General features: G+C 46.5%; 1 protein-coding gene across 1 annotated transcript; it reads left to right on the forward strand.

Moving 5' to 3' along the window:
* Positions 1-21781: 21781 nt before the first annotated feature.
* LOC144138038 (plancitoxin-1-like) lies at positions 21782-33604 on the forward strand. The gene is made up of 7 exons (XM_077670093.1): positions 21782-21975; positions 24741-24903; positions 26624-26690; positions 28272-28436; positions 29374-29571; positions 30669-30919; positions 33439-33604. Exons 1-7 carry the CDS (start codon positions 21863-21865, stop codon positions 33556-33558), a joined length of 1077 nt encoding a protein of 358 aa, XP_077526219.1. The 5' UTR covers positions 21782-21862; the 3' UTR covers positions 33559-33604.
* Positions 33605-72089: the final 38485 nt, after the last annotated feature.

Below are 72089 nucleotides of genomic sequence, written 5' to 3' on the forward strand. Positions count from 1 at the left end.
GGAGAAACGTGAATACGCTTGGGAAATTATAGAGGCCGCTGAGATTGAACGCCTCGGTGAGAATTGCGTCAGTATAGCCTCAATTGAACTCACGAAGAAGGAGATAGACCACCTTAAAAGGACACGTGCCGATAGCGGTTAACTGTGTGGTTGGTTCTATACCTTTGTCATGCCGTATTTTTCTTGTGTGTTTTTTCAGGTGTTTTTCGCGTTTTGTTTTCTTCAATTTCGTTTATATCTGGCGCCGTTGGAAAAATAAAATCCAGTTGTAAGTCAGCGCTTCATGTGTCCTCTTGCTATCGTCCTTTGTCTCGTTGTTTGCGCTGTGGTTCAACCAGGCCAGTTATTTAGTTCTTATCTTTTCGGAATGCCTTAAATCAGCAACCTTGCTGCTCACTTCAAAATAGCACGGGTTGTAACTGTTCACAAAAATAATGACACTATTCTCGTTCCCAACTATGGCCGTATTTCAATAGTCTCGTCACCTATAAACTTCTTGAACTTATTATTGCTTCATGTATATCTGAATTTCAAGACCAGCGCAAACTTTTGAGCCCCTTCCACCATAGATTTCGTATCGGCAGGCTTACAGTTAACCATGCGCAATTTTCAACAGTAATTCACTTTTGCGTTTTCCCTAAATGAAAATAAACAGGTGTATGTCATATTTCTCGATTTTAGTGAGGCCTTCGATCGCGTTCCACATCACATACTAATTCATAACCAAGGTATATTGGGAATTTCCCCCCTCCTTGTTTCGTGGCAATTTCTGATCTAATTGCCGAAAACAGTATGTCAGCTTTAATTGTCATGATTTCGGTGTCGTACAGTTTTATCTTGCGTTCTACAGGAGAGCCCACTTAGGCCCCTACTATTTTTACTTTATTGCAATAAAACTTGATGCATTTGCGAACATTTTCAAATGCGTCTTTTCTCAGGTGACTGCATAATTTTTAAAGCCGTCCCTTAAGCAGATGACTAGACCACCCTAAACTCTGCTCTGAATAACATTTCCATTTCATCTAGCTGGGGTATGCGATTCAATTACCAAAATTACGTTTATCCTAGAACGACGGAAAAACTCTTCCCCTAAATGTTAATGCCTTATTTACAGTAATATTTTACAATAAGGCAGCGTGAATTCTGCGATGTTATAAGCCGCCATGACGTCCGTCAAGTTAGAACGTGCGCCGACCATCGCTTCCGTCATGGAGGGGTAGTGCGGTGGACGAGCGGTGAGCAGAAGAGCTGCCTTGACCTTGTGGACGATGCGCCTAGAACAAATTTTAAATGCTTCACTGCATCACCAGATATGGACAGCGGCGATACAGGATTAGCATGCAGTGGACGGGCAGGTAGGCGTCCTCAGTTCACTCCGAAAGTTCGACTGATACGAGTCACTGAAATGGCGTAATTTATACGCAGAAGCTTCAACGGTTCCGCCGCCTTCCTCCACTCTGCACTTTGTCGGAACGACGGAAACACACACAAGAACCCTTTTTCTCGGTCTCGTGGCAGCCGGTGCATGTTGAGTCTGAGAGAAGGGGAACGAAACTATCGGCGAGCGGGTAAGTGAAGTGTCAACACTGCACCGCTTGTCGTAATTTGTTTAATGGAGGCGGGCTTTCCTACAGCACATGCCAAGTACACCGCACTACATCAAACTTTTAGCACGTGCGCAGAGCGTAGCGCCGCGCTGAGTTGCAATAGTATCTAGGCAGCTTATTGTAGACGTGGGAGTTCGTTGGTGGCTGCAACTGGACCTGAAGGTGTACCAGCCTGTTATGTATTGTTTGTTTTGGAGGAGATAATTGCGTTCCACGGGGACGGTAGGTTAAATGACTTAATTGTCACTGCCAATAGTGTGGTACTTGTTGTGCCAGCGGTAAGTTAGATGACTTAGTTGTCACTGCCAACAGTGTGGTACTTGTGCCAGCGAGGATCGGATGTGAAATTGATAACAGTGAAACCTGGCGCCGAATACTGTTGTACACTGTGGTGAGTCTGGTTGGATTATGATTTTGTTTCCTGTTGTTTGCGAGTGAGTGCCCGTGTTACCAAAGAACGTGGTCCTTTTTTGAGACTGTGGGGTGTTAAAGTGTCCAACTATTATGAGGGGGTGGCTTTCTGCCTTTGCCGTTGCTATTGAGAAAACTTTCTTAAAATGGTGTGTGTGTATTTTTTGGTAGCACTACACATGTTGAGCGTAAATAAATTGGGGAGCAGGGAGCTTACACTTATCCGTACATTTTACCTTGCGCTTTTTTCGATCACTCCTCCTTCAGGACAAAGGAAGTACCTGCGCTTATCTCTCGTAATGGGCTTCTTGTGAGTCATCTATTGCATACAAATAAAAATGTCAAGCTCCATTTCAGAGTTACGCTCTACATCTAGTCTCGTTTGAAGGCGACAGACTTTTTTGAGCTACTTGTAACCGAGCGTTTTGTCGGTGTAAGTGCTTACTGTAACTTAATTAAGCACCGCCACCAGAATACAAAGAATTGTTGTACTGGATGTATATATATAGGAAAACATTTTTAAACTACTAAATATGGTAGCATACTTTACGCTTATCTCCTCATTCTTTGTCAAAAAACTCAAATACCTCACTGTAATGACAGACTGCCCAGCCCCTTACCGCAAGTTCCTACCACGCCGCCTATCTCCCAAGGCCGAGAAAAGTTTGCAAATTGGCGCCAATTATTACAAATGCACGTCCTCTGGACCCCTGGCGCGAGTCTTCTGAGGCCATTTCCAAAGAGGGCCAAAACATGCTGTCCCTTCCCTCCCCCAAGCCTATTACTCTTATATCAAGCGCGGGAATTTCAGCCACAAAGGACGGCACTTTCCCCCACCACACATCCATCTTTCCAGAGCCTAGGCGACCACCTTTCGCCTGCTTTTGATTAAATTTACCCCTCTACACTCCCTTCCATGCCATGTGCGCCACCCCCTGCTCCGCTACCTCTAATTTCTGTCCCCAGCCTGGCCCCTCGTACTACATAGTATGAGAGTGTCAGAAAACTCTACCCTTCCCCATGACAATTACCGAACGTACGGACAGTGAGCCGGAAAGATGGCCAGCACCGACACATCAATCCAGCGCTGCCTGATGGAGAGGGCCTGAGCATCCAGTGCGGACGTGGCTTCATGGAGTAGAAGAGGATCCCCCACCGGGAGGGCGCCGAACCCTCAGCGCCTGAAGCTCGTCGAAATAAATTTTATTCCATCCCTCACTCCTCATGCACACCAAAAGCCAGAAGTATATATATATAATATATATATATATATATATATATATATATATATATATATATATATATATATATATATATATATATATATATATATATATATATATATATACCAGTCGAAAAACACAACAGAAAAATACGACAGAATGATCCTGTGAGGGAATGGGACATCCTGTAGTCTGTAGTAAACCCTGTCCTGTAGTCTGTAGGAAATCCTGTCCTGTAGTCTGTAGTAAATCCTGTTCTGTAGTCTGTATAAATCCTGTTCTGTAGTCTGTAGTAAATCCTGTCATGTCTGTTTTCATGGTAAACCCTGTCATGTCTCCAATTTCAACTTGTTTGGCATAAGAAATTTACTTCCCGTGATGTTTTTTGTATTAAGTACCTGAAGTATGCAGGATATGCATAACAATTTCAATAAAAATATGACCAACAAACATAAGCATTTGTGGTCATTCTTGCCTTTCTGGTACAAGCTTGAAATTGTTTTCCGTGAATAACTGATTTGAGAAAGCTGTACCAAAAGGCATTTAAGCAATGCAACTAGTGGTACATTCATGCATGAAATACAAAAGTTTGATGTTACGCAGACTGCACATGCCTGATCACAGTCCGAAAAAAAAAGCAGTTTGCGGTGCTTATCCATTTTATTTTCCTCTTTTTACAACACTGTTCCTGAGCACTACCGTGGCTTCACTTTTTGTCATGGAGATGCTTTTACTGCCCTCTTATGTTGCTGTTACACCAAACAAATAATTTTTATTTCATTGCCAAATATAAAAACAAAATATGGCGCGTTATTTGTATGCTCCATGATCGTGCTGACTTGGAAAAGGTCAGAACTACAATTTCTTTTAGTACAAAACAGCTTTCATCCGCACGTCATGCGAAACTGCGCCTGCTGCAAATTCACGGGAACCTGGACGCTGGTACACGCCGGACGCGGGAACTCGTGGATCCAGCAGCCGCTGGAACGTAACGCTGGAACACGCATGAGACCACGCCGTCTCCAGCGAATAGCGTGGCCGATGCTCGCGCTCGGCCTTTTTTTCTTTAATAGCCGTGTAATTGCAAACCCGCGTAGCTGTTAACAAGAAATACAGAAGTCATTCCTTCAGGGAAACCTCAGTAGCGCTACCAAATTTAGCCAGACTCATTTGGGCACTTTTCAGCTGATTTGACCGTGCTTCGGAAGCCGGGCCAAATCGCGTCCCATCATCGCGTTCCGTCAATGACGCTCAACCTGTTCATAAAAGCAAATTTATTCTCCCCGATAGAAAAAAAATATTAAACGAGCATCGACAATAACCGTTCGAAAATTCGTTCCTTATATTAGTTAGGGCCATTAAAACACAAGTGAACAAATATTTCATTTACACTGCAAAACGTGAGAGAACGTGAGAAAATTAAAATGGAAAGTCAATCTTTAGCTGAAATGCTTGCCTTTGTGAACCTTGTTCCGTTGCATTCGCACAGCAAGGCGTGGAATGGTATCCTGTGGCGAAAAGCGCACGTCTCTGTGGTGCTGCACTATCTTGAAGAGTACGCACGCACGATACCTGCCGAAGTCACGCAGGGATCGTTGCAAGTTCAGTCGATTGTCGAAGCACATCGCACGTATTCCAAATCGCGCTGCCTGCGAGATTCGTCGCATTCACTCACAGTAAAGTGCCAATTATCCCAAGCACCCCGGTTAGTCGTCGCTGGAGGAGTCCTCACATCGAGATGCTTGAAATCCGGACCACTGATCTTGCTTTTACCACAGCTTCCGAAGCTTCAAATGTTGCTGCTGACACTCCGCGGAGACATAAGATGCACGTTTTTACAAAAAAGTTAAGCCTAACTTCAACTAGGCAAAGCGCCGATGTGAACTGTGAACGAGCCACTGGGCCACGCAGCCACCGCAAATTTTGACCGGGAGACGAAAAGCAGGAGGGAACAAAGCAGGAGGGAACAAAGGAAGGGTAAGGAGGGAACCGGCCGATCATGAGAAGTTGTTTAGCGACCCTCCTCACCCCTCTCGATTCATCGTATTGTGGTCTCCCCGTCCCGCGAGTTCTGTCGCGCCGCGACATGCCTTCAGTGGTGACGATGCTTCCCCGAACTTCTTCCGAAGGGCCGGGCTAGAGGGAAGGCGCGCGTTTTCTTTCTTTCTACATTTATTTTTAACACATCTCGGTAATGCAGCGAGTTCACTGGCGCCGTTTCTTTTTTTTCCAAACAGGTAGCGGCAACTGGTTCGCTGTTTTTAAAATCTTATTTTAACTATTTCGGCTTGATTGGACACATGTTTCGCGTTGAAATAAACAAATTGCTCGCTAAAAAAATAAAACAACAGCACGCAGATTGAAACAATGGGGCTCTCAAAGACACCCAGAAATACATGTGAGAATGTGCACTGCAATTATTACACCATGTCTTCAAAAAGCACATCTTGCTTGTTTTTTATGCGTCCGTTTTGCCGAGGGGCTACCCTTGTTGCCTGATTCTTTTATCAAACATTGTCCACAGTACAATATATGCAATTGCAATTCACTCAAAGGACCCAAGGAATTTCCGAAGTTCTCTATGTATTCATTTTTTTATTATGGGGCTACGCTTAGATGCTCCAACATTAGTGTGATTTGTGCTGAGTTGCGTTGTTAATTGCAAATTTGTAGCGAAGGTTTTTTCCAACACGGCCGGAATGCTAATGGCCGCAATGCAACAAACGTTCATTACATAATCGTGCTGACTTGGAAAAGGTCAGAACTACAATTTCTTTTAGTACAAAATAGCTTTCATCCGCACGTCATGCGAAACTGCGCCTGCTGCAAATTCACGGGAACCTGGACGGTGGTACACGGCGGACGCGGAAACTCGTGGAACGAGATGACCGTCACTCGCACGCAGCATTGTTTCCGTGCAGCGCACGCTAAAAAAGTGGGATTTTGCGGCACCGCACGGGCCGGAAACACCAAGTTTTGGAGCATCTGCATCGATCGCGGCGCTGGAATGCAACCAGTCCACCCCTTAACCGGCGCGCGGCATTCCCGTGTCCAGCCAAGCAGCGGCACCATACCATCCCGTACTATCCCGTTCGTGCTATCCCCTTCGCATTCGCTGAAGCCCTGTCCCCAAAGGCAATGTCCCCGTGTTATTCGATGCTCTCCAGCAACCTCCCCGCGTTGCTGTCGTTCAGCGCGGCGTTTTCCTGTGTATTCCGTTCTTTCCGGGGTATTCATCGCTTTCCTAATGCCAGAAAACGCGGGGTTTTCCGACAGGGTAAGCAAGAGATTTTGTAGCATTACTGAACGGTCTGTCATGTGACACTTTTGCAATGGATCTAAACTTCTCTTTCACACTATAAAAATCTGCAGGGACTACAAAATGATCTGTCGCATGGCAGATAATAATGGTAATTACGGAATGCTGAATGTAGTGGCTGAAGGACAGTCTGTGGGCCAACAGAAGTTTGTGTAGGGCCTACAGGGTGTTGCACAATAACTGTAGTACAACAGAAATGTCTCATGCGACAGACATTTTGTAGTTCTATTACAAAGGTTTTTGTAGTGGGGACTGCAGAATGTCGGTCGCATGATAGATATGTCTGTTGTACTACATAAATGTCTGTCGTACGACATGCATTCTGTCGTCATTCTGCAGAGATTCCTGTCTCACAACAGACCATCCTGCATTCCCAACAGAAATTCCTGTTGTGCGACAGAAATGCCTGTCGTACGACAGATTTTCTGTAGTTGTACTACAGAAATTTCTGTCGCACGACAGGCCACCCTGTAGTGCCAACAGAAATTCCTGTCGTGCGACAGAAATGCCTGTCGTACGACAGATTTTCTGTAGTTGTACTACAGAACTTCCTGTCGCACGACAGACCATCCTGTAGTCCCAACCGAAATCCCTGTAGTGCGACAGAAATTTCTGTTGTGCTACAGAAATTCCTGTTGTGTTTTTCGACTGGGATATATATATATATATATATATATATATATCAAAGTTGCAGTCCTTATTGCCAGTGCTGTCTGGCGTTTTAACAGTGTTTTTATAGTGCCGAATGAGGTATGATTGCTTTTTTTTTTTTTGCTGGAATAAATAATTGAAAATTCAAGTCGAGAAAAAATGCGCCGTTTTTTCCGGAAGCGGGAATCGAACCCACAACCTCCGCATAACGCGTGCGGTGCTCTACCATTGAGCTAGTTCCGCGGCGACTCCCTTCTCGACTATACAGCGGGGTTTTGTATTTACGACTGCTCAGAGCCCGGTCAACTAGCGCCGCCCCTCGACTACCGCGGGAAGACGTAGAACGTCTTTTCCCAGCGGCCGCACGTAAGACGTGGTCGGAAGTCGGGGATAGCCAAAGGCATTTCAGACTGCTGAAGCCAGAACCCTCGTAATGCATTTTGTAGAACAGTGACGTACGGGACGAGGGATTCCGTAAGGACACATATCAAAGTTGCAGTCCTTATTGCCAGTGCTGTTTGGCGTTTTAACAGTGTTTTTATAGTGCCGAATGAGGTATGATTGCTTTTTTTTTTTTTTTTGCTGGAATAAATAATTGAAAATTCAAGTCGAGAAAAAATGCGCCGTTTTTTCCGGAAGCGGGAATCGAACCCACAACCTCCGCATAACGCGTGCGGTGCTCTACCATTGAGCTAGTTCCGCGGCGACTCCCTTCTCGACTATACAGCGGGGTTTTGTATTTACGACTGCTCAGAGCCCGGTCAACTAGCGCCGCCCCTCGACTACCGCGGGAAGACGTAGAACGTCGTTTCCCAGCGGCCGCACGTAAGACGTGGTCGGAAGTCGGGGATAGCCAAAGGCATTTCAGACTGCTGAAGCCAGAACCCTCGTAATGCATTTTGTAGAACAGTGACGTACGGGACGAGGGATTCCGTAAGGACACATATCAAAGTTGCAGTCCTTATTGCCAGTGCTGTTTGGCGTTTTAACAGTGTTTTTATAGTGCCGAATGAGGTATGATTGCTTTTTTTTTTTTTTTTTTTGCTGGAATAAATAATTGAAAATTCAAGTCGAGAAAAAATGCGCCGTTTTTTCCGGAAGCGGGAATCGAACCCACAACCTCCGCATAACGCGTGCGGTGCTCTACCATTGAGCTAGTTCCGCGGCGACTCCCTTCTCGACTATACAGCGGGGTTTTGTATTTACGACTGCTCAGAGCCCGGTCAACTAGCGCCGCCCCTCGACTACCGCGGGAAGACGTAGAACGTCTTTTCCCAGCGGCCGCACGTAAGACGTGGTCGGAAGTCGGGGATAGCCAAAGGCATTTCAGACTGCTGAAGCCAGAACCCTCGTAATGCATTTTGTAGAACAGTGACGTACGGGACGAGGGATTCCGTAAGGACACATATCAAAGTTGCAGTCCTTATTGCCAGTTCTGTTTGGCGTTTTAACAGTGTTTTTATAGTGCCGAATGAGGTATGATTGCTTTTTTTTTTTTTTTTTGCTGGAATAAATAATTGAAAATTCAAGTCGAGAAAAAATGCGCCGTTTTTTCCGGAAGCGGGAATCGAACCCACAACCTCCGCATAACGCGTGCGGTGCTCTACCATTGAGCTAGTTCCGCGGCGACTCCCTTCTCGACTATACAGCGGGGTTTTGTATTTACGACTGCTCAGAGCCCGGTCAACTAGCGCCGCCCCTCGACTACCGCGGGAAGACGTAGAACGTCTTTTCCCAGCGGCCGCACGTAAGACGTGGTCGGAAGTCGGGGATAGCCAAAGGCATTTCAGACTGCTGAAGCCAGAACCCTCGTAATGCATTTTGTAGAACAGTGACGTACGGGACGAGGGATTCCGTAAGGACACATATCAAAGTTGCAGTCCTTATTGCCAGTGCTGTTTGGCGTTTTAACAGTGTTTTTATAGTGCCGAATGAGGTATGATTGCTTTTTTTTTTTTTTGCTGGAATAAATAATTGAAAATTCAAGTCGAGAAAAAATGCGCCGTTTTTTCCGGAAGCGGGAATCGAACCCACAACCTCCGCATAACGCGTGCGGTGCTCTACCATTGAGCTAGTTCCGCGGCGACTCCCTTCTCGACTATACAGCGGGGTTTTGTATTTACGACTGCTCAGAGCCCGGTCAACTAGCGCCGCCCCTCGACTACCGCGGGAAGACGTAGAACGTCTTTTCCCAGCGGCCGCACGTAAGACGTGGTCGGAAGTCGGGGATAGCCAAAGGCATTTCAGACTGCTGAAGCCAGAACCCTCGTAATGCATTTTGTAGAACAGTGACGTACGGGACGAGGGATTCCGTAAGGACACATATCAAAGTTGCAGTCCTTATTGCCAGTGCTGTTTGGCGTTTTAACAGTGTTTTTATAGTGCCGAATGAGGTATGATTGCTTTTTTTTTTTTTTTGCTGGAATAAATAATTGAAAATTCAAGTCGAGAAAAAATGCGCCGTTTTTTCCGGAAGCGGGAATCGAACCCACAACCTCCGCATAACGCGTGCGGTGCTCTACCATTGAGCTAGTTCCGCGGCGACTCCCTTCTCGACTATACAGCGGGGTTTTGTATTTACGACTGCTCAGAGCCCGGTCAACTAGCGCCGCCCCTCGACTACCGCGGGAAGACGTAGAACGTCTTTTCCCAGCGGCCGCACGTAAGACGTGGTCGGAAGTCGGGGATAGCCAAAGGCATTTCAGACTGCTGAAGCCAGAACCCTCGTAATGCATTTTGTAGAACAGTGACGTACGGGACGAGGGATTCCGTAAGGACACATATCAAAGTTGCAGTCCTTATTGCCAGTGCTGTTTGGCGTTTTAACAGTGTTTTTATAGTGCCGAATGAGGTATGATTGCTTTTTTTTTTTTTTTTTTGCTGGAATAAATAATTGAAAATTCAAGACGAGAAAAAATGCGCCGTTTTTTCCGGAAGCGGGAATCGAACCCACAACCTCCGCATAACGCGTGCGGTGCTCTACCATTGAGCTAGTTCCGCGGCGACTCCCTTCTCGACTATACAGCGGGGTTTTGTATTTACGACTGCTCAGAGCCCGGTCAACTAGCGCCGCCCCTCGACTACCGCGGGAAGACGTAGAACGTCTTTTCCCAGCGGCCGCACGTAAGACGTGGTCGGAAGTCGGGGATAGCCAAAGGCATTTCAGACTGCTGAAGCCAGAACCCTCGTAATGCATTTTGTAGAACAGTGACGTACGGGACGAGGGATTCCGTAAGGACACATATCAAAGTTGCAGTCCTTATTGCCAGTGCTGTTTGGCGTTTTAACAGTGTTTTTATAGTGCCGAATGAGGTATGATTGCTTTTTTTTTTTTTTTTTTTGCTGGAATAAATAATTGAAAATTCAAGTCGAGAAAAAATGCGCCGTTTTTTCCGGAAGCGGGAATCGAACCCACAACCTCCGCATAACGCGTGCGGTGCTCTACCATTGAGCTAGTTCCGCGGCGACTCCCTTCTCGACTATACAGCGGGGTTTTGTATTTACGACTGCTCAGAGCCCGGTCAACTAGCGCCGCCCCTCGACTACCGCGGGAAGACGTAGAACGTCTTTTCCCAGCGGCCGCACGTAAGACGTGGTCGGAAGTCGGGGATAGCCAAAGGCATTTCAGACTGCTGAAGCCAGAACCCTCGTAATGCATTTTGTAGAACAGTGACGTACGGGACGAGGGATTCCGTAAGGACACATATCAAAGTTGCAGTCCTTATTGCCAGTGCTGTTTGGCGTTTTAACAGTGTTTTTATAGTGCCGAATGAGGTATGATTGCTTTTTTTTTTTTTTTTGCTGGAATAAATAATTGAAAATTCAAGTCGAGAAAAAATGCGCCGTTTTTTCCGGAAGCGGGAATCGAACCCACAACCTCCGCATAACGCGTGCGGTGCTCTACCATTGAGCTAGTTCCGCGGCGACTCCCTTCTCGACTATACAGCGGGGTTTTGTATTTACGACTGCTCAGAGCCCGGTCAACTAGCGCCGCCCCTCGACTACCGCGGGAAGACGTAGAACGTCTTTTCCCAGCGGCCGCACGTAAGACGTGGTCGGAAGTCGGGGATAGCCAAAGGCATTTCAGACTGCTGAAGCCAGAACCCTCGTAATGCATTTTGTAGAACAGTGACGTACGGGACGAGGGATTCCGTAAGGACACATATCAAAGTTGCAGTCCTTATTGCCAGTGCTGTTTGGCGTTTTAACAGTGTTTTTATAGTGCCGAATGAGGTATGATTGCTTTTTTTTTTTTTTTTTGCTGGAATAAATAATTGAAAATTCAAGACGAGAAAAAATGCGCCGTTTTTTCCGGAAGCGGGAATCGAACCCACAACCTCCGCATAACGCGTGCGGTGCTCTACCATTGAGCTAGTTCCGCGGCGACTCCCTTCTCGACTATACAGCGGGGTTTTGTATTTACGACTGCTCAGAGCCCGGTCAACTAGCGCCGCCCCTCGACTACCGCGGGAAGACGTAGAACGTCTTTTCCCAGCGGCCGCACGTAAGACGTGGTCGGAAGTCGGGGATAGCCAAAGGCATTTCAGACTGCTGAAGCCAGAACCCTCGTAATGCATTTTGTAGAACAGTGACGTACGGGACGAGGGATTCCGTAAGGACACATATCAAAGTTGCAGTCCTTATTGCCAGTGCTGTTTGGCGTTTTAACAGTGTTTTTATAGTGCCGAATGAGGTATGATTGCTTTTTTTTTTTTTTTTTTTGCTGGAATAAATAATTGAAAATTCAAGTCGAGAAAAAATGCGCCGTTTTTTCCGGAAGCGGGAATCGAACCCACAACCTCCGCATAACGCGTGCGGTGCTCTACCATTGAGCTAGTTCCGCGGCGACTCCCTTCTCGACTATACAGCGGGGTTTTGTATTTACGACTGCTCAGAGCCCGGTCAACTAGCGCCGCCCCTCGACTACCGCGGGAAGACGTAGAACGTCTTTTCCCAGCGGCCGCACGTAAGACGTGGTCGGAAGTCGGGGATAGCCAAAGGCATTTCAGACTGCTGAAGCCAGAACCCTCGTAATGCATTTTGTAGAACAGTGACGTACGGGACGAGGGATTCCGTAAGGACACATATCAAAGTTGCAGTCCTTATTGCCAGTGCTGTTTGGCGTTTTAACAGTGTTTTTATAGTGCCGAATGAGGTATGATTGCTTTTTTTTTTTTTTTTTGCTGGAATAAATAATTGAAAATTCAAGTCGAGAAAAAATGCGCCGTTTTTTCCGGAAGCGGGAATCGAACCCACAACCTCCGCATAACGCGTGCGGTGCTCTACCATTGAGCTAGTTCCGCGGCGACTCCCTTCTCGACTATACAGCGGGGTTTTGTATTTACGACTGCTCAGAGCCCGGTCAACTAGCGCCGCCCCTCGACTACCGCGGGAAGACGTAGAACGTCTTTTCCCAGCGGCCGCACGTAAGACGTGGTCGGAAGTCGGGGATAGCCAAAGGCATTTCAGACTGCTGAAGCCAGAACCCTCGTAATGCATTTTGTAGAACAGTGACGTACGGGACGAGGGATTCCGTAAGGACACATATCAAAGTTGCAGTCCTTATTGCCAGTGCTGTTTGGCGTTTTAACAGTGTTTTTATAGTGCCGAATAAGGTATGATTGCTTTTTTTTTTTTTTTTTTTTTTTGCTGGAATAAATAATTGAAAATTCAAGACGAGAAAAAATGCGCCGTTTTTTCCGGAAGCGGGAATCGAACCCACAACCTCCGCATAACGCGTGCGGTGCTCTACCATTGAGCTAGTTCCGCGGCGACTCCCTTCTCGACTATACAGCGGGGTTTTGTATTTACGACTGCTCAGAGCCCGGTCAACTAGCGCCGCCCCTCGACTACCGCGGGAAGACGTAGAACGTCTTTTCCCAGCGGCCGCACGTAAGACGTGGTCGGAAGTCGGGGATAGCCAAAGGCATTTCAGACTGCTGAAGCCAGAACCCTCGTAATGCATTTTGTAGAACAGTGACGTACGGGACGAGGGATTCCGTAAGGACACATATCAAAGTTGCAGTCCTTATTGCCAGTGCTGTTTGGCGTTTTAACAGTGTTTTTATAGTGCCGAATGAGGTATGATTGCTTTTTTTTTTTTTTGCTGGAATAAATAATTGAAAATTCAAGTCGAGAAAAAATGCGCCGTTTTTTCCGGAAGCGGGAATCGAACCCACAACCTCCGCATAACGCGTGCGGTGCTCTACCATTGAGCTAGTTCCGCGGCGACTCCCTTCTCGACTATACAGCGGGGTTTTGTATTTACGACTGCTCAGAGCCCGGTCAACTAGCGCCGCCCCTCGACTACCGCGGGAAGACGTAGAACGTCTTTTCCCAGCGGCCGCACGTAAGACGTGGTCGGAAGTCGGGGATAGCCAAAGGCATTTCAGACTGCTGAAGCCAGAACCCTCGTAATGCATTTTGTAGAACAGTCACGTACGGGACGAGGGATTCCGTAAGGACACATATCAAAGTTGCAGTCCTTATTGCCAGTGCTGTTTGGCGTTTGAAATGCCTTTGGCTATCCCCGACTTCCGACCACGTCTTACGTGCGGCCGCTGGGAAAAGACGTTCTACGTCTTCCCGCGGTAGTCGAGGGGCGGCGCTAGTTGACCGGGCTCTGAGCAGTCGTAAATACAAAACCCCGCTGTATAGTCGAGAAGGGAGTCGCCGCGGAACTAGCTCAATGGTAGAGCACCGCACGCGTTATGCGGAGGTTGTGGGTTCGATTCCCGCTTCCGGAAAAAACGGCGCATTTTTTCTCGACTTGAATTTTCAATTATTTATTCCAGCAAAAAAAAAAAAAAAAAAGCAATCATACCTCATTCGGCACTATAAAAACACTGTTAAAACGCCAAACAGCACTGGCAATAAGGACTGCAACTTTGATATGTGTCCTTACGGAATCCCTCGTCCCGTACGTCACTGTTCTACAAAATGCATTACGAGGGTTCTGGCTTCAGCAGTCTGAAATGCCTTTGGCTATCCCCGACTTCCGACCACGTCTTACGTGCGGCCGCTGGGAAACGACGTTCTACGTCTTCCCGCGGTAGTCGAGGGGCGGCGCTAGTTGACCGGGCTCTGAGCAGTCGTAAATACAAAACCCCGCTGTATAGTCGAGAAGGGAGTCGCCGCGGAACTAGCTCAATGGTAGAGCACCGCACGCGTTATGCGGAGGTTGTGGGTTCGATTCCCGCTTCCGGAAAAAACGGCGCATTTTTTCTCGACTTGAATTTTCAATTATTTATTCCAGCAAAAAAAAAAAAAAAAAAGCAATCATACCTCATTCGGCACTATAAAAACACTGTTAAAACGCCAAACAGCACTGGCAATAAGGACTGCAACTTTGATATGTGTCCTTACGGAATCCCTCGTCCCGTACGTCACTGTTCTACAAAATGCATTACGAGGGTTCTGGCTTCAGCAGTCTGAAATGCCTTTGGCTATCCCCGACTTCCGACCACGTCTTACGTGCGGCCGCTGGGAAAAGACGTTCTACGTCTTCCCGCGGTAGTCGAGGGGCGGCGCTAGTTGACCGGGCTCTGAGCAGTCGTAAATACAAAACCCCGCTGTATAGTCGAGAAGGGAGTCGCCGCGGAACTAGCTCAATGGTAGAGCACCGCACGCGTTATGCGGAGGTTGTGGGTTCGATTCCCGCTTCCGGAAAAAACGGCGCATTTTTTCTCGACTTGAATTTTCAATTATTTATTCCAGCAAAAAAAAAAAAAAAAGCAATCATACCTCATTCGGCACTATAAAAACACTGTTAAAACGCCAAACAGCACTGGCAATAAGGACTGCAACTTTGATATGTGTCCTTACGGAATCCCTCGTCCCGTACGTCACTGTTCTACAAAATGCATTACGAGGGTTCTGGCTTCAGCAGTCTGAAATGCCTTTGGCTATCCCCGACTTCCGACCACGTCTTACGTGCGGCCGCTGGGAAAAGACGTTCTACGTCTTCCCGCGGTAGTCGAGGGGCGGCGCTAGTTGACCGGGCTCTGAGCAGTCGTAAATACAAAACCCCGCTGTATAGTCGAGAAGGGAGTCGCCGCGGAACTAGCTCAATGGTAGAGCACCGCACGCGTTATGCGGAGGTTGTGGGTTCGATTCCCGCTTCCGGAAAAAACGGCGCATTTTTTCTCGACTTGAATTTTCAATTATTTATTCCAGAAAAAAAAAAAAAAAAAAAAAAAGACGTTCTACGTCTTCGCGCGGTAGTCGAGGGGCGGCGCTAGTTGACCGGGCTCTGAGCAGTCGTAAATACAAAACCCCGCTGTATAGTCGAGAAGGGAGTCGCCGCGGAACTAGCTCAATGGTAGAGCACCGCACGCGTTATGCGGAGGTTGTGGGTTCGATTCCCACTTCCGGAAAAAACGGCGCATTTTTTCTCGACTTGAATTTTCAATTATTTATTCCAGCAAAAAAAAAAAAAAAAAAAAAGCAATCATACCTCATTCGGCACTATAAAAACACTGTTAAAACGCCAAACAGCACTGGCAATAAGGACTGCAACTTTGATATGTGTCCTTACGGAATCCCTCGTCCCGTACGTCACTGTTCTACAAAATGCATTACGAGGGTTCTGGCTTCAGCAGTCTGAAATGCCTTTGGCTATCCCCGACTTCCGACCACGTCTTACGTGCGGCCGCTGGGAAAAGACGTTCTACGTCTTCCCGCGGTAGTCGAGGGGCGGCGCTAGTTGACCGGGCTCTGAGCAGTCGTAAATACAAAACCCCGCTGTATAGTCGAGAAGGGAGTCGCCGCGGAACTAGCTCAATGGTAGAGCACCGCACGCGTTATGCGGAGGTTGTGGGTTCGATTCCCGCTTCCGGAAAAAACGGCGCATTTTTTCTCGACTTGAATTTTCAATTATTTATTCCAGCAAAAAAAAAAAAAAAAAAAAAAAAAAACAATCATACCTCATTCGGCACTATAAAAACACTGTTAAAACGCCAAACAGCACTGGCAATAAGGACTGCAACTTTGATATGTGTCCTTACGGAATCCCTCGTCCCGTACGTCACTGTTCTACAAAAATATATATATATATATATATATATATATATATATATATATATATATATATATATATATATATATCAGAGTTTTATAATTAAAAATATAAAAAAGACCCCTTTTTGTGACAGGGAATAAAAAGCGTTGTAGAAATTCTTTATACAAAGACAGCTCGCAAGTCAGCTTGCGGAGGCCTAATAATTCCAACACTAACAAAAGTTGCAAAAGAGGGCCCGCGAGCAGTTGGACGGGCAGAAAAGTCAAAATAAGTTAATTAAGTAAACCGCCATCGCGTTTGTCGTGAGAGGAGTGGGGAAGCGTGGGAAGTGCATTACAGGTTATCGGAGAGAAAGGTGTGGCCATTGAGAGGCGCTGGTGGAAGACGACTGTTGTCTTGTGACCACATTTGCAGCGAAGTGCGCGGATACTTGGGCAATTTCGCACAACCATTATTTATGCGAAAAAAAGACATCCTAGGAAATTATTCGCTGTAGTTCTTTATTCATGTCCCTGTCATGCATTCCTACATATCACGTCATGAATCCCGTCACAATATTGACTATGTCTGGCGCCGCATTCATTTACCGCTGTCCGATATCGTGACATTCTTCACGGGTGTTATTGCACTCATTATCGCCTCGCCGAGGCCTGCACCTATTCATCTTGATATGCGCGGCTCGGCAAACAATGGTACCTCAGTGAGCATAATGTCGCACTTCATTGTAAGGTGCTTCCATTGTACCCCCCCCCCCCCAAAAAAAAAAAAGAAACGCGTAGGCAAGTTGATAGCCATTGTCTTTCGTGCTGGGTATTGCTTGTATACTGGGTGTCCCACCTATCATGCACCAAGATTTTATAAGAGGGCAATGACGTTGCTCGAGAAAAACGCAGCGCATAAGTAGAGTAGCGCCCAGTAATTATTTTGTTAATGAGACCTAATTAAATAATAATATATATCTGCCTCGAGAAGTTGTGTACTAACCAATAAAGTGTCAATGCGGCCCTTGTAGGCACCAACGAGAGGCATCTAACAGCGGTATCTTCAGCGATGAACTAAATACATACTCATTTATTCTGACTGATAATGAAACTCCGGGAAATGTGAAAAAAAAAGCCATGTGACGGCGCTCCAGCCCACTTCATAAAGCAGTGCCCTCGAGCAGGCTGTCCCTTAGTTAGTCAGAATGTAAAAAAGAAAAGAAAGACGGAAGAAATCGCGACCGCGTTTATGCCTTATCTGCCTACAGGCGCCCTGCGAAACTTGGCGTCGCTTCTCCGCCCATGTATATCATTATCAAGGTGATGTGTGGTCACTTGGGGGGTGTGACCGGCATAGCAATTGCTCTCAATCAGCTTATTTTAGGGCGCTGGTGTATAGAGCGGGTGGGAGCGTCATCCTATGGTATTTTTTATGCTTCGGGGGGTTTCTTTATCAGTCAAAATAAATGAGCACTCCATTACTTCAACGATAAAAATGACGCAAGTTGACGCCTTTCGTGGGTAGCTACAAGTGCCTCCTTTACACTTTATTTACTAGGACAGTACTCCTCGAGTTATACAGTTACTTACAGGGAATTTATTATTCTCATTAACAAAAATATATCCACCGCTACTCTACTGCACCGGAAATATTATGAACCAGATTTTCTTCGAGTAACCCAATTGCTATTTCTTTTTATCTTCGTGTACGATAGCTGAGACACCCTGTATGTTACGGGAAGTTATCCCGGGATGTCAATGTAATTACGTTTTAACGCTTTGGCTACTGCCAAGCAAGATTTTAGTATAAATCCTTTCGACATGTGTGTTAATTAGAGGCACGTAGATATTTACGTTTCCTGCAAGCACTCCAGCCTTTTGCATAATAGAAAAAGGCAAACATCAGCCTTTTGCCAAGATACCTTCACTAGACCAAACCTGAAGTGTTCCTACGGAGGAGCTACTTTCCACTCATCCTTTTTTTGTGTCTCGTAATGGTCAAAGTATCGTTTTAGATTGTTTTCAGCGTTCTATTCAATCAAAGGTGTCAATTTTCACCTTAGCTAAGAACAGTGCAAAAAAGAATTGTCGATAGCTTAGTATACTAAAAAAATGCCCATCCCATTGAGGACTTTCTGGTAGCAATTTCGGGTCTTCTTACAAAGTCCTGAAAATGGACAGCAAGGCAGCCTGACAAACAACAAAAATAATCATTGTGCGAACGATTATGCAGATGTAACGAGCGTCTCAAATTATGGACCAAATCGCTGCAAAAAAAATGCTACCTTAAATTACGTGAAAAGGTGTATGAGTTCGGCCGGGCGTGCTTTGCAACCACGATATATCCCTCTCGCGTACAGCCAGCTACCATCTGTTTTTAATAAAAATGTTTGCTGCTACTAATACATTTACTGAGTTCTACTCTTCGCTCATTCCCCGTTTTGTGGGGTTTATCAGTAAACCGCTTCTGGAAGCCGTAACATTAAACTTCAATAGTCATAAGAGACGCTGGAAGTGTTTCCTCTCCCGTTAGTCCCGCATGGGCGGGTGGGAAAAATCTACTGGATAGGGGTATTCCCTGTTATCGACTCAATATGCACAAAGACCACGGAATTTTGTTTACACGCTCTCCTAAGAGCTTCCCTATGGTCCTCACTACGGGCTCGAGTTCAGATTCAAACTTCCAATTTTATTAATAAAACGTTTCCTTGCTAAATGATAATTGAACCGTTGGGTAGAAACAGGTGCGTTTCTTCTGACCCGTATGAGGATGATTGGCACTGTGACCGTTGACACTGTAATACTAACAGCCATCGTTTTAAACGCTCTCTCGATGCAGCGCGGTTTTTATTTAGGGCAGAAATTATATAAACCAGCCTTCACAGACAACGTGTACAGCAAAACTTGTAATATTCCTTGATTCTTTCTTCTCTTGCTCGTAGAGAATACGCCCGGTATAATAGGACGGAGATAATTTTTATCCTGAGCGAGGGAAACGAAAGTACGAAGAAAACTCTTGCTTTTGACAATAAATGTGCTGCAATAATGTGAGATACATGAAAATATAAACAACAGCTCCAGTGTTTGGTGTCCTGTACTGCGACTTCAGTGGAGCACGTCTGTAAAGTCATGAGCTCCAGGTGGACATTACAGAAGTTTCAGCTTTTCGGCTTTACGATGTGAGAAATACTACTTCTGTGCAACAGCTTGCCGAGTAAAACGCATACGTTTACAAGAAATCTCGCGGGACAAAGCCCCACGTAGGAAACTTCAGGTGTTGGCAAAAAATGTCCACACAAAAGAGGGCCTGAACGACATCCGAAATGAGTGGATATAACTGAAACTGTAGCGCGGTTATTCCGTGGTCCTTCGGGCTCAGTGCGTCATGGTAACGTTTTTAAATAACAACCACTGTTTCAATAATCTTTCTTCCATACTTAAACTCTGCCACGTCACCGCCGTGGTCGCTCCGTGGCTAAGGCGTTAGACGCGGCTTTGAACCGGGCCGCCGTGAGAAATTTTCATATCGAGGGGAAAAGCGAAAATGACCATGGGTCAGTACTTTGGTGCAAATAATATCCCCCGACGGTTAAAAGTAGGGCAAAGCCCTTCAAAACTCTCCCGCATATCACAGGTATAGCGGCAGCATGCTAAACCCGCAATTTGTTTCCCGTCCCATCAATCCCACCAGTGGGATGTACCGATTGCCGCCCTTGAGGAACGCTCTCCTACTACCCACAGCCCACCGATTCCTACGCGTTTAAGTGCACCTGACTGGTGCGGAAGATTCGACTGTTTGCTTTTGTGAACGAACATACGAGGTTCTAGTGCACTCATGGCAGGGTGATTCCAACATTTCTCTTCCAACATCACCACGTAAGTTACTTATGGTTGGTTGCAACACGGTTGAGGAGGAAAGTTATGCGGTCATTTTACATGACAAGTTCGGGTGATGAATGTTGCGAGAAATGAAACAGGAAAACGGGACGAAGAATTGAATAAAACGGGGTAAAAACGGCTACAGCCGAAGTCAAATGTGCAGTTAGAACTGCACTAGGCTCTCAGAACTATAGTTTTTTGAGAAGCACTGAAACATACGCACGATGGCGCCAGTAACGCATGAGGCGAAGCATTTGCATTCAAGCTCACCGACATCGAACGCTGAATAGCAATGTTTTTGCCTTGTAACTAATTTTACTTTTTATCATTGCTTCAAAAATCGGAAGCTCATGCATCTCAGTGCTTTTTCAGCACAAGAAGGCTCCTTCATAAAGAATACGTCCGAACCCCTTCGCCTAAACTTGCAGCTTGAGTATGGATGAAGCGAAGCTATATGACCATTAAGTTGGCACCCCACCCCTAAGCGGCATCCTTTTATGGGTTTCGGCGGAATAAGGTAGGTGTTTAAAGTATAAAGGAGGGTAATACACTTAGCGTGACATTGTCAAGCTTATTCGTAAATTGTAACTTCTAAAGACAGCATATTTATCGGAAGTGCAGAGTCTCTCACCCATTAGTCCTGACACGGCGCAAATAACGGCGAGAAACAACTAAAGAATCAGACAAAATATCCGTGCACGTCAAAGAAAAGTGCGGCTTGTTAGTTTTTTTTATTCTTTACCGCAAGCATGCTTCTTTGCCGCAAGCTCCTCTGTTCTCTTTGCTGCGCTCAACAAAGTTATAATAGATTACCAACTCGCTCGTACCCACATGTTGCTGACCTGTCGAAATGCCCACTGTAGAATACTTCAGTCGATTCCTTTCATGGTGAAGACTCAACTCGCATAAATTCGCCAAGGGAGGCTATTTATTCCCACATAGTACATCTACGGCTTGTACAAACCCATTTTTCTCTACACGCGGACGCCCATTCTCCTCAAAGTTTTGTGCGAAGGTATTAGAAACAATTTGGGAGACATTATTTTGAAACGTTTCCACGTAGCTTCCAAAAAAGGACACGCAGTTTTTATGAGTGACGTGCCCCCGTAAAAGGTTTAAGCAGCAGTTTAACACACCCGTTAAAATTGATCAAATAGTCGTGCATGACGGCCTCTCAACTCGGTAGTTAGAGCACAGAGGAATGAGTAAATAAATTTTAGCAAAAAAAAAAATGAAAATTGTGGTTACACATCTTCACTGAAAGCTGGCATCATCTGCATGAGCACGAAGTATTTCAACTTTCATATTTTTGCACTCCGCGCTGACGTCATACTGCTCAAAAGTTGTGCCTCATAATGTGCTAAAGCCGGGAATCCCTGGAAGTGTAATAAATCCCGCATACACATGCATTTCTTTATGATATCGGCATTATGATATAGTTAGCACCCCGATATTTTCCACAATGACGCGATGCAGGATCTGTGCACCGTCGGTAATCTCAGAAAAAAACTGCTTACCTTACAATAGCCGGGCAAGTTTAATTATCTAGGCCTTGGAATGCGGGAACAAATTAAGCCTACGCTACGACAAATCACCGTGAACTTGGGGTGAGTAGATGCGGACAATTGAAACAAAGCAATCTCGACCAGTTATCAGCTTGCAGAATGCCATATATATATCCCGAGCAGTGCAGGACAAAAGTCGGCAGTCTTAGTTTAAAACCAGCAAGAACACTGCTGATCAAATTTCTGTCAGGTACTCAGATATAAAAAATGCTCGAAATACCTAAAAGTTTTGCAACTTTCTACTTAGCACTTACTCTAGCGGTATCTATAGCAAACGCTGGTACTTCATGCAAGAATGACGAGAACGCCGACGTCACATGGTAAGGGTCATGTCCCATAGAGTTTACAAGTGTGAATACAGCTTTGCTTGATATGTTTTGGGTGGTACATAGCATGATCATCGATAAAAAAACGGCGTGAGAGTTGTCGAAGTTGCTTTCCGTAATTATGTAAGAGTCAGACAGCCGAAACTAAGGAATATGCGGGGAAGAAAAAAAAAAACACTATGCGGTATTGTAATTTTTTGTCTCGTACATTGCACTCTATCTGCTGCAATTGACAATGTACTAACCAGCCCGAATTTCTAACTTGTTGATGTATGTCAGCGTGTTTGTTTAATTTGCTACATACAAAAAAGTCTAATTCGCGTGTTCCTCTCTTTCGAACAGAGTATAATTTATGCGAACCCGACCGTTGTTTATTGGTCTCCCAGAAAACATTCTCAACCAAAAAGTATTAATGCGAGTTTCTTTTCAACCTATCGAAAAAGGCTTTAACCGCATCTAAACGATGCATCATTTTAAAAACAATTTTTCAAGGATTGATTGATTGATTGATTGATTGAAGGGCTTAACGCGCCGACGCAACGCAGGCGATGAGGCGCGCCGTAGTGGAGGGCTCCGGATTAATTTTGACCACCTGGGGATCTTTAACGTGCGCCGAAATCTCGTACACACGGGCGTTTTTGCTTTTCGCCTCCATCAGAAAAGCGGCCGCCGCGGCCGGGAATCGAACCCGCGACCTCGTGCTCAGCAGTTTTCAAGGATTGTTTAGGTGTTTAAATGCACATGAAGGTGGTAAGCCTAGTTAGACCTGAGGTTTGCCTGCTCTCGAACTTTTTTTGAGCGTTTGGGCTTCACCAGTTTGTATGGGACCAGCTCCTGGACAGTATCATCCGAAGCTCGTGGCGCTTACCCGACATCTCCGGGAGCCACTGGTTCGGCTCCGTCGAAACTTTCCCCTCTCACGGCGGCTTGTATTGTTGCCGCTGCAGCAGCCGAACCTCTTCGGATCGTCTGTTTCCATTTTCCGTAAGGCGCCCCGTCGCCTCTTCTCAGAGCCCTCGTCAAACCCTTCTGACGCACTGCTGTTTTCCTTGCAAGGCGCGCCATCCCCGGCTCGCGACTCCCACTCCTGCTTTCTCCGAGATTTTGTGACCTCACGTTATTTTTTTTTTTTTTGCCTCACGAATTCTATGAAGGCCGTGTCTGGAGTGCCGTCCCGTGGTGTTATAACCACTACACTATATCGACGTCTACCAGCGTTTTGTAATAAAATTGCCGTGTCTGCCACTACATCGCTCTATATAACGTAAAGAATAGCAACCTAACCTAAACATAACATAACATAACCTAACGCACACAAAGAAATCGTTTAAGGTACCCAAACTAACCTAAGAGATAAAAATTATAGTTCAATTTAGAGATGAAATAAAAACAAAAGTGGCACAAACCGGTCTCGAACCACCGTCTTTGCGATCAAGAAGCTAAGACGGATCCTGTACACTACAATTCACGCGCTTTAACTGGTACTAGCTTAGTCTTAACTATTCGAATGGCGTCGGACGGTGCTCTAGCAATGCCTGCAGGGATCAGCTACAGTGCCGTCGGACGGCACTCTATACACTGGGTTCTATGCAACAGAGATCCGCAGATTTCGCTTTTAAAGTGGCCGTTAAAAAAAGGCCCCGAAACTGCGCAGTTTCCAACAAACAATTTAAGAAATGATGGCTTTTAACAGCAGAGGGGTTTAGGCAGACAGAATTCCATCGGAGGTTGTTGTTGTTCTTTTGTTTGTAGCGCGTACCCACTTCGGGGATTGGCCAGGATTGGGGGCTTTTTGGGGCAACTGTGCCCGATTTAGACTTTTGCTAGCCGGGCGACCGCCCGGCTAGCAAAAAAGGAAATAGCGAGCACACGTGAGCGTGTGCCTCCTGCTGACCACGCGACAAGCAAAACAAAATACAGAGCGCACGTGAGCGATTAACTTGCGGCGACCGCCTGGCGTAGCCAGGCTTGCGCATGGGTTTCCGCCAAATGAGGAGCTCCCGCCTTCGTCGTCGTCGTTGTGTAGTGACCTCGGCGCGACGGGTGGGCCGCACCGAAGGCGATGATGACAAATCTGTTAAGCAATCTCTATACAATACCCGCGTGGAGGCGGCAACCGGACCTCCTGACAACGAAGTTGTGGTCTACCGAGGCGAGGACGCCCTACAAGAGAATTTGCCCTTCACGACTGTGCCATCTCAGGAAGGCGACGCAAGCGATGGCGACGATTGCTACAAAATAAGACACTGTACATACTTAATGGCCTTTGCTTCACAGGCCGTCCAAAGCGACCTTGCACTGCTGGGATCCCGATGTTACCTCTCTCCTAGGATTTGCTGTCAGCGAGCCGAGAAGCTAGGTTGACCCCAGCTCTGCTGATTCATTCGTTTTGCACCACCAGTGCTACCACCGCTAAATTTTTTATGTGAAAAAGATACAAATAGCAATGGCGCCATATCGGCTGCTAATCAGTTTGGTATGTGTAATCTTTTTACTTGAATAAAACAAATTCGCCGCGGAAGAAACTAGTTTCCACAATTGCAAGTCCTGCAAAGTGATGTTTCGCATCTCTTAGCTTTGTCGTTGTAGAAACCCCCAAAATAAGTCAAAATATTATTCTTTCTTAAAATATACTTTTCCTGCTATAGTTAGTTTCTAGTAATTCTATGATATGTTTCAAGTGCATGAATTGCATTCATCACTCTTGTTTTTTTTTTCTGAAGAAACATGGCACTATGCGTCTTTTGGGGTGCCAACAGGTTCTTCATGTACAAGTTTCCGAAGGGCGGCGAATACGTCTACGTTGACTCCAACACCCCGTCCTCTGAACCGCATTGGGAGCTGTCATCCAAGGAAATTTTCCAGAGCGACGGTGCCCTCGCCAACACAATAGCACCTCTGACGGCAGCGAAGAAGCCGAAGGTGAAGTTGCGGAAGCTCAGCCGAAACCGGCTGTCATGAACGAACTTTGTGTTTCATATTCACGGGAAAATATACGTACACGTGGTTTACATTAGAACGTTTTCTCTATAGAGCACTGTTAATATCAACAAATGTAGAGAGCCGGGAAGGACTGAGCGGCGTGTATTGGGCGATAATGCGGGAACCCTTGGGAAAGCCTGGTTTCAAAGGGGCTACTGAGAAAAATTCAGCCTTGTTCAATAATAAACAACTACTCTTTGGAAGTGCACTTTGCTTTATTCTAGAAAAGCATCAAAAAGCGTTTTCTAAACCGCCAACAGCCCATGCAATGACGAAACATTTCACATTTTCTGTCCCTTGTGACAGTCAAGAATTACGCAGGTCATCCCGACAAGCAAACTGAAAAAAAAGATGATAAGAATAAGAAAAGAGTTCTAAAAAAGAAATCGCAATAAGAAAGGAATATTTTGAATCTTACATCTTATCCCAAATTAAAGAAAGGCAGGACCGGTTGGCCCTGCACGTAAAGTGAGAAACTCACAACCGGTGTTCTATCAACGTAAAAGACTGGCTATAAGGGTTGGACAACAAAACTCGGGAAAGCAATAGTTTCAGATAGGGTAGAGTAAGTATAGGTTTAAGGTACGGCTGAGGAATTCGTCTTGCATTGGGCATAAATATACTGACGACGACAAAGTATGCTACTGCAATCATAGGACTATTATTAGTTTTGGTACAGCTACTTCTAATATAATATTTAAACCTCTTCGGTGGGAGCGAAAAGAGCATATTCGTATTTTTTTGCGAGAAATTCCGGTCAGTATACGCCAAGAAAACATCAGCTTGCCCCCCTGAACTGCCTCTGAGGTTTGATAAATGATCCGAAATGCCGATTACTGGCAAATACACATGAGTGTATTGATTGCTAGTTTCATATTCTGCCTATACTGCAGATTATTAATTACTCGGCTGTGACTAACGATGTGCCAGGCAACGTAACCTCGTTTTATACCAAATTACTGGCCCTGTGTTTACGACGTTGGTCTTCAAAGCAGAACGTTAGAACTAGTGCCTGTCTTCCGCACACGAAGTGGGGACGTCACGGCAGCGCATACGCGGGTTTGCAACAAACGGGGTTAAATGATCCGAATTGCCCATTACTGGCATATACACGTGAGTGTATTGATTGCTAGCTTCATATTCTGCCTATACTGCAGATAATTACTCGGCTGTGACTAACAATGTGCTAGGCAACGTAACCTCGTTTTATACCAAATTACTGGCCCTGTGTTTACGACGTTGGTCTTCAAAGCAGAACGTTAGAACTAGTGCCTGTCTTCCGCACACGAAGTGGGGACGTCACGGTAGCGCATACGCGGGTTTGCAACAAACGGGGTGGGAAGTGCGGGTAAGTATGTTTATTTCAATGCTCCACCCCTGGAGCACCAACGCCGCCGACAAAACCAAAGCCCATTTTCCTCTGAACGAGGGCTGTGCATCGCTCGCCCTGAAATCCCATTTCTAGCCTGATGGACCTTATTTTGCTCACGGTAACACAGCTATTTCAGCCATCTAAGTTTCTGGCTGGGGACCTCGGCGGGTAATGGCCAATCTTTTTGACGGTGATACGAATGCAAAACGCAAGCGTTGAACTCGCTATCAATAACTAGCGGCGATAAGCAACGTGAAATAGAGGTGGTTTCTTCTTGTACTCTTTCAGGATTTGACCTACGTTGTCTACAATGATCAGGTGAATGAAAGTGGATCAAAAGGCGGACACACAAAAGGTTTTTATTTTTCTCTGTACACCCCGTGTCACTGCAGTGTTGTCCCAGCCAATATCGAGCTGCTGTAACCTAAAAAGTCAGTATTTAGGAGTCCGCAGGGCAGGCGGCATCCATGAGGAGCGGTATTCACAAGGTATTCATTATGAAATGTACAATTCGGGTAGTTGCTGCAATGCTCATTGCGTCCATTCTCAATGACAGGAAATTAGGTTATCATGGTCAAACTAATTGTTTTTGTCTCTGCGACCGAAACTACCACCACGCATCAAGTATTGTCCAGGCCTCGTTACAAAGTGGAATGACAAGCGAGAAAAACCCGGAAAGCATGAAGGGTGCCCCGGAAAACTTAGCACACATGTATGCGTTAATATAGACTTCAACCTCTTCAGAGATGTGACTCGGTAAAAAAGCATAGTTCCGGTCGACACTTCCTCATTGTAGGCACATACGTTGCAACTAGCCTACTTTGCTCTACACCAGAAATTATAAGGACATAAATAACATGAAATATAGAGCAAATAGCAACAATGACATGCATGGTACAAACTATTTTAAAGATAGGCTAAGCTCAAACCACATTTGAATTGATTCTCAAAGTTGTAGCAGTGCATCAGGCGAGATATTACTTTCAAAGACTACAGTCTTTCTCAGAATGCGCAACCACGAAAGTTGCTGTCCGTCCATCTGTCTGTCTGTCTGTCTGTCTGTCTGTCTGTCTGTCTGTCTGTCTGTCTGTCTGTCTGTCTGTCTGTCTGTCTGTCTGTCTGTCCGTCCGTCTGGCTGGCTGGCTCCTCAAGGGAGTCACTGATGATGTGAGAATTGGTAGGTCAGAAATTGGGCATTGTTGAACAACAAATGATTGCCAAATTGAAACCCAATACTGACCCAGGCATGGGTCACTGATGGATCACATTAACTACTAGTCGAAATGAGTCAGCAGAACATAAAACAAGCTGTTCACGAAGCAGTGTAAGGGCAGAAGGCCGGGAGTGGAAAGGGGACGAGTGGAAAAGTGTTCGGAAATACCTTAACTTCTTCAGCAATGATATCCACTGGAGAACTGAAAAAATTGTTTAACACCATAACTTTACTCTGGGTAATTAGAAAATAAAAACCAATGGGTCTGAGTAGCGACAAGATCGCCTGAATTAGACAGTTTATTTGCATTCGCGGTATTGTGAACATTATATGACCCCGAATTCAATGAATTGTGCAGCTATAATTGACTCTATTCCGCACTTCTAGCGTTGACTGTAGCATTATCCAAAACGCCACACAAACATGCTGCAGGAAAGAGCACTTTGCGCAATGGGAGTGCACAAGACGACGACGACTACGACTACTACGATGATGATGATGGTTTTGAAATGCGAGATTTCTTCCGAAAAAAACTGCTTAGTGGTGGGAATCGAACGCTGGCGTCTCATGTTATGAAACCGGCGTATATAACACTGCGCCATGCAAACACGGTTGAAGGTGTTTGGAATATGAACATTTACTTTAACTCAGGTTGCATGTGAGAAAGCTTCGCGTCATAAACATCCTTTTCTTAACAAATGTGCTTTCATTTCCCCTGTATAGGTCTCTTCATGTTCGACAAAGCGACTGGGGTGTGGTTAATCCACAGTGTGCCGAAGTTTCCTCAAAACCTTCATAGGTCTGTGTACGTATACCCGACGAGCGGACAACTAAACGCGCAAATAGCCCTCTGCGTGACATTCCCTTCAACTCAGCTGGAAACTATAGGTAAGTTCAAAATGTTATTACAGAACATCGCTTCTAAATTACATTTAGCCTCACGACAAAGCGTTCACAGCAAATTTGGTTCTTTTCAATGTCCTCCGCCCTTGATCCTGTTACCTTGAAACAATGCAATGTGCAAGGGCGTTTACCATTGTTTCCTCCACAAAATCGCACGTATCAAGCTATCAATATTATGTGCTGTTGGGCTAGTTGGTGCATTATGTATCACGAAACTTGCGTTAAATAGACATAAACAGAGGAAGGAAGACGGACGACGTTTATGTCTATTTAGTCTGTTTATGTCTATTTAACGCTAGTTTCGTGATACTTCAAACTATCAAGTTTTTATAATGGCGATGTTCATATAATTCTATTTCTGTAGCGGAGAAGGCATTTTCTGGCGTGTTACCAACTGTAACCAACCATTCGCCCCCTCATGTAGATAACGTTTCAGCGCGTAATTACTTCAGCACAAATCCCGGCCCGACTAACTCTGATTGTTGCCTGACATCACCCTCGACTCACACTGCCAAGTTTAGACGCATTCGAGGTTTCTAATTTTAGTTCTATATTTGAAGTTGATTTCTGCTGATCCATTAACATGGTAAAAACTGATGTCATAAGGTCCAAGCTCGGAAGGTCGCCCGCACTTAACCACGGCTTAGGTACTCTCGCTAAGGTACACGGTGGCTCAGTAAATAACTTAAGTCACCTGCGGCCCTGCCGTGGCCTGGGACAGCGTATATTTGAATAGTTTTGAAAGTCTTGCTGAAATGTTGTGCAGAGCTATGCCCAAGATAGCATATACATTTTTGAGCATGTCCGTTGATACTGGAACTGGATTTAGCTTCCGAAAACGTGTTTGTAAACTAAAAATACCAAATCTCAACTTCAACCTGCGGCTTCTGTATCTGTTTTCACAGTTTTTTCATGCTTACAGCCAAGCACCTGCGGCTTCAACATCCCAACATCTACGACGCCTTCGCGCCCGCCTCACAATGGACAAAGCACCCTAATCTCAACCTTCTCTTGCAACGGAAGTTCATCGCCGAAGCTCCCTGGGTGATGAACTACACGCTGAAGGATGTAGCCAGCAACAGCTACATTAGCTTCGCAAAGCACGGCAAATTTAATGAAGGTATGTGCAGTAAACGTCATACTATCTGAACCTGTACAGTACATTAGGATGCGTAAGTATTCACGCTGAATGGTTGCATAATGCAAATGTACGTTCTTTCATGTACAGTAACCAAGTATCTAAAGCCCCGGTTCTTGCGTAAGGAACAAACCTAATACTACATAAAGGGTTGATAAATAAGCTTTTAGTCGGCGGAAACAAAATAAGCTTTCGCAAAATAGAGGCAAGCGTGCTGTTGCGCAGTACTTGTACAAGTTTGATTTTTTAGGAAAGAATTGTTTGACAGGCCACACGGGGACGTTTTAGGTTCATCTCATACTCATGGGAACATAAACGCAGAGTAAGTGCGCAAAAACAAAAACAAGCCAGCGTTAGTCAATGTTACTGCGTCGTGCTAAGTTCGAATCGTGTCACCAGAAGGGCCGTTCTTATACGCTACCAGTCCATTCTGTAGTAGAGTGAGAACATGCTCGAGTACGTTGTGTTTGCTAAACCACTCACACGAAGTAACCTGAACTGTCAAAAGTGCTCGAAATCGGCCAAAACTGATTCCAATGCATATTGAGAAAAAGATCGCCATATAAAGTACACCTTGAATTCTAACTTCCAATTAGGATGTGTTTTGAGAGTATACGCTAGTTTATTTGCTGTCAGTTACTCTTAATACTGCCTGCATGTTAAAAGCACACTGTAACCTTCTAGGGAAATTTTAGTATTGAGAATTGCTTTATCGTGGCACAAGTAAGAATATAGGCCGCCTCAAGAACCATGGTGTTTACTATACTACCGAACACTTAATAGAACTCCAAACCACAAATGTCGGCTTTGCCGCTTTGCCAACCTGATTTTAGTGGCACTGAAAGTGTCATGGCTTATACAACTTAAGGGGCGAACTTTCCTGCAAATAATGAAGTTGAAACTTCACGTTTCACACTTGTCGACAATTTCAACATTTTCCTTGTACGGATTTCTCCCGTTTAAACAAATTTAATAAGAGTACTTCAGACTCTAGCAGGCCTGTTACGAAATATCGCCATGATAGGTGCAAACTCGTAAAATAGATCCGGCGGTTTTCACCGATTCGCTCTCATTCGCAGATGTCTACTCTGGAGTCGTCGCCCCAAAACTAAAGTCCAGCCTACTAGTGTCTACGTGGCAAAACGGCAACGGCGGCAAGATCCCACCTCACCAAAACGGCTCCCTCACGGTCGAAAATATTAAGGAGCTAACCTTTGAACTGGACACAGAAGACTCCGTAGTAGTGAACAACAGGGTAGACCACAGCAAGTGGGCGATATCTAAGGACACGGCCAAACCCTTCGTATGCGCCGGAACCATTAACCGCATGGTAAGTTGGAAGGCATTCATACACTGGGCATTTCTTGAAGTGGGCCTTCTAACTTGGGCATTCATTATAAGCTTTAACACGGCGTTAAAAGCATTATTACTTTATGTGTGGTGGAGTGATGACTGTGTCCTAAGTCAAATCAGCTATTCTTGCAATAACCCATACGAAGCTACCCAAATTCAAGCTCACCATTGGCGGTAAACACATGCCGCAACAAAAATGCAACACGTTTCTTGGTATTTCCTATCGGGAGGAAAGGACATCGCGTGTAGTTTGCGTGTTGCGCTACCGGGCAGGCACTCGCTTGGGCTGTTCACCCAGCTCAATGATTGGACTGCATGCTGCCTCTGCCTGTCAGGCCCTGGCGAGTTCCTTCCCAGTTTCTCATAATCCGAAAAGCACCGACTAAAAGCATTAGTTACAAGACCCCTTCGGATTGGCGTCGGTGAGCCAGGGCCGTATTTCGGAAATGTGGTCCTCAAAAAGCCGAGAGAGACTCTTGTAAATGCCTTGCAAGCCTAGGATGTTCGGAACCATTGCTTGAATTTGAGCACGCATAATGTCACATGCTCTCGTTTCCCGCCTTCAACCACATTGGAGGTCAAAAGTACACGAGGCCATCCACGTGCATATCGTGGCCCTGCAGCTGGTGGCTAATTGGCAGCCGAAACTTGGGTGAGCTAGATCCAAGGTCCGTTATTGCTATTAATGGTCGCGCTAAAAACTGAAGGAAGCTCACACTGACACCTAAGACTGGAAAGTTGCGTAGCTGTACACAGCCTTCACGACCATCGGGGCGGTTTAGGCCCAAGATTGCAGCCGATGTACTTTTTCTTCGCTGCCCCAACAACGTTTACTCCATCTTCGTTCCTATTATGGCAAAAAAGCAAATCAAAGAAGGAGAAGGAACGAACGGAACTCGCACACTTAAACTAGGCTCCCGCACGTGTAACGTGTTTCCTATCCCAGGTTCTTTGTCGATAAGGTGGCGTGATTCCTCCCATCACAGTCGTAGATAAGTAAGTAAGACGTTTGAATCTCGGGCGCTAACTCGTGGTCTTAGCCCAGTGGGCAGGACGACTGACTCTGTGTTGATATAGTAGCCGCAGGTTTTTACCCTGCTGGTGCCGTTGATTTCTTTTCTTTATACGGATAGACGTTGTGTTATGAAACTCCGGAGGCATAGAATGGCTGAACTTCCTAGCTGCTGAAACACACAAATTCCTCTAGAAATCAAATAATCCGCTCTGGCGCCAGTACAGACAACGCTTGCTCATTTACCGTAAAATTGCGTTTTATTATGCGCGTATATACATTGTTCGAACAACCACCTCGTCGTCGTAAGCGTTCAGTATACTCAGTCTCCAAATTGATCGAGCACTCGAAGTTTACGTCCTAGATCATCGATAGTTGGAGAGATTTCTGGTATCTGTCCTGTAGATGCCTTCTTCGCTACCTAGACTTGCTGTAATTGCGAGCTCTAAAGCAGCTCTGCAATTCAAAAATGCAATTTCGGCAGAAGCTCCCAGCCACCTTTTATAAGGCGCAAATGCGATGCGATGGCTACTGAAAAATGCCCATTCAGAGAAAAAGAGTTCTGTTGGCGCCCCTACACACGGGACACCTTGAAACTCGCGAACTCGCCCACTTGCTGCACCGCCAATTCTCAGTCAACTTCTAACGGAAGTAGAAGAAAGAAGTGATTTGGCGAAAGAGAGGAAAGGAAAGTGCACTGGTGATATTATTGAGCTAAGCAGGGAGCTCACCTTCATACAACCCAGTGCGGGCGAAGGTGGGAGAGGAGATAAATGACCAGGAAGGATGGTAGGGGTGGAATAGAAAAGATGTAAAAGTGAAAGAGAGGAAGAAAGGAGAGAGAGAGAGAGAGAGAATAAAGAAAAAAGGAGGGCATTGCATAGGCGACGGCAACGCAAGTAGAACGAATGTGTTTAGGGTATTGAGGTGAATATTTGTGTACTGCACTAAAGTCTGTCCAGGTTGCTTGAGTATACATGTATGTGGTTTATTGCAAGGCATTCGCTTCAAGTGCCACACGGGAATGCGTTTAATATTAATGGGCGTACACTCGCTCTGATCACCTTGTCGCTGTATGGAATTATATGTATTGTACATTGCGCGTAGCAGACGGGGCATCTGTCCAAGGTTGCCATTTCTACCTCGAATTTATTACCTTGTGATTACTGAAGGCAACCTATAGATTGATTACCCCAAATTTTGCAGCGCTATCTCCTCTATCGGGTAAATATATATGCACAACTAACCTATTTTGTTATGTTAATGGGAATGAAATGATAAACTGTAAAAAGAATATTGCTCTTCTGTGACTAGTGTAGTTTGCTGTGTAGGCAATAGTGTTTTTAACAATACATGATGCTGATATTTTTGATGAATAAGGCTCATATAAGGAACAAGGTATGAACGAAAATAGGAGAATTTTTAATGTTCTGAAATGCACGCGGCTTTCAAGGCAATTTAACAACTGTCATTGATATTTTCAGTTCTCACAGTACCGGAAAGGAGGAGAAACGTTATGCTTCCAGAACAACCTGCTTCACAAGCTGCTACGAGAAACCGTCAGTGACTTCGAACGTGCCTCTCACAAAAGACCGAGAGAATAAACTGATGCGAGCATCGGAATGCGATGTGGCATCCTCAGTTCAAGAATTTATTTAATACTCGTGCTCCAACGGCCCTTTCGACCAGCTGACCCGCCCAGACGTGGTCAAAGTGAGACAGCTCCTCCAGTGACAAAACACAATTTTGGTTCATTCGAAAGATTGCCTCATTAGAATCATACTGACACCATTTTAAACGCACACTTCGCTCAAATAAGCTACCTAATAAGAAAAAAAAGAATGGCCATGTGACCCATTACTTCATTTCCCGCAACAGAACCTATGATGTCATAGCAGCCAACTCTGCGATTGGCGGAGGCCGGCAAAAGCAAACGCAAATTAAGCAGAGCTTACCAGCTTATGGAACGAGCTATTTGCGCTTAAATTTAGCGCACATTCTTTTTACATCAGCAAGAAGGGTGGGACAAATAGTGTAAGTTATCAAAAGTACACGTAAATATATTACTAACGCGTACTGCTGTTAATACTGCGCGCACTATGATTGGGTTAGCTGCACAGGACTGCGGGTATTTGGGGTTGTTTCAGACGCCACTGGCCGATTGACGCAAGCAACCGTGTCTTAAGTGACCATATTTGTCGAGCGAGCACTATGTTTCACGAAACAATTATTTTCTCCCTGAACAAAAACAAGCCAGGTTTAAATACGGTCAAAAACAAACCAAAACCAGAAAGCGGCTTCCAATGGTATGGTGGCGCCATCTGGGTTCAATAACGGTAAACAATGCGTCGGAATCCGCTGCACAGCGGCCGGTTCCCGTGATGTCAATTCGGACCACGTAAAAACATGATTTAACTCGAAAATAAAAGTATCACCCTAAATTGATTATATTTTCTTAGTGAATGAGGCAACGGTTGTATCCGGAGAAGCGCTGGGAACACTATAAACCATAAAATGTTTTCACTAAAACAAACTTTTATTTTATCTTCATGGCTCTTTTAATAGGGGTGACGGATCCTACCAATGTTGGGGTTTGTCGGGCACTGCCATGGCATGCGGTACAGGGTACCGGGGCGTCACAAAATTTATATCGTGGGTGGCGTGTCTGGGATACACGAAAGAGAAATGACTCAGGTGAAAACTGTGAATTTTCGCTTCCGACTCTCGGGCGAGGTTTTCTGTGAGAGGGGACAGGTCTTATTTGCTTACAATACTGTGTAACGTTCTGGTAGTTGAGCACTAGTTGAATTTCCCGAGGCTCTGGAGCCTTGTGGTAGTATAGATATCAGGTGAATTCTTTCGCAGTCGCGCTGCCCTGAAAAGTGAGGTGAGCCGGCGACTAAAGATTAATGACTTTTCTTGAGCTGTAGAGCAGGATATCCGGTACTGTGTTGTAAATTTCTGCCTCTGTAAAGTTCCCAGAAATCTGTCTGTTCCTCGTATCCTTAGGAACGTGAGTACACTCGCCTGGGAGATTGCGATTGTAGAAGTTGCCTCCTCTCCTTGAGGGGGGTCGCCGATGGCAGGGAGAAGCGAGGCCCCTCGCGATAAGCTCCACCGCGTCCCCCCCCCCCCCTAACGCCTTTACCCACAGCCGCCGCTGGCCCTCCCTCCGCCAGATCACAAGGCGCTCTCCTTGAGCGCGCAGGTAGCGCCGCTGCCGTCCCCCTTATTCGAAATTCTCCCCTATAAATTAACCAAATTCCCGGCCACATTCATCTTGCACTCTTCCTGCGATCCCCCCCTTTCATACCCCCTTCCCCTTTCCCCCGCGGGCCTGATAAGGTGTCGACAACCCCCCGGTCAGACAGCTTCGGGCCCCTTTCCCCTCATCTCCCCCTCAAAGAACCTCAAAGCAAAGCAAAGCAAAGCAAAGCAAAACAAAGCCGGGAGAATCTCGGGATGCGCTTCGCGGTTAGAGTAAAGTGAACTACGGTGGCAATGGCTTCGGTACTGTCGTAGTCGGCGGCTTCTTCTAAACCGTGCGTTTCGGAAGTATGCAATGCTTGTTCAGAGCGCTCATTCTCACCCCTTCTCAGAGTAATTACTGGGGTGTGTGCTTCGGAGAAGGGGGCAACGTCAATGTTCACCTTCTTTGCGGTCGGTATGCCTCGTAGTCGGTGAGACTTTTTTTTTTCTGTAGGTGCCATGCTTAGCCTCGGTAGGAGGCTCCGCCCGGTGAGAGTAGCGCAAGCCACAGACGCTGTTCTTGACGTTTGCCTTGATGAGCCCGGCGAAAATGTTTCGTATGCAAAGCTTAGGAGTCTATGAGCTAAGGTACAGTCGCAATCACACTGAAGATAATCAGTGGAGGGGCGGTGAAAACAAGAAGCAGCGTCCGGTTACGGCATTCCTTTGAGCGACGAGAGGCACAGCAGAATAACTTCCTTACATATTTCCGCTGTTCCTTGAATAGCTGTCACTCCCTTTTGGGAAGTAGCCGGCTGGCGTTGTATTTAACACGTCGACATACAAGAAGCCGTATTACAGCACGTCTGGTATTGTTCCGCTATTGTAGGAGTGGGCGCAATTAATTCGGATATAATCGTGCGAGCGTCATACCACATTGGGTTAAACAGGGTATACCGCCGCACGGTTGCGCAGGTCAAAATTGAAAAAAAAAAAAAGTTTATCAAATTTTGCAGAGAACCCCATCGTTAGCATCATAGGAGGCAACGGCGTGCGAACATTCCTTTTGTCAAGGGGAAACAAGAAAAAAACTTAAACTTATTCCACACAGTGTTAAATCTGCTGAAGTAGAGAAGCTTTTCTTTCTCTAGTGTCGGGAAGAACGTCAATGGGCTCTCACCCGTGAACAGCAACGTGGTCGCTGCGCCAATTCTACGGTTCGCTTAAATGCTGCTAAACGCACGCGGCGGTGGGCTCATTTTCTCTCCCCCATCAAGATGGAGGGGAACCCAAACTGCAAGGCCACTGCGTCCTCTATCGGTGTATCCTAGAACCAGCTTCCGCGAGGCCCCTCCAATAGCCGCGAAACGCACCACCTACCGCAGACTGATAAAAATGCAATCCACAAACGAAAATTCACAAGAAATGATTGTAGGGGTTCACGAGCCAGAACTACACCTGGCTGTATGTGTCTTCGCAGTTGATAAAACCGGATTAATTATGTACCACTTGAGGATTTTTAACATGCACTAAATCTAAAGAACACGTTGTCGTGTTTGCTTTTAGCCTCCAGTTGAAAAAAAGCCTCCGCAGCCGGGTTGAGCCCGTGTATTTGGGTTCCGCAGCACAATGCATCAGCCAATGAGCCACCGCAGTGCGTTACCGACCTACAGCAACTCCGTTGATAAAAAATGGCAAGTTAGTCGTCGGAGTTACCGTTGTTTTCATGAAAATCCTACGAGAGAAAGGAAGCAGGGCAGTGTAAAATTTATATTTTTAGTTACGTTATCCCCCGCAGCGCAACTTCAGAGGCTCACGGATATATTGTTCTGCAGTACCTTTACAACCACGTGACAAGCAAAACTTATTTCTTGCTTTTGCCACGTTGAGTCTGGCTGCACACATGGCAGCACCGGTGAGAGAGCTACTTCTTGTGTTTTGATTCCCTGGGTAACGAGGCCAGAAATAGCACCTTCTTTCTGAAGGCACTCCTTTCGCCGCACTAAGCGCTTAGCTCTGAGCGTACGGTTCATATTTCACCACACAATGTTGCTTTGTTGTGGATGGTGTAGCCTTTTGGTGCGATCTTATGCATCCACAGACCCTCCGTAAGACGGCGACAGTCCTTGTAGTTCTGGAAATGGCTACATCGATGCGATACAGCTTGCATGACGGGTATAAACATTATGGCGTGTAACTTTTATACAGTTCAGAGGCTGCTAAAAGCTGTGCTTGTTATCTTCTTGGCAAAATAATATAATTGCTTAAAGGTAGACTTTCGCAGCTGCAACGAGTAATTTTGATCAAGTAGTCGTTTGGAAAAATTGTGACCACTTCAATAGGACGTGGCGTATTCCAACAGCACGAAAGCTTCTAGAAAGCTGTATTTCTTGAATGCGATTTGCGGCAAGACAATAAGGGAGCTGAAAGTAACTACACGAGCTGAAGATTACAGTTCTCAAACCGCACCGATACATATAAATAGGTCAGTGGAGAAAAAGTACATGGCATTATCAGCCACGTGGTTATATTGAGTTTCTTGTTCATGCGCACTTGCCAATAAAGAACCACTTGCGTTGTCCCATGCCCACATTTTTCTATTGTGGTGGAAATGACGGTGCAACGATTGTGACATGTGGGCGTGAGTACATCAAACGGGCTATCGGCCAAGTGCCGCCGGACCATCACGTTGCAGTAAAAGACGGAAGCTCACAATAACGCGTGAATGTAGCGAAGGTAGCGAAGCTGTACGCAACTTTCACGACCACCGCGAAGGTGATGAGGATGATGATCTCATAAAAGAATTTGGCACGTACCCACAAAGGGGGACTGGCCAGGGCAAAATCAGTTGTTGAAATACATGGGGACCTCAAAATACTAAATTATTTCCGGAAAGAGGCGTAAAAGGAAACTTAGTGATGATTAATACCCGAATTACCCATTAATTAGCACCCTTCAGCAATTCAAACGACCTGAAGCAGAAAGCAAATTTTGAATGCAATTATATATATTCCTTTTTGCAAACCCCAAATTTCATGAGCCAATAGATAACGTAAGCGGAATAGAAAAAGTCAACCCCGAACGCTCAATTGGGTCCTTCAAAAACAGTTGTCTAGCTGTTGAGAAACGATGGCAGTCGAGAAAACAATGTTCGATTGTTTCAAGTACCTGGCACCGCACACATAGTTCCGTAGCTGAAAGTCCAGATCTGAACAGATGGAAATTAAGCCTTGGCGTCCAGCAGCGCAGCTCGATGAAGGTCACCTCGCACTGCCGAGAACCACAAAAATGAACATTCCACCAGAACTTTAAATGTTGATATTCTTCGAATTATGAAAGTGAGTCTGAACGAGTAGCATCTAAATGCCAATATCGTCTTAACCTTGAAGATGCAAAAAGAGCCGGATTAGGAAACAACATACCTAGTGCTCCAGACCACTCGGCCAGTTGGTGGTGGTGGTGCCAAAAGAGATGGCTCATACTTACTCAGGGGGATTGGCCAGGAAAGGGGCGCTCACAGAGAAAATTACAAAGTAATTAAAGAAACACATTTACGGAATAAAAGAAAACATTGGAGAAATATATACAGAAAAAAAAACTGCTCAAACATGAGACGTAGCATCAGGAAGTGTTGAAACCAACATAAAATAAAATAAAAATAGAGGAAAGAAAACATGAAAAGTATATAGAGAAATAAAACAAGAAGGGAAGCTGGCGAAGGAGAGGCAGTGGGCGGGAAGGCACTGATAGCAGCGATCATACACGCAGGGATATTTTTGAGGGAAGCCAGGCATGGCCTGGGGCTAGCACGGGAGGCGGCCAAATTCCGAAATGAACAAGTGCACGGCAGAGCAAAGATCTGCGCCGCTAAAACCCAGTACCTTCACCGCGAACGATAAGGTCAGAGAAAAAGACAGTGGGAAGGCCAATTTGTTAAAGCTGTTTTCTAAGTATCTTTTTCGTATGGAGGAGTACCGTCGGCAGGAGAGGAAAAAATGTTCAGCTGTTTCTAATTCGTTACAAAATGCACAGAGTGGTGAAGGGGCCAGATTGCAGCGATACAAGTAATAATTTAAGTTTGAGACACCACACCCAAAGCGGGTGAGGGGAACTTCACAAGCTTGTGGCTGACTAATCCGGCACTTCCATGAGTGCCGAAGGTGCTCGAGGTCAGAACTTGCGTACGCAGATTCCGCCATGCTTTGTAGCAGGCCTAATGTTCGAAAGCGTGCCGAGGTGACAAAATTTATGGGTAGTAGAACCTCCGTCACCGGGCCATCCACTGCAATGCCCGCCAGAGTGTCGGCCGCTTCGTTGAGCGAGATGCCTGCGTGTCCAGCCACTCATACCAAACGAAGTTTTTGTAAAGACGGAGGCAGTAAATACCCAAGGGCCCGACGTAGGGGAGAAGACTTCGAGCACGATAGGGCAATGCAAACAGAAAGAGAATCTGTAACCACAATTGCGTGTTGTGTATCCGAATGTAGCTTTCTAAGGGCCAGAACAATCGCTAGATATTCAGCATGAAAAGATGTAGTGAAGTGAGGCAATCGGAGGGAAAAGGCCCAATCCAAACCGGGAGAAAAAATTCCCACTCCTGCCTTCTCATTCCGCACAGAGGCGTCGGTTGCAATGATTACATGGGAGGGAAAACTGGTAAGGTGATCTTGCAAAAGGCGTAATAAAAGACTCAATGGGAGTAATTTAGCGTTCGTGGGAAAAATTTCATCAAAGGCTATCTCTACAGATGATACTGAATGATTAGGAACAGGGACAGACAAAAGGGCCACGTGTAAGGGGTCTAGTAAGGACTGTACAACTATAACCTGCGGGCGTTTGAATCGGGGCCATGGACTGCTGAAAAACAGCGATGGCCATGTTACGAAGGCAGTTTGCGGTCTGGATATGGGAGACGCCATTACTCTTATGAATGCGTCGACAGTGAGGGCATGCATGCGGAAAAGCAATGGGGGAATTCGGGTTTCCATATACAAAACGTTGATCGGTACATATCGGGGAAGACCCAGGTATAGTCTTAGGGCTTGACGTTCCAGCATTACTAGCGGCCAAAGTTTGTACTGAGGGCTTCCTGAAAAAAGCACACATCCAAATTCTAGGATTGGCCGGACGTACATTCGGTAGATCATTAATAAAGCGTCACGGCGCATACCAAATCTCTTATTACTTCAGCTTCTCAAAACAGAGACAGACCGTGCTCCTTTGGTAGAAATATAATCAATGTGTGGGCGCCAATTCAGATTGTACTCTTATAATATTCCCAGGTATTTTAAAGAATCGACCTGGGGAATGTTGTACGATTGCAGCCGATTCGCTTCTTCGCTGCCGCAACGACCATCATTTTTGCTTTAAGTGCGAGGATCTTTTTTTTTTGGAAGTGATAATTATTGACATTCCCTTGAAGGGGCGTGCGCTATGACGTGTCCTTTTCGTTAGAGCAAGTGTTGTCACGATTACGGCAAACGCTGGAGTATTTTTCTTTGGCACCCTTGGCGAATCTCTTTAAGTGGGTAAGTAATCTCTTTAATGCTGGGCTTGACAAACATGCGCGGGGACGCTAGGCGTACGCAGCGAGGCACGCACAAGCCCTCCGAATTTTTTTCTTTTTTAACTGCCTCGCGGTCGCCGCAGTCATGGTCAGTCTCCCTATGTGGGTATGCTTGTCTTGAAAAACGTGTGCCGGGGACGCTGGGCAGTCATCGCGACGAACACACACGCAAGTCCTAGGCATTTCTTTGGTTTTGTTAATGACCGGGCGGTGGCCGCTAAATCCGCGCTCACGTGCGCTCGCTAATTTCTAGGTATTTTTATCTGCGGTCACGAAAATTACAATTTACTAAACAGCTTCGCGGTTAAAAACGGGGACAGCGTCCGAAAGAAACGATTAAATACCTTAAAAACTAAAAACATATAAGAGATCTTTCATTAAAACACGTGTTTAATGCGTTGAAGCACGCGTTATCAAGTGCTTCGATTGTACCGCGCACGTAAAACAATCATTGGGACCAGGTAGGTCCCGTTGGTATTTCTAAGAGTTATCATGCTTGAACTATATAAGTGGGGTTTCCGGCCGATGTGAAGCGTTACATCGTTCCCAGCCATTTCACCGTGTCACATAATTACACGCTTGCTGGGAATTTCAGGCTTCTGCAGACGTCTGTGCTCTTTGCGAAACAGAAAAAGCGAGAACCCATACATCTTGTCAGCATAAGATAAGCATGATCGTTCCTAAGGGCGTCGTACCTTAAAATTGTCTAGTTTATCGTTGCGGATAGCGCTGAGTTCCTAATTATCGACGCCGTGTAAATGCATCTTTATATTTAACGTTCATATTACTCAGTCTGTTATCGCAGCCTTCTGAACTAATTTTCGGTTTAGGCAATTTTTTTTACCCCGCTCCTTTCTACCGCTCTAGCAAAACAGTTAGCGGAATTTGAAGAAACAGAGAGAGGAGAGAGAGAAGGAGAGAGAATACATTTAATGGAAGAGGTTATGGGACGAATGTTCAAGCACATAGAGTTTCGCAGAGACGCTCATCACAACACTTGGTCTAAGACAGCTTCTACAGCAACACGCTAACAGAACAGAACAAAACATCAACGGCGGATAGTACCACAAAACGTCTTGGTGAGCCCCACGCGGGTAACCACAATTTTCGGCATAACAGTTCTTTTTCTATACCCGTCCAGTGCTGATTAGTACCCAGTGACCGGAATAGCTGCACCCAGCACCCGGCTAGTCTCAAATACCCGGGACTACACTACAGCATTCACCGCGGGTAAAATAAAGTTACAGCAATTTGCTACCGTGTCCTCAAAAAAAGAGGTCAACCTTTATTTCATATCGTTTGTACATGCCTTACATTTCACAATGAAAGACCCATTCTTCTTGGCACACGCCCTGCTAACATGATATCCAATTCCCTGAATGATCCTCTCAATTTACTGCACCCCCTAGAATTAGCAATAGCATTCGGGACACTCTCCGGCATTTTACGCCCGACCCCACTTATTTACGCAGCAATTTACCACACATTCCTACAGAGCACCATAGCCACGTCTTACCTTACGGGGTTCTGCTGCATTAGCAAAATACACCCGGTATTTTCTATTTGAAACGTTATGAAAAATTGCATTCTTCTTAACCAAAGTAATGCTCAATAGTCTGAGGAGAGCACAGCGGTTTGAGATACGAGGCGAGGCAGTGGAAGCGGTGAGGGAATATGTCTACTTAGGCCAAATAGTAACCCAGTATCCCGAACATGAGGTAGAGATAATTAGGATAAGAATGGGGTGAAGGGCATTCGGCAGACATTCTAAGATATTAAATGGAAGCCTATTATTGTCCTTAAAGAAGAAAGTGTGTGACAGCTGCACCTTGCCGGTACTCCCTTACGGGGTCGAAAATAGGAGTCTCACTAAAAGCGTGCAACTTAAATTAAACACGATTCAGTGAGCAATGCAACCGAAGATGTGTAAAATAAAGGAGCAAGAACTCAGCAGAGTAGGTAAGGGAACAAACGCAGGTTAAGGACATATTAGTAGAAGTAATAAAGAACAAAGGGGTGTGGGCAGGGCATCTAGTGCGAAGGCAAGCACCGTTGGTCATTAAGGGCATCTCAGTGGATCCCTAGAGGACGCAAGCGTAGCAAGGGCGGCCTAAAGTTAGATTGGCAGTTGAAGTCAAGAAGTTTGCGATGATAAATTGGCCACAGTTAGCACAGGACCGGGGTAATTGGAACTCTATGGGAGAAGTCTTCGCCCTTTAGTAGGCGCAGCCACGCTGATGATAATGATGATGATGATGATAAAAATTGGTACCGTGTCTGTTCCCTCCCCTGCAAATGCTTTCGAAAGGTGATAGGCTACCGCCGTCGTGCCACGTAGATGCCTCTTTTCTCTCACGCTCCCACCACCACGATCTTCCCTCCCGTCTCACTATTTCCACGAAAAATAGGGTGGACGTTGGCAAAATTCAATTTATTTCCCCGCTTTTTACTTATCGCGCGCCATTTACTGGGACCTTGTGACTGTTAAATTTGGATCACTTTCACGAAGTCCAGGCTCGCGCGAGGTCTTTTTCTATTTACGGTTAAAATATCTGTCCATCGGGTATTCTTTATTTACTATCGCAAAAATCAAGAATAGGTGTTTTTTCTATTAGGAAAACCCTGATAGGAGCACTTGTTCATTGATGTTTTGCTTGAAATACCCTAAGGATTTATTTTGCTCCACAATCTCGAGAAGTACGCAATGTGCAAGTCTCCCTATTTAGTTGTAAGAAAAGGTTTTCGCTTTAGAAACTCCTCGTTGAAGACTAATTTTACCTTTTGGTCGGATAGCTGAATCGAGGAACAGACAGACAGACAGACAGACAGACACAACCTAATTTTCAGGTTTCGTAGCAGAAGAAAGACTACCATGATTAAAAAATCATTCGGCGAGTACGAATGTGCGCAGAGGCTAAAGCAACATAAATACCCACATACAATAAAAGGTGCCTTCACTGTCAGGCACCAAAATTTTTAAATATGAGCAATGGCGTTACTCGAAGAAAACTTTGTGCGAAATGTTGCTAATGCCATGGAGTAGTCACCAATATTTTCAACAGAACAGCTCCGCCGTAAGTTCCAGTTGCAGGAGAAAATAACAAGAAAATACCAAGCTCTCGTGGGTGCGTGCCTCGCGGCGACCAGAGAGGGTCCCGGCACGTGCAGTGGCTTTAGCAAAGAAACTGGCAAAAACGCCGAGGAGCGAGAAAATTGCCAGCGGTCGTGAGGGCGTGCCTCGCGGCGGCGATTACTGAATCGGGCACATTCGCACCAATACAGCTCCCGATCCTGGCCAATCCCCTAAGTGGGTATGCGCCACAAACAAAGGAACAACAATGACCTTCCTAGTCCCCGCCTCGCGCAGTAGCTTTAGGAAAAAGAAAGAGAATACTTCAGCGCTGTACACAAGCAATACCGCTCATGTAAAAAAAAAAAAACTCTGGCGCTAATGCTAAATGTAAAGGACACCCTGCTTGGGAGATGTCGCCGTGGCACCGCTTTCTCTAGGAACCATCATGGATAATTGGAGACATGGCTACGGGTGTGCCAAGTCTCCCCGAGACGACTTGCGGAACCCGCCACCGCTTCCTCGAGTCGGTGACGAAGAGCTGGTGCAAGTCTACAATGCTGAGGATGACTTTGTATCCACCACTGTCCGCGAAGCAGACGACGACCTCTTCAATGCAAACGATGACGATTACTCGCGCCACAATAATGGAAATAAACAATGATACCTAAACCAAACTATGTGTCGGGAATGCTCCCCCAGAAGTTACAACAGCTTCACCGTTCAGGTGTCGTGCATGAGTGCAAGCTTCCCTGAAGTTTTTCATTATAATATTTAATTAGGTAATTGTCTTTAATTATCCAAGTTCAGAAGTACTGTACTCATCATTGAAGTGTCGATGAGGCACTTGTAAATACCCACGAGGCGCATCCAACCGGGGTAATTTCAGCGACATACTAACTGCGTAGTCACTGATTATGACATATAAAAAGAACCTGAATATGAAAAGCACCCCGTGTCGGCGTTCCCGCCCGCATCCTAAACCAGCGCCTTCTAATCAATTGATTCAAAGTTACGGCTTTGCTTTTAATGACCCCGAAGTGACACCACTTCACCTTGATAATGGGAAGGAAGGTGCCGCGATAGCAAGCTCAGCGGGGCTATCGTGGCTGATAAGGCACCAACGCGGTCGGACTTTCTTGTTTCTTCTTTTTATTTTATTAGGGCTAACTAAGAAAGAGCCTGTTCGGTCTGGCTGGTTTATGCTGCGAACGCGAGTGGCGTCACGTGGGATTTGCTTATATTTCACCGGGGCCTCTTTATTATCCAGAATTAATGAGGACGCAATTAGTTCGTCGCTGAAAATATTGTAGTTAGATGTCCTCGTGGGTATTTACCAGTACCTAATCGAACCTTTTACTGTTGAAAACGCACTTTCCCTGTTGGATAATTAATTGCAAATACTGAATAAAATATCATTACGAAAAAATTACTGATGGCTGAAAACATTATGCAGTAGGCTTTCTTGGAGTTACTACGTTGCGCTTTTTGGTCAATCTTAATGCGTGATAGACAGCACACCCTGTATAGGTCTGGTACTGACTCCTCCTCTCGGCCCAAAAATGGCGAGCGGCAAGACCCCGTCAAGGAGGGACATGAATTTCGCGACAGTTGCGTCTTACGTCTGCTGGGTTAGTACAATATGTTTAGCGAGTCTTCATATTGTCAGAATAAATGCTCCCTGATAGGGAATAAGCGATCGCCATGTATGCGGTGGCGTGCGATTATCTGCGCCGTCTATTGCGGCTGCGCACGGTTGTTTAAATTCCGCGCGTGCACGCATGCCTCCTGCAGAGTAGGACAGGCAGAAGACAGATGTCGCTGCGACAAAAAAGACGCGTCTGGGTTCAGTGTATTATCTCTATGTCTGGGGTACATGTGTGTGCCGAGACATCGGCGCGCCGCCGACGACTGTTCTCGTGGCGCCCGTGGCGCCGCCGCCGCCGCCGCCGCCGCCGACGTATTTTTCCGGCGTGATCGGCGCGCTATATCAGTATACAGTAATACCTCGTTAACTCGAAGTAGTAAAAACCGCGAAATATGTCGAGATAAGCGGATTTTCGAGATAAGAAAATTTCCGCGAATTCCATGAAATATCGAGTTCTTTGCAACAATTGCGCTACTACTTACCAGGTCTTCAACAGCAGCTTCCAATCTTGCTTTTTCAGAAAGGTTTGAAACAGAAAAAAACATACAAGAGACGTTCACCGACTGGGTTTTGTGGCACTGCAATTTTGCTTATCAGAATAGAAGTGCGTAAGGCTGGTCTGCTTTGCGGTCGCACTCGCGCCTAAGGAGTCTCTTATGTGCTTGACGCATTGCATGAGCCGATCTTCACCGCTGCTGCATTCAACCTTATTTCGCCTGCGCTCCATGCAAATTTTTTCATCGCAAAAGGGACCCGCGCTCTCCATTGGGTTTTTCCCCGCACAACACGCCTCTATCTTCTAGTACACTGTACCTCTGGGCATGTCTCTACCGTCACAAAACGTGCCACGATGTTGATATGCCTCTAGGCTCAGACTTCAAGTTCGGGGAAAACATCGGCTTTGTAGAAGGCGCGGCTAAACGAGAAAAAAATTCAGAGACTTCGGCGCGGCAGCACCGCGTGAATCTTGTGAAACGGTGCGCAGCGGCGAAATTTTCGTTCTACTCTCAGTCAAGATTTCGAGATATCCGCAGTTTGGCCGAAAAATACTTCGAAATAAAGGGCAACAAATACATGGGGCGTATAGGAAACGGTTCGGTGCCGCGGAAAATTTCGACTTAGCCGATTTTTCGAGACATGCGAGTACGAGTTAACGAGGTATTACTGTATAGAATAAAGATGACTTTTACAAATTAATCCAGCTTCGTTCAGAATCATTCAGATTCAAATTTCAGAATCTCAAAGCTGTTGAAGCCTATGTGACACAAAGGGGTACATCTAAACTTGAATTTCGACTGCGACGAAACGAAGGCGATTGAATGTGGCATGCACCCTAACGACGCTATGACGTCCTTAGCACGACGCCATTCTAGTGCGCCACAGCACTGGACTAATGAAATCAATGCGGAGTGTCATGCACTTTAAGTAAACCTTGCACGCAAGTGAACGACGCAGTAAAATTTTGGAAGGCGCTGAGAAAGATCTACCGTGGCTCTCAAGACTGGCTAAAAAATTCTTTGTATCCCGGCCGCGAGCACCCCGAGCGAGCGAGTGTTCTCAGTGGCTGGTCTTGTCCTTCCATCTCGAAGAGCCCATTTGCAACCGCTCACGGTTCATTCTTGACAACTCTTGTTCATTCATGACAACTATTCGCCCCGAGCGCGAACACAGTCGGGCCCTGGCGGCGGCGGGACGAACCGCTCCTAGTGTGGATGGCGCTCTCGGGTCGTCTGCTTGTTCACGTTGCGCGCGGTGCAAGACGCGTGCTGCACACGACAAAACAACCAATATATGTACTCGTTTGACAGTAAGCAATGACATAGTTACCCCTGATTGCGCATTTCCTCTAGAAACGTAATAATCAGCGGCCGTTACGGGTTAATGCGCTGGTTGAATTCCACGAAACATATTCGCCGTGGTCACCGCTTGAGTGTGAAACGTGTTATAAACATTGCTTCCACACATTGCACTTTTAGATGCGAACGTATCTCATTCACTCGCCTTGTCCCTGCATCCATGCGGCGTTGTCGGCATCCACCCTCCCCCACTCTCCTCGCCGCGCCAGCTGCGCTCTCCGCTGCTCAACCCCTCTCCTCTCCGATAGCGAACACTCTCTCGCGAGGGGCATTGGATTGGATTCGATTGGACTGGCTTGGCTTGGCTTGGCTTGGATTAAAGTGGATTGTGTGGAATTGTGTTGCGTCATAGCCGCGGCAGACGCACTGGCGTCGGCGCGTCCCCTCACAGTTATGCGCGCTATAAAACGCGGTGCCTGCTCCGCTCCGCTCCATCTTTCCAGCGCCGTTCCTCCGCTGTTAAACGCTGCAACGTGAACCTCCTCTGCGTCGCATCTACACAGGGGTTCCCGTGAGGGGAGGTGGGAGTTTTTTTTTAAAGACGATAGTCTTTCTTGGGCTACTTAAACCCAGAAATTTTGGTCTGTCTGTATGTCTGTATGTCTGTCCGTCTGTCTGTGTGTGGCTCGATTCAGCCACCCGGCCAAAGCAAAACAGTGCCTGCGCAATAGTCTTATATAGTCACAGCTAAATAAACCCGTCTATGTCCGGTGTAATGTTCATACTTGTCAACATTGTGGAAGAAGAACAAGACATTACGCAAATATGAGACAACAAATCAATACAGAAGGGATATTTGCAGTGTTCCTTTATAAAAATTCAAACATGCTTGACTTTTGCGAAATTAAATACTTCATCAACTGCAGAAAAAGAATTCACTCCGCCGTCGCCTGCTGTCGCCCGCGCCACTATAGTGTCTGGCGCCATTTTAAGAAATCAACCAGCAACAGTTACGCAAGGTTCCACTAGATAGGTTCGACGTTCTGCTTGCAACGCACGTGGAGTAGGGAAATGCGGTTCTATAAACGTTGAAGTAGGACGCCTCGATTAACGAGTGTCTTCGCCGTACGGCAGCGTTCGCATCGAGACACCCGGTTTAGAGCAGTGGAACGCGGGAAATTTAAAATGATTTAAGCAAACCTTTGGCGTCTTTACCTTGGGAGGAGGGCGACGCGAGAGGAACAACATGAGAGGTGAGCAGAAAAGCGAAGGGAGGCATTTACTTCGCAAAAGCCGATAAAGACTATCGTCTTTTGACGGCATTTGCAACGAAAGGAGCAGATACGCGGCCATTTTTTTGTATTATTGAGTGCAGCCGTCTGCCGTGTCGGGAACGTCGACGGGAGCTTTTTGAAGGTGGCGTCGTGATTGTTAAACTGATAAAAGTTTAGTACGCGAAACGGGTAAGAAGCGAAAAGACCTGTGCATACCAGTGCATTTTCCACACCCTTCTAAAATTACGGTGTTTCCTTATAGAAAGAAGAAACAAACAAAAACAATTACCGTGCGCTTTCGCCCATACATTACCGGGGACGTATTTTGCAACCGCAAGCGCCTGTGTGATCGAGTTCTTCCCGTACCTTTTCTAAAATAAATACCATTTTTGGACAGTCGTTGTTTATACTGAGTTGCTAATTTTACGTATTATTTAAAATACGTTTCTATGGATGCTAAAGAGTATTTAGGGGGGATTTCTCAGTAAAATTAAGCAGGTGTGAGTTTGTGTCTGTCATGTGGCATTTCGTGTGTCATTTTCATATATAACATTTTCAAATCCCGACATGAATCACCTTAAGGTGTCCAGAAATGTGTGTCGCTCAGCATAACCACATGGCTAATATGGTCACGTCTTAACCTCTTAAGGTGGACCTAAGTGTAAAGAAAGAGGAAAAATCGCGTAATATAAGGCACGTGGTTGCCCACGTGTGTGAGGGGTGTGTGCCATGGCTCGCTGTTTTTTATTAATTTCTTTCCACAACACTTGCTTTCAATGTAATTTTGAAAAAGGCGAACCACAATTCCTGGACAATCTCGGACCAAAGGGGGGTTATTAAGTTTTGAAAATACGTGATGAAGTAATGCTTTTTCACCGCTACAGAACACGACGCCTAGCGTACTTTCGATTGTAAGTAATACAGATAACCATTGAGTTTCTTACAGTATACACTAGAGAGGAATCTGGCGTTAGCGTCTATGCGGCTCACATCAAGGTCGTCTGTGTCGTTATGGACCGTCATTATACATCGCGCTCGCCTTAGTTTCATCATTGGCTTGGATTGAAACGTTTTAGTGACCGCAAATTTAAACAAAGTGCCACAAAAACGCGAAGAATAGTGTGCAATTATGTAACAAGGAAAATAAAAACAAAACTAAGGAAAAAGAAGTAAAGCTTATTTTTGCCGGAACGGTTGTGCCCGCTATTCCGCAGGCCAAGGTTGTAGTTACGTACAATGTTAATATTTGGGGGGTAACTCATTAGAGACTGTGATTTTATTAGTTTTTGCCATTATTTCAAATAATAGGTTGTTTGAAGAGTTGCGAAAGCTTTTTGAGCGTGCCTATGAAAACGCTGCATTCGTGGTGAACCGGTGCACCGCGACCGCCAGCTAGTTTCAAGAAAAATGAAAACGTGGCGTTAAACAGTCGTGGACGATGACAAGATAGGACGCATACAAGCGCCCGTAGCTGCCGTATCTTGTCTTAGTCGAAGTGCGTTTTGTTTCTTCTTTTCGTCGGCTACAAATTTCGCGGCGGCATATTACCCGCTCAGTCATACTTCCTGCGACTGCGGCAAGAGCAACGTCAGGTGCGATCACGCATTGCCTGCTGTTTCACTGAACACGGCTACCATAGAAACGGGAGGATTTCGGCTTCCTTGTAGTTCGTAAACGTGTGAATGCATAGTGAAGAAAGCAAATCCCAAAAACCGCTTAAGAATCCAATTGTCATGCCAAGCCCGAGCCACAAAGGGTGTCTTCCCATGAACCCCCGTGACGACATGGCTTACGAGGCGCAGTTTCCTCTCTAGTATACTTACTAAGAAACTCTATGACTGATAACCAACGTTTGGCTTTTTGCGTTACATGCGTTCTCTTCTCGCTGCTCTTGCAACGTTAGCAGACACCCCCCCCCCCCTCCCCCTCCTGGAAAAAAAAAAACGAAATGCACAGAAAACTTTTATCCTTGCATTTTTAACCAATCCTCAAGAATTAAATGCGAAGACAAAGGCGATGTTCAGTGTACAAAACAAAGTAGTCACCGGGAACCCGTTGCGCTGATTCGCAACGAGAAATTAAAAGGAAACGTTTTACTACATCTGCAACAGCGTAACTTCATATTTTCGATCTTTAGGGTTCGTAAGCGACCTTATACGCAAGAATGCAAACACATTTCTCTGCTGCAGGCACCTGTTATATTTTAAAAGGAACGCAAATGGTCAGCACAGCAGCCGTAACAGAAAATTTGTGCTTACTGTGAGGTCCCAGCTTGAAGCTTGGTTTGCACACTGTAAACCTGCTTGGCACTTTGCGAAAACCTAGCTAAACATGAGATGTTGCTTGTCCTGCGCGCGTTGACAATTGAATTCGCAAGTTCACTTGCGTCGAAATCCGTAAATAAGTGATCCGACACCGTTATTCATCAAACCTTCATTCAGAGTCGCTAAAATTTCATTTAAAAGACCTGTTAGAGCGATTACATTTATATGTCTGCGCTGATAAAAATTCAGTAATTTTGTGTTGCTTTTCTAACACAAAAAATATCGTAATCTCTTAGAAGTAATGTCGGGGCAGGTAGGTGGCGTTACCATTTCAGGGCATTTCACAAATGCAAGAATGCGTCATGCTACCAGTGAAAGCGATTGAAATTGCTCTTGTAAACTGAATTTCAGAGATTGAGGCTCCATGATTTGTTTCTGCTTATGCTTTTATTGAAGGCTCAAAGCCATAGCCTGGAAAGATCGAGCTTGCTACGAGCCACGGCGAACAAGTTCATTGTCGTTATCGTCCCGAGCAAATGATTTTTTCTGGGCCACAGTCAGCGCTCCACTTTATATCTTGCTGATGGCTTGGCTTCGAGCCCCAGTGGGTTTATCTCGTACTTTTTTTTTTCATTGCCTAATTTTCTATATTTTTTTTAAACTTAAAACTCCGCGTCGTTTTTGTTAATAATGGTGATTTGGCATGTTTTAGGTTGCTTTAGGTTTGGGGCGCAGTCAATGACCACGTTGAATTACTGTTCTCCATCGCGCGAACAGCAGTGTCACGTGGGTGGTCTGTGCAGCGAAGCGTTTGGAAATACGTGTACCGGACAGGCACGTTCCACTTGTAATTGGCATGGCTCATGGACAGGCTGAAAAGCTGGCCCTGGTTGCAAAAAAAAACAAACAATATTACTGTAGAGGGTTCATGAAATTCGTTTTGTTATTATGAAATTGAACCTCCAGAAGATTAATTTGTCAGCGATAATTTGGAAGCTTCATGTACGATGAACAACAAAAAATGTGCCCTGGGAGAGAGAGCTCGCGCGCGGGGCGGGCGTGTTGCGCGGGTCCCTCTCTCTCCTCTGCGCGTACCCTCTCTCCGCTCGCTGCTCTCGGAAAATGTATATAAATGCAGTGGAGCGCACGCCTCTCTCCGTTACTGCTTGCCGCAGCGCACTCATCGGTGCACCCAATGCATTCGCATTTCCGCTCGATCCCCTTCGGGGAGGTGGGGGGAGTTTTTTCGCGAAGGAGCTGTTGCCATTGGGCGTGAGATTTGTAGGAAATTTCTGCGTCAGTAACGTCCCACAAAGTGCTTGCTGTGAACTTTAGACGGCATTACAATTCGTTCCACAGAATTCCATACGCTTTTTCCGCAGAGGATAGTCCTTTGGCAACTAGAAATGAAAGGTTTTGCTCTGCTACCTTCGTAAACACCTTTCGGCGGCTCTGACTATCCACACCATGGATACTTTTGTCAGAATTACCCACCAATTCACACGCAGAGCTGCCCTAAACGATGCAATTTCATCCAGAGAATGCGTTCATTAGGGCTGCAGAAAACGTAGCCGCCTGGAGGAAACAAAGCTGCAAATTTCCAGCATTGACAACACAGGAAAGGTGTTGGCCGGACGCAGTGTGAATGGTGATGGTTATGATGATGGTGGTGTTGAGAAGCGTCGTCACAGATTCCCAGAACCTCCTCATCTTCCACCCCTTAGTGAAAATGAACCCTTCACGCTTGGTACAGATATCACATCAACTTTTAACGCCCACCAATATTTGCCGAGTACGCGGCGCACCCAGTGAAATCCTTTGCATGTGCAGAAGAAAATTCCGCTATGCGACAACTTCAGACGTTTACTGCTTAAATTAGCGCAAACGTAGGGAAAGAGGCAACAAAAACAAAAACCAAAAGGTAATAGTATACGAAACCAAAAGTCCCCCGATTAGGCTCTTGATAGCTGGCAAGCTAGCAATAATCTGTGGAACGCATTAAAGATAGACGAAGTCTAAGACAGCACGGGAGAAGCGCTGTCCATGTTCGCTTGTTGTGTTTGTCTTCATTCGCGCTGAAATGCGTAACACAGGTGGGTACCAACTGTGCAAAAAACAAGTGTTTTTCTAGCAAGCATCATGCGTCACAAGGAACAAAATAAAGATGGCTGCGGGTTAGCTCAGCTAACCCTGGATATGAAAACAAAAGCCCGGATTAGCCAGGTTAGGGCTCGGTTTCACTTGCTAAACCTTTCATTTATCTGTAAGAATATTTCACACTATTCGTCCGAAGCCTGCCTTTGTCCGCCATTTTGTTTCCCGCCTCCGGCCTTCAGCCGCTTGTTGATGGCGGCTGAAAGCTCCAGCTCTTCCGCAAGGCTAGGAACCGACGGCTCGGCTTCCTCTCTACATGAACAAGATTGCATGCACGCGGCGAGCCACCTGGTCAAGCGCGCACCAGTTGCGTTGGGCGCATGCGCCAATACGGGAGCAGCGGCGGCAGCGGATAACATGGCCGTTTTAAAGGGGATGCACCTTAGGACATCGCACTGTCCGGGGCTTGGCGTCTGTGTGCACAGTGTTCCGCATGCGCGAGGAGCATTGGATTGGATTGAAAATGATTGGATTGGATTTAAATTGCGTTGGATTCGATTGAAATAGATTGGATTGAATTGGATTGGGTTAAATTGAGCTGTACCAGATTGGATTGCATTGGAATTGTATATATTGTACACACGCGTTGTCACTCGTTTATTTGCGCGAGTGGGCAATTCCACGGGTGATTTGCGGCAAGATCCCCAGGTGGTCAAAATTAATCCGGAGCCCTCCACTACGGCGCGCCTCATCGCCTGCGTTGCGTCAGCGCGTTAAACCCCACAATCAATCAGTATATTTGCGGTAAGAACGATCCGCAGTGCTTAACCCATTCGTCATAAATATTTTCGTGGAGATGCGTGAATTTTTTCCCCATTGGGCGATGGCGACCGTCGGCGGAGCTCGTCCCGGCAAGTCACGTGAGGCGTTGCCAAGGGTATGGCGCAGCTGCGGTCAAATGAAGGTCAAATTTACCGTGACAGCGACGACGCTCTACGTGATTAGTAAAGCTTTGGAATAATATAATTATAAAGGACGAAAACGAAGTATAACTATCAAAAATCGCCCCTAATCAAGTAATATCACGACAATAACCAAAACACACCCAGGGCTATACACCTCCGGATGCCATTTGCTATGCAGCTGCACGTTCGAAAACAGCCCCGTTTGCAGCTCCATCCAGATAACTTCGTCGCTTTTACCAAAGTTGTTGTGTGCTCTCTGGTAGTGTTCTGTTTGTCACTGGACTGCAGGGGTTCGTCGTTTGGGGGAGTTGGCGAGGCAGCGCTGGGATCACGGAAATTGAGACCTCAGACCTGCGCAGGCATCTTCTCGTTCCCAGGCAAGCCCCAACGAGCCGGTGCCCTGAGTAGAAAAACCTGCTCCGGCGGAAGGTATGCTAATCCATTTCACAAGGCTGATGAGTGAGTCAGTGTGAACTGCTTGCTGGTGACTACATACCTATTGTTGGCCTCATCACTGCTATTTTTACATGCTTGGTTTCAATATGCCTTGTAAGAATCTCATGGCCAGAGTTGCCCACTCGAAGGCGCCCGTTGAACACGGCTTCAGTCGGTGACTCAAACTCTTCTTCCGTTTTACCGTCTAAAGCTACCCCGTCATTATCATCTGTGTGGTGATCATCCGTGTGACGCGTGAGTGCGAGCTAAGGGCGTGAGTGAGCGTGCGCTCGAGAGAGAAGAGGAAGCGTTTCAATCGTCGTCCGGCCCGTATCTCGCTCCAGGTTGGCAGCCACTGTGCCTTTTCTACTGCGCATTTCCCGAAGCCCATCGCCTCTGATTCAAGGCTGTTGCCCCTCCCAACGAGTTTCGCCCAGGCTTTAGGTGAGCGCATAGAGCGTCGTTACCCGCCGTGTGGCTCAGTGGCTAAGGCGTTGCACTGCTGAGCACGAGTTCGCGGTTGCGACTCCCGGCCGCGGCGGCCGCTTTTCTGATGGAGGCGAAAAGAAAAAGCGCCCGTGTGTACGAGATTTTGGCGCACGATAAAGATCCCCAGGTGGTCAAAATCAATTCGGAGCCCTCCACTACGGCACGCCTCATCGCCGGCGCTGCGTCGGCGCGTTGAACCCAACAATCAATCAATTAAGTGTCGTTAGTATAGTGCAGCAGGATGGGAAGTTGGGCGGGTTGGTAGGTCGACATGATGTACAAACAGCGCGGTAGGACGAAATACACGAGGAAAGGAACCAGACAGGACGAGCGCTCGTCCTGTCTGGTTCCTTCCCTCGTGTATTTCGTCCTACCGCGCTGTTTTTACATCATGTCATTAGTATATCTTCGCCAGCTTCTTGACTTCCTCGCATCCCTTAAAGTGCTCCGGACGACGCCGTTTCAGGCATAGGTGATATTTCCCTGTAATATATAAAGATCGGGGAGTCAAACACGTGGAATCGGGACAATTATGCGAGATCATTGAGGTTGTTATTCATTTTTATTGCTATATTTGTTGTGCATGTAATGTATTTGCAAGTTCCTACACGGGTTATATAAACACCTGATTCAAGCGCATATGCGGAAGCACATTGCTTAACAATCGTCTTGTGCATTACGTGCACGTTTCCGTATTTCGGCTAGATATAAATATTCTATTTCGGTGTAGTTGTCTATTCTTTTTTTTCCTTTAGAGAGTTTTAAAGTTTTGGTTGAAATAAGCTGTACATGGGGGAAGTTTCCAGTTTACGTTTTTGTTCGAATAGAGTGTAGGTGCAATAGGATGGATACCGTGCTTTTCCGGTATATTGTTTTGTGATTCGCTATTCCTGGCGCCTAGGTAGCATTATCTCGAAACAGTTGCACAATCGCTGCTGCTGTACCAGTAGTGGGCGGTGTACCGTTCAGTTGACGTTGTTCAATGGACCTCTCCCGGGGACGTCACGCGGCGGCCGTGACGTCACGGCGAGCGCACGTGCTGGGTTTGGCCTGGAGGGTGGTCGGCAAAACATTCGAACCGACGCGCGCGGCCTATGCGGTGAGGCTGCATTAGACGCACGCAGAAGTGGAGTTTTTGTTTACGTGTTGGCTTTCCTGATGCCGGTGGGCTGCTGTGCTCTCGGCCAAGCAATTCGTGTGCAGACTTTTCCGAGTCCCCGAAGAGGTAAATTCATCGTGGATTGTGGATGTGCAGTGTGCCGAAAAGGCTGGCAGCCAAAGCAACGACATGGTCTGCTCTTACTCATAGCAACATTTCCCATTCGCGAACTCCTGTTCTTCCAAACCCAGTCATACCGTCTATTGGCAGTCCGCGGGGATTCGTGCCATGAAATGATGGTGCTTATCAACCATCTGCTATCATGCAGCACCCGCAGAAATTTGGTCCAGTGAAATAGTGCTGGGGGTGGGGGGCAGAGGGAAATTTTCTGGCTGCGAAATATTGTCATGTTTTGACGAGGTATAGAACTGTATTAAAAAGACAGTGAATGCCTAACCTGCTTAGACCACGCGAAATAAATGTTTCGACGAGGGATCCGCGATAGCCGCCAGCCGCCGGATCAACCACGACAAGTTTGGTCGCATAGAAGAATCGGTTCAAGACGAACGAAATTCATTGCTTATAAGTGCAATAAATTTTTACCGTGACAACTTATATTATGCCTCGAGGATGCGACAAGACAGAGATGCTGGCCGTGCCCAGTCGAAAAACACAACAGGAATTTCTGTCGCACAACAGAAATTTCTGTCGCACGACAGGGATTTCTGTTGGGACTACAGGATGGTCTGTCGTGCGACAGGAAGTTCTGTAGTACAACTACAGAAAATTTGTCGTACTACAGGCATTTCTGTCGCACGACAGGAATTTCTGTTGGGACTACAGGGTGGCCTGTCGTGCGACAGAAATTTCTGTAGTACAACTACAGAAAATCTGCCGTACGACAGGCATTTCTGTCGCACAACAGAAATTTCTGTTGGGAATGCAGGATGGTCTGTTGTGAGACAGGAATCTCTGCAGAATGATGACAGAATGTCTGTCGTACGACAGAAATTTATGTAGTACAACAGACATATCTATCATGCGACCGACATTCTGCAGTCCCCACTACAAAAACCTTTGTAATAGAACTACAAAATTTCTGTCGCATGAGACATTTCTGTTATACTACAGTTTTTGTGCAACACCCTGTAGGCACTACACAAACTTCTGTTGGCCCACAGACTGTCCTTCAGCCACTACATTCAGCATTCCGTAATTACCATTATTATCTGCCATGCGACAGATCATTTTGTAGTCCCTGCAGATTTTTATAGTGTGAAAGAGAAGTTTAGATCCATTGCGAAAGTGTCACATGGCAGACCGTTCAGTATTGCTACAAAATTTCTTGCTTACCCTGTCGGAAAACCCCGCGTTTTCCAGCATTAGGAGAGCGATGGAATAGCCCGGAAAGAACGGAATACATAGGAAAACGCCGCGCTGAATGACAGCAACGCGGGGAGGTTGCTGGAGAGCATCGAATAACATGGGGACATTGCCTTTGGGGACAGGGCTTTAGCCAATGCGAAGGGGATAGCACGAACGTTATAGTACGGGATGGTATGGTGCCGCTGCTTGGCTGGACACGGGAATGCCGCGCGCCGGTTAAGGGGTGGACTGGTTGTATTCCAGCGCCGCGATCGACGCAGATGCTCCGAAACTTGGTGTTTGCGGCCCGTGCGGTGCAGCAAAATCCCACTTTTTTAGCGTGCGCTGCACGGAAACAATGCTGCGTGCGAGTGACGGTCATCTCGTTCAATTGCATTGCAAGCGTCCGTTGTAATGAACGTTTGTTGCATTGCGGCCATTAGCATTCCGGCCGTGTTGGAAAAAACCTTCGCTACAAATTTGCAATTAACAACGCAACTTAGCACAAATCACACTAATGTTGGAGCATCTAAGCGTAGCCCCATAATAAAAAAAATGGATACATAGGGAACTTCGGAAATTCCTCGGGTTCTTCGAGTGAATTGCAATTGCATATATTGTACTGTGGACAATGTTTGATAAAAGAATCAGGCAACAAGGGTAGCCCCTCGGCAAAACGGACGCTTAAAAAACAAGCAAGATGTGCTTTTTGAAGACGTGGTGTAATAATTGCAGTGCACATTCTGACATGTATTTCTGGGTGTCTTTGAGAGCCCCATTGTTTCAATCTGCGTGCTGTTGTTTTGTTTTGTTTTTTTAGCGAGCAATTTGTTTATTTTAACGCGAAAGATGTGTCCAATCAAGCGAAATAGTTAAAATAAGATTTTAAAAACAGCGAACCAGTTGCCGCTACCTGTGTGAAAAAAAAAGAAGAAACGGCGCCAGTGAACTCGCTGCATTGCCGAGATGTGTTAAAAAAATAAATGTAGAAAGAAAGAAAACGCGCGCCTTCCCTCTAGCCCGGCCCTCTGGAAGAAGTTCGGGGAAGCATCGTCACCACTGAAGGCATGTCGGGGCGCGACAGAACTCGCGGGACGGGGAGACCACAATACGAAGAATCGAGAGGGGTCAGGAGGGGTCGCGAAACAACTTCTCGTGATCGGCCGGTTCCCTCCTTACCCTTCCTTTGTTCCCTCCTGCTTTGTTCCTTCCTGCTTTTCGTCTCCCGGTCAAAATTTGCGGTGGCTGCGTGGCCCAGTGGCTCGTTCACATTTCACATCGGCGCTTTGCCTAGTTGAAGTTAGGCTTAACTTTTTTGTAAAAAACGTGCATCTTATGTCTCCGCGGAGTGTCAGCAGCAACATTTGAAGCTTCGGAAGCTGTGGTAAAAGCAAGATCAGTGGTCCGGATTTCAAGCATCTCGATGTGAGGACTCCTCCAGCGACGACTAACCGGGGTGCTTGGGATAATTGGCACTTTAATGTGAGTGAATGCGACGAATCTCGCAGGCAGCGTGATTTGTAATACGTGCGATGTGCTTCGACAATCGACTGAACTTGCAACGATCCCTGCGTGACTTCGGCAGTTATCGTGTGTGCGTACTCTTCAAGATAGTGCAGCACCACAGAGACGTGCGCTTTTCGCCACAGGATACCCTTCCACGCCTTGCTGTGCGAATGCAACGGAACAAGGTTCACAAAGGCAAGCATTCCAGCTAAAGATTGACTTTCCATTTTAATTTTCTCACGTTCTGTCACGTTTTGCAGTGTAAAAGAAATATTTGTTCACTTGTGTTTTAATGGCCCAAACTAATAAAAGGAACGAATAAGGATCGAACGGTTATTGTCGATGCTCGTTTAATATTTTTTTTTCTATCGGGGAGAATAAATTTGCTTTTATGAACAGGTTGAGCGTCATTGACGGAACGCGATGATGGGACGCGATTTGGCCCTGCTTCCGAAGCACGGCCAAATCAGCTGAAAAGTGCCCAAATGAGTCTGGCTAAATTTTGTAGCGCTACTGAGGTTTCCCTGAAGGAATGACTTCTGTATTTCTTGTTAACAGCTACGCGGGTTTGCAATTACACGGCTATTAAAAAAAAAACGCAGAGCGCGAGCATCGGCCACGCTATTCGCTAGACACGGCGTGGTCTCGGGCGTGTTCCAGCGTTACGTTCCAGCGGCTGCTGGATCCACGAGTTTCCGTGTCCGGCGTGTACCAGCGTCCAGGTTCCCGTGAATTTGCAGCAGGCGCAGTTTCGCATGACGGGCGGATGAAAGCTGTTTTGTACTAAAAGAAAAATATAGTTCTGACCGTTTCCAAGTCAGCACGATCATGGAGCATACAAATAACGCGCCACATTTTGTTTTTATATTTGGCAATGAAATAAAAATTATTTGTTTGGTGTAACAGCAACATAAGAGGGCAGTAAAAGCCTCTCCATGACAAAAAGTGAAGCCCCGGTAGTGCCCAGGAACAGTGTTGTAAAAAGAGGAAAATAAAATCGATAAGCACCGCAAACTGCTTTTTTTTTTCGGACAATAAAATGGATAAGCACCGCAAACTGCTTTTTTTTTCGGACTGTGATCAGGCATGTGCAGTCTGCGTAACATCAAACTTTTGTATTGCATGCATGAATGTACCACCAGTTGCATTGCTTAAATGCCTTTTGGTACAGCTTTCTGAAATCAGTTATTCACTGAAAACAATTTCAAGCTTTTACCAGAAAAGCAAGAATGACCCCAAATGCTTATGTTTGTTGGTCATATTTTTATTGAAATTGTTATGCATATCCTGCATACTTCAGGTAATTAATAGAAAAAACATCACGGGAAGTAAATTTCTTATGCCAAACTAGTTGAAATTGGAGACATGACAGGATTTACTACGAAAACAGACATGACAGGATTTACTACAGACTACAGAACAGGATTTACTACAGGGCAGGATTTACTACAGACTACAGGACAGGATTTACGACAGACTACAGGACAGGATTAACTACAGACTACAGGACAGGATTTACTACAGACTACAGGACAGGATTTACTACAGAATACAGGACAGGCTTTACTACAGACTACAGGACAGGGTTTACTACAGACTACAGGATGTCCCATTCCCTCACAGGATCATTCTGTCGTATTTTTCTGTTGTGTTTTTCGACTGGGATGCTCACATATAGCATCGTGGCTTCGCCGCGAGATGGGCCGCTCACGCAACTCGGAAAATCTGTTTTCCCTAAGCGAACGGACTCAGTGTGAATATTCGTTTGCTGCGGCCTCCCGGCGCTGGCGTATGCAGCCGGCGTGCAAGGACACTAACTTAAACTATCATGAAAAAATGACTACCGATAATTATTTGAGTGACACTGTCGCACGCACTAACCATATGTGGCTGCTATGTTGCTCTCACAATGGTGATGAACCGCTTCGCGATTTCACTATGGAAAAACGTAACAAAACAATCGGTCGATTAGCTAGAGCACGACACCATCGCGATATTTTTGTTGGAATAATTTTTGGCTTCTTCTCTTTATATTTTGTTGCGTTTCTGCTTATTTTACTTTTTATATTTTCATGCTTTACCTTTCCTTTTTCCCCTCGACATGAAATTGTGCGTACGCCCTCAGGGCGACGCAAAGAGGCCAAGAACAGGGAGCGTATACGCTGCCTGAGGCACCGCGCTCAGCTGAAGCGGACCTAGAAAGCAACAAGAAATGAGCTTTCCTTGGTATGTGTCCGAACACAAAGCATCTCAAAAACCATTCTTGGAATGCGTCGCAACAGCACCACCCTTCAGAATGCCTCGTTTACGCGCTGCTTGGTCGCGCACTGATTATCCCAAAGCGTCACCCGTCAGTTGACCGTGCGGTATACGAAAGTGTTGCGGAGGTTGTATATGCGGAAACCTACATGGAGGTGCTGCGGCCGCGACTCCCACCTGCAATATATGAGTCCAGTGACGGCCCGAACCAACGGCAAATCGTTCCTCTCGATCGTCGCGCGGCCGGGCCGGGCCGTCGGCGTAGGCACGTTCTGCCAACCGCCACCGCACTTCGCGGCCGCCAGCAGGCGCCACCCGTCGTGCACGTGCGCTTCGTGACGTCACGCTGTTTACATACAAAGAGAGGTCCATCATTTGCTAATTTAGCGCTGGTGTAGTTAAATCCATAGAGTTTCATACTAATATACACTAGAGGGAAATGTGGCGCCACCGTCTAGGGGAGCCGCGCTTCGGCGAGCGTGCCGTCATGTACCGGGCAGGCACGTTCCACTTGTCCTTGGCATGGCTCACGAACAGGCTGAAAAGTTGGCTTTGGCTGCCAAAATGCAGCAATATTACTGCAGAAAATTAATCGGATTTGTTCTGTTATTAAAAAATAAAAGCTCCATAAAGATTAATTTGCCAGGGATTAGTTAGAAGCTTCATGGAAGATGAACAGAAAAACAATGTTACCCCTTTTGGCTTCAAGACGAGAAAGAAGCCATGTGGCTAACCAAGCCAAGGAGGCGAGGAACGTCGCTAGCTGCAATGGCGCCGCCCACGGCGGCACGCGAATGCAGCGCCAGATTTCCCTCTAGTATATATTAGTATGAAACTCTATGGTTAAATCCCCGAAATGGCGCGCTATGCAACCCAACAGCGCGGTTGTGAACCACCAGGCCCGAAGTAATGATGCAATTCATCATATCCACTGAAATCAACTTGAGGCATCATTTCAGACCGGTGTAGAAAAATAACTGATGCTAGCCGCGGCAGAAAAATGCACGGGGTATGTGTTATTTACGTACACTTTATTTTTCACCATTGCTTACAACTATCATACTGTTCGTTCTTTCTTCCAATTAAAATTCGCTACCGGTGCTAGTTCGGAATACCAAATCCAAGACTCCACTAAAATTGGAATGATACCTCGTTGCCTTAGGTGAAGGCATGGATTTACGGTGTATTTTCAAGCCTTAACTCTCGTAAGCCGCAAGTCGCATATACTATCTCCTGGATACCAAATAGTGATGGGCAAAATTAATTGTGGGATGAAACGCGCCTTTATTTATTAGCGACAGAATTTGTGAAAGTAATTTCCCTGAACGCTGGACCAAAAGCTTGGTGGAAACATATTGTACTCAGTGCTATAATCGTAGATTAAATACAAACTAGCACTGGCCTTATCAAAACAAATAAACAATAAAAAAACGTATTGGGGCCCCTTCGGGTCCCTTGTGCACAATTAAGACAGGTGTGAAAGGGCGCGTCTATTTATGAGCGCGCTGGCGCAGAGTACGCATGTATATCTCGGGGAAATTACCCCGTGACCGGTTAATCGTGTTTTTAAGTGTTTGAATACAAACTTATTCTAAAAGTAGTCGTGTCCACAGGCGCTTCTATGACGCGATTATGCTTGCGGAACACCAATCGATGACGTGGTTAGTAGCCAGGTGATGATCCTCGGATTCAACAGCACTCGAACGATGTCAAAAAAGGCCATGAAAGCTCGAGTGCCTTGGCGGATCATTACCTGGCTACTAACCACGTCATCGATTGGTGTTCCACAAGCACAATCGCATCGTAGAAGCGCCTGTCGACACGACTACTTTTAGAAGAAGTTCGTATTCAAACACTTAAAAACACGATTAACCGGTCGCGGGGAAATCTCCGCGAGGTATACATGCGCACTCTGCGCCAGCGCTTTTTTAAAAAGTGGCGCCCTTTCACAATCCTCTTCATTGTGCTCAAGGGACCCATAGTGGTCCGGAAACGCCTTTATTTGTATTTTATAAGGCAGGTGCCTGTATTTATTTCATCTATGAGTCACCCTCGCCTGACGAACCTTGGACTATAGTGTTCTACTCGCTCCATTGCGCACATAGATGTTTTATCCTGCCGTCCATGATTATTTCTCACCGACACCACTAACTCAATAAACAAATAATAAAAATAATGGAGCTTCTGGCCAATAACAACTTGAGTAAAACCGAATATCGCACAAATATTTGACAATGTCCCCATAAAAGGACTTCATATTGAAATGCGCTAAACCATCCGTCAGTGCAACGTACAGTTTTAAGCAGTGCGCTGGCTGTGCATACGAGGAAATGTTGTTCGAATGCCCTCCATAGCAACTATCCGTATGGCTGAGGCTCAAATGACTGTCTAAATTTCTAAGTGGGCCACTGCCGCTACACCATGAACTGAACTACAGACAACTGGATACGAACGCTGATATAGGTGCGCTCCAGATTTAACTCATAACGAGGCATCTGGGTTAAATAAAGATGGATTTCTTGTCGCAGTGCGTACCCACCGGACAAGTGGAAAATGTCAGCCAAGGAAACTGCATTATCTGGCGGCCCCAACCCTGAAATGACCGGCACGGAAACCATCAGCCCAGGAACGACCGACGAGGAGTTGTCCGACCTCGAACTGTCCGACGAGGAGTTGTCCGACCTCGAACTGTCCGACCGCGAACTGTCCGACCCCGAAGTAACAGTGTTGATCGACTCACGTAAGTAGTGCTTCCAGTCGTAATCGGCGGCGTATCTTGTGCTGCGAGCGGATTTTGATTTGCAAGATCGCTAGAGGGCATAGCGTGTGTATCAACAGTAACACAATTTTACGTATTTTTAAATCGAAGCTTCCTACGCCTCAATTGCGCTGTAAATTGTACCTGAACGCACTCAAGGGAAGCCAACTTCACACAATGGGCTTACTAAAATAGCACGAGATGCTGCTGCTGCTGCTGCTGATGATGATGGGGGTGGTTTTGGTGTTGGTGTTGGGGATGATGATTATAATGGTGGTGGTGAAACCAGAAGCGTCTCAAGAAAAAAAAACTTCCCGTTATAGGAGTAGAACCTGGGTCCCTTGTGTTATGAAGATGACGTCTACCGATGGCTAACTGACGTCTAGGTCGAAGCAGCTTCGACTTTGGACATTGACTGACGTTGAAGCGAGCAAACTTCGCGTTTGAACCAGCTTTCTCTAAGAATAGTGGTGTTTCCATTTTTTTGTTAGTTTTTGTAGATTGTATCTTCGAAAAGAATGCATTTGGAAGGGTGAGGATGCGTAGCGTTCCGGATTACCATGGTGGGGTGTGTGGGCATCCACCGGGTTTGCGGTTTGTGCGAAGAAACAAACGCAGTTCCTCACTGATTCATGTTATGCCCTCAGCTTTGTAAAACCAAAGATTTCTACTTTGACCAGCCAACGGTTCCTTCGTGGTGAGCGCGACAAGACACTCCCGGTGCGGCTGGGTATGGGGAGGGCTGTTTTCACTCACGGAGCACAGTGTAGAGGGCGCTGTGAATTGTCGCTATTTACCCAGCGTTCCCAGTTCTCACCTTGGCGGGCGCGTCGGCCGGACCATTCCGTCGGCCTTGTCGTCGGCTTTAGCGACTATTGTTTTGGTACTGTTGCGGCGGAGCTTTGCATGCATGGCGTGTTTCCTTCACACGGCTCGATTAACTTCTTCGACGGCACCTCCTCGTAACCCAGACCCAACGGAATTATTAGGTCGTACGGAAGCATACCTTAAATATTCTTTTGCAGGGCGGGAAAACAAAATTTAGATACCACATACAGACATCTGGCCACCAGAGAAATGCTACCTTTCGCAAACTGCTTTCCACGAAGGGGACTTCGTTCTCTAAATTGGTGAATACCAATTCGGTTGTGTACTAAGAGGTATTCAAAATGCGCAAGTAGCAACTGGTTTTGATAAATAGCGATTATAAAAGTTCCCTCAGTTTCTCGCATTTTTCAAACTTACTAAACTAGTTTAAATCGGTATAAATGGGAATCACTCAGCTGCCATGCCGAATCGTTTCGCTGTCTGCGCTTGCATCGCGTCGTGGTGTAGCCCCGAGCAGTCACATCAGGATGGCGTGGTTCCCTTGTCTCACCCTGCAAAATATGCCCCTCTCGCATTCCCTCTGCCGACGCACGGCCCGGCTACAGCGGCAGTAATCGATGCTCTAGCCCGGCCGTGTCGACACTGCTGCGTTCGCGACGCCGCTCCGCGAATCAGGTAACGGCTGGCAGAATCTCTGGTTTCACTGTATGTAGGGCCACGTGTGTGAATTCAAGTGACGTCGCATGGGAAATTGTTGTAGGTGTCTTTTAAAGTTTTGCTTTGGAGCCATTTTTTTGTATGAGGGATAAAACCAGTGCTTGTGATGGTCGGGGTTGAGAAAAACGCGGACAACTTTAGGGATCTCGCAGGGAGCCATGGCGTTGATTGAGTGATTGTAGGGTTTAACGCGCCCACGCAACGCAGGCGATAAGGCGCGCCATAGTAGAGGCCTCCGGACTACGTTTGACCGCCTGGGGTTCTTTAACGTGAGCCAAAATCTCCTACAGTTATGGGCGTTTTTGCCTTTCGCCTTAACAAGAAAAGCAGCCGCCACAGTGGGGAATCGAAACCGCGTCCTCGTGCTCAGCAGCAGCAGCCATGGATTCCGTTTGTTTACCCGTGTCGGAGATGCCCTCGCTTGCGCATTAGTATGTTAGCAATACGCCGGGTTATTATCATATATTTTTCTGGCGTCACGTAGCTCCTTCCTTCAGTAATCATTGAACCGTTGCCGGTCGTTTTCCTCAAGCCATGACATTTTACATACTATAGCTCCATATGTCTTTTGCAATAGCTTAAAGTACGATTCCCTACGAAAATAGATGGTGTAGTTCATCATGACATCAATATGTGCTCGGCGCGGTTACTTTGGAGTACCTTGCCTTCGCAAGCCCTCAACAAACTCTGTCGAATTGCGACGATGAGGGCTAAAAATCATAATTTTTTGCGTCCCTTCCCGGACGCTTTTAGGAGGGTAGCACGAACAATCACAAAAGTAGAGAATATAGCATTTGCGACCGAATCGGATCTATGAATTTTGATCTCTAAGCGGGAAAATAACGACAAGAACTGGTGAAACGAATTTGGTATTGCATCTGCATCCGAGGTTTAAGCGCTGGACACATGTGCGACTAGTGCACGCGATTCGCATGCGACTGATCGTTACGATTGATCGCTAGGACCCGTTTTGGCGTCGGTCGCTGGTCGGAAGAGGCTCACGACGTGCGACTGGCAAGCCAGATGCAGTCGTGCCATCGTTGAGATCGTCGTGAGGCCACAGCCAATGAGAGCCCGCTGAGCCCGCAACCGGCTTGCGTTGCTCGGGCGCTCGGACCGGGTCGAGTGATGGGAACTTAGGCGTAGCATCCTGGCAGATATTTGATCACCGCTATAGGCCTCCTGCGCTGCCCAGGGGGCGCTGCGCAAGCGGCTTCCGGGCAGTACTTCCGGGTAGTACAAAGCTGCGCGGGTCCCATAGGATCCCGTGTTGACGGAAGCAAAATGAGCTCGACGCTCCCGATTATTTTTCGACGTGGTCACCAGCTCATCCCCGACGCGTCCGATCTATTTCAGCGATCAACTTGGCATTACGGGAAAAAGCTTTGCAGCGCTAAACACGTTTACAGCGCCGACGAAAGTGCCGGGACCGTGACGGCGTCTGCTACTCGCAGGTTCACCGATCGATGGTCGTACGAAGTGAAATTTTAAGTGAAATTTCTAGGTTAAACTAATACCCTAGGTGACAGACTTCTCAAAAACAGCCAATCAAAAAAGAAGAGTGACGCAATCGGCGATGATCGCCCTTTATAAAGCCAGCGAGTCCGGCGGACCGCAGGCTCGCCTGCTGCGGTGCGCCGCTCTTTTGCGTACCTGCACACAATGCGTGCACTTTCATTAAACAGTGCTTGTATGCGTCGCCGTTACGAATGCATGGTGCAGCGTTAGCTTGCCGTTTTGCTGCGTGTCTCAGTGACAAAATGCCGCGACCGTCAGAAGCGTGAAATCTGTTGTGCGATTCCGCAATTAGTGGGCGTAAAACAAAGTGGTCGGGCGAACTAGACCGCTCGCTTTCCTTGTTTGCTCTCACTTTACTTAATTACGCTCTTGCAGCATACATTCCCAGTTCGCACTTAATAGCCTAGAATGAGGGTCAGCAACGGCCGAGTTCCATGCAGCCGACACGGCGGAGGGCTGTACGGCAAATCGGGTGGGAGGAGGAGGAGGGGGGCTTTGAAAAGAGAAAAAAATTCAGCGAATTTCTAATAATATTTGACAATAATCTGGCGAAGTGTGAAAATGGGGGGGGGGGGGGGCAATTCAACTGGAGGACACCAATTCTCTGTTCTTGTCTCGCTGTCTAACTCCATTTGAAGTCAAAACTGGCGTGTCGGCGTTCAGATTCGACGACCCCTGCACTTGAAAACCAACACAGTCATTGATGATCGTATGTAAATATTCGGGGTCCCGCGCCATGTATGAGGCTGTGTTATGTGATGTTACAGAAGTACACATCTATGCAGGCAGCGGGCGTGTGATTTGGTGCATGTTTTGCGTCCTTTAATAGCTCTTAATTTATTTGGCGCTATTGCCCCACCTACTCGCTAGTATATGCATGTACCCTGCCGTTCGTAAATCGTGCGGTGTAAAACGTTACGCAAGAATCATTTAGTTTGCGAAAATACGAAACAATATTTCCAATCGTTTCAAAGGCGGTGCTAGGCCAGCAGTGTCAGCTGAGTCAGCTGCGCAATTCTTGCGTTCGCTTGCATGCTCCCGCTGAAGCAACCTTTTGCAGTTAACTCATGATATAGGACGAGCAGCGCTCCGTGTTTATGCTACTCGTGAACTTTCCTTTGTCGACCGCACGCAAGAAGAAAAAACTAACTGTCCTCAAGCCACCCGACCTGGCGATACTGTCCCACGCCGCGACCACCGCGACAGCTCGCTCAAAAGAAAGCCGATAAATCGGCTTCTTTTAGCGGATATTATTTTCTTTAGCCTCTGCAACTACTTTAAGGGCTATTTCATACAGTATGCAGTCATTTAAACACGCCACAAAGCGCCACAACCAACTTTCACTCTGGCTTGTAATTAAAAACACATGGAGGGCCGCGAGGGTCGTCTGCTTTTGTACTACCCAGAGGCGTCGGCCGCTAGGGGCGCTGCATGTCGCCAAAACTCCAGCGCAGGAGGCCTATAGGCCTCCTGCGCGGCCCAGGGGGCGCTGCGCAAGCGGCTTCCGGGCAGTACTTTCGGGTAGTACAAAGCTGCGCGGGTCCCTTAGGATCCCGTGTTGACAGAAGCAAAATGAGCTCGACGCTCCCTATTATTTTGCGACGTGGTCACCAGCTCATCCCCGCCGCGTCCGATCTATTTCAGCGATCAACTTGGCATTAGGGGGAAAAGCTTTGCAGCGCTAAACACGTTTACAGCGCCGACGAAAGCCCCGGGACCGTGACGGCGTCTGCTACTCGCAGGTTCACGGATCGATGGTCGTACGAAGTGAAATTTTAAGTGAAATTTCTAGTTTAAACTAATACTCTGGGTGACAAAGACTTCTCAAAAACAGCCGATCAAAAAAGAAGAGTGACGCAATCGGCGATCATCGCGCTATAAAAAAGCCAGCGAGTCTGGCGGACCGCAGGCTCGCCTGCTGCGGTGCGCCGCTCTTTTGCGTACCTGCACAATATGCGTGCACTTTCATTAAACAGTGCTCGTTTGCATCGCCGTTACGAATACATGGTGCATCGTTAGCTTGCCGTTTTGTTGCGTGTCTCAGTGACAAAATGCCCCGACCGTCAGAAGCGTGAAATCTGTTTTGCAATTCCGAAATTAGTGGCCGTAAAACAAAGTGGTCGGGCGAACTAAGAGGCCGCTCGCTTTCCTTGTTTGCTCTCACTTTACTTAATTACGCTCTTGCAGCATACATTCCCAGTTCGCACTTAATAGCCTAGAATGAGGGTCAGCAACGGCCGAGTTCCATGCAGCCGACACGGCGGAGGGCTGGACGGCAAATGGGTGAAGGGGGGGAGGAGGAGGAGGAGGAGGAGGAGGAGGAGGAGGAGGAGGAGGGGGGCTTTGAATGCAAAGAGAAAAAATTTAATATTTGACAATAATCTGGCGAAGTGTGAAGATGGGGGGGGGGGGACAATTCAAGTGGAGGACGCCAATTCTCTGTTCTTGTCTCGCTGTCTAACTGCATTTGAAGTCAAAACTGGCGTGTCGGCGTTCAGATTCATACGACCCCTGCACTAGACAACCAACAGATGTTACAGAAGTACACATCTCTGCAGGCAGCGGGCGTGTGATTTGGTGCGTGTTTTGCGTCCTTTAATAGCGCTTAATTTGATTATTTAATTGGCGCTTTTGCCCCACCTACTCGCTAGTATACATGTACCCTGCCGTTCGTAAATCGTGCGGCGTAAAACGTTACGCAAGAATCATTTAGTTTGCGAAAATACGAAAAAAAATTTCCACTCGTTTCAAAGGCGGTGCCAGGCCAGCAGTGTCAGCTGAGTCGGCTGCACAATTCTTGCGTTCGCTTGCATGCTCCCGATGAAGCAACCTTTTGCAGTTACGTCAAGATGTAAGGTGAGCAACGTTCCGTGTTCATGCTACTCGTGAACTTTCCTTTGTCGACCGCACGCAAGAAGAAAAAACTAACTTTCGTCAAACAGTTAAACTACCCGACCTGGCGATATTGTCCCACGCCGCTACCACCGCGACAGCTCGCTCAAAAGAATGCCGACAAATCGACTTCTTTTATCGGGTATTATTTTGTTTAGCCTCTGCACTCTGCAGCTACTTTAAGTGCTATTTCATACATTATGCAGTCATTTAAACACGCCACAAAGCGCAACAACCAACTTTCACCCTGGCTTGTAATAGACCCTATGCAAAATGCGCCCCGCCATCTCACGTCGACTCCGGTAACTAGGTCCGCCATTTTGGTACGGTCGTTTGAAACCGAAACCAATTAGCAAAACATAGAAGGCGGGCATTGACCGCTCTTGATGATGGACTAAAATGCCGGAGCATTGCTTCGTGCCGCAGAGCACGCAATGCGGAAATGCCGGTTCAAATGGAGAAAAGGTACGTGAAGTTCCACGCTTTTGAACGAACTTTGTGACGCGAACTGTGGCGGCGCGAGCAACCTTTGTGACACGCTGGGCGCGGTGCGCTTGGAGCGAATATTTGTCGTTGGTTCGCTAAGCGCGGGGTTCCGTAGTCGCTGTCCGTATGAAAAACACAGCTGTGTTGGAGTTCTGTTGTCCAGCCTTTGTATTCTAAATGTAGCCTGAGCGTGCGCCGCCTATTCACGCAACTGACAGCGGTGCTCGACCGGGAAAACAGAACCACACGTTGCCAAAATTAGGCTGTTTCTTTACTCGTCCCTGTGGCTCTGCGCCCGCTTCATTTCATTGTTAAATAGTACCGCTTAGCCCCTACACGAGCTTTTATCTTACCTAGGGCTGTAAACAAACTTTTCTTGCCGCACTACGCCGTCACGGCGTGGTTGAAAATTTCCTCTGTGGCGGGCGCGCACGGTATGGGAGTGTGTTGTTGGTTTCTTTACGTTGCATTTAGCCGCGTGTCGTTGCAGAAGTGGCGAACACTGTTTTATGATGATCTAACGGTGGAAAATTCGAGCTTTTGCACTTGGTTCCCGATTTGCCGGGCTGAAAGGTTTGTTGTTACGTCAAATTAACTTGGTGCCCATTGTCATTCCAGCAACGATGTATTTACTGTCGAATATTGTGCGACTAAAATACACACTCACTCCTCTAGTTTGTCACATGCTGCATGCATGCCTCCGACGTAATGATAGTGGCCATTGATGTAGGTAGCTGAGACAATTTTCAAGTTTTATTCAAAAAGAAAAAAGAAAACAGCCACAGTTGCATCAGGCCGCCGCGCATCAGCTTGAGTGCTTTTGCGTTTTTGTGGATATAACTGTGGATATAAATGGAACAAAGGGAAGCATTCGCGCACCCCTGCATGTCGCGGTCTAGTAAACACGACGTTGCCCAGCCTCTGCGTGCTCGCGAGATGACCACGGCGAAATGTGGCATGAATGCTTGCTGGTAGCTCATAGGTGACCCTTCAGGTGCCATGCCAGTCCTTGTTTCTGTCACTGAAGGGGGGGGGAGGGGGGAGGAGAAGCGGGAGGCCAGCACAACTGGGGCAAAAAACTCATTCCCAAGGCTACCAAGTTTTCTCCCAAGCGCCTGCACGGCACTTTGTTGCTGCTCGCATTGCTTCTGTACTCGACGTGCATCGAAAAGACGCATTGGCAAGGGAAGAAAGGGGCCATTTTCTCGCGGGCTCCTCCGGTCAATGTCTTGGACACTCGCTGGCTTACTGCCCTGGTGTCTCGGACGTCCCCACTGTTGTGGCAGCTCAGTGCACGCAAGCTCCGGTGGCGCCTCTTAAAACCTTCGGCTTGCAAGAGGGCGAGTAGGTGCACAGCAGCCAGGATGTGACTCCATGCTCCACTGCAACCCGCCGGGAACTCGCACAATGCCTCCCCAATCGCCCCACTGTCCGTCTCAAAGGTGAGGCACACAACATAGGGCCGGCCACTTTTCTTCTGGGAGCGAAAGCAGCTGCTGAGCACATGGATGAGGCCCAACCTGCAAGAACAGAGAGAGTAACAGTAAATAACACTCAGGGAAGAACAGGACTAGTCCGCTAGAGTTTATGGTAAAGGGACAGGGCAGAAAGAAGTGGACGCAAGGAACAGGCTCAAAATGACCAGATTTTGTGTCTTGCTTAACACTGTTGCAAGGGCAATAATCTACACCTCAAACAGCAATGATGTCAAAATTGTTTGTCAAGTTCGAGCGTGCAAGTATCTCTGCATGCTTTGTTAATGCATTTTTTATGAGAAGGAAGTTTAACATTAAAAATCCTCAGCGGTGGGTAATGATACCAGTACCCGCATAATCGTGTTCGTCATAACTTAAGCAAGCAATAATATGATTATCTGGAACTCACTTCCAGAATCTTTCGAGATAAACAGGTAAACAT

Source organism: Haemaphysalis longicornis, unplaced genomic scaffold, assembly GCF_048455015.1.
Source record: "Haemaphysalis longicornis isolate Haplotype H1 unplaced genomic scaffold, Haemaphysalis longicornis Haplotype H1 scaffold_5, whole genome shotgun sequence".
Classification (NCBI taxonomy): domain Eukaryota; kingdom Metazoa; phylum Arthropoda; class Arachnida; order Ixodida; family Ixodidae; genus Haemaphysalis; species Haemaphysalis longicornis.

Excerpts from the sequence above, each read along its gene's own strand:
- LOC144138038 (XM_077670093.1), top strand. The coding sequence starts at position 21,863 with ATGCTCGAAATACCTAAAAGTTTTGCAACTTTCTACTTAGCACTTACT. Across the intron at positions 21,976-24,740 it reads GAGAACGCCGACGTCACATG|GTTCTTCATGTACAAGTTTC; the intron begins GTAAGGGTCATG and ends GGGTGCCAACAG. Across the intron at positions 30,920-33,438 it reads CCGGAACCATTAACCGCATG|TTCTCACAGTACCGGAAAGG; the intron begins GTAAGTTGGAAG and ends TGATATTTTCAG.